Raw genomic sequence first — 71,090 nt, 5'->3', positions numbered from 1 at the left:
TCGTCCGCCGGCTGTCTTTTTAAATATTTAATGGCACAGATTATAGACACGGGATGTGGAAAAAATGGTGGTTTACACTCCAAAAGGGTTAAACAGCTGTCCCCATAGGAGACCCCTTTTGGTTCCAGGTAGAACTCTTTGGGTTCCATGTAGAACCCTTTGTGGAAAGGGGTTTTTTACATGGAACCCAAAAGGGTTCTTCAAAGAGGTCTTATATGGGAACAGCCAAAGAACCATTTTAGGTTCTAGATTTTTTTCTGAGTGTACTTGCCTGGTTGGCCAGTGTCCAAAATCCCTGCCAATATGTAACAGGACATAGAAATCAAATCAAATCAAATGTTATTTGTCACATACACATGGTTAGCAGATGGTATTTGTCACATACACATGGTTAGCAGATGGTATTTGTCACATACACATGGTTAGCAGATGTTATTTGTCACATACACATGGTTAGCAGATGGTATTTGTCACATACACATAGTTAGCAGATGTTATTTGTCACATACACATGGTTAGCAGATGTTATTTGTCACATACACATGGTTAGCAGATGTTAATGCGAGTGGAGCGAAATGCTTGTGCTGGACCTGATGTCTCTTTCCACACAGACAAGACGAGTGCCCAGCAGGGTCTGGGTAGCTCTTGCCTCCCCGTCTCTCCTCCCAATGTCAGGGTTAGAGGTCAACGGTCATAGTGTAATCTGGTCTCTCTCTCTCTGGTCTCCAGGTAGGAAGAGTGCCCAGCAGGGTCTAAGGAACCTCCCGTCTCCCCGTCTCTCCTCCCAATGTCAGGGTTAGAGGTCAACGGTCATAGTGTAATCTGGTCTCTCTCTCTCTGGTCTCCAGGTAGGAAGAGAGTGCCCAGCAGGGTCTAGGAACCTCCCGTCTCCCCGTCTCTCCTCCCAATGTCAGGGTTAGAGGTCAACGGTCATAGTGTAATCTGGTCTCTCTCTCTCTCTGGTCTCCAGGTAGGAAGAGTGCCCAGCAGGGTCCTAGGAACCTCCCGTCTCCCGTCTCTCCTCCCAATGTCAGGGTTAGAGGTCAACGGTCATAGTGTAATCTGGTCTCTCTCTCTCTCTGGTCTCCAGGTAGGAAGAGTGCCCAGCAGGGTCTAGGAACCTCCCGTCTCCCCGTCTCTCCTCCCAATGTCAGGGTTAGAGGGTCCAGCGGTCATAGTGTAATCTGGTCTCTCTCTCTCTCTGGTCTCCAGGTAGGAAGAGTGCCCAGCAGGGTCTAGGAACCTCCCCGTCTCCCTGTCTCTCCTCCCAATGTCAGGGTTAGAGGTCAACGGTCATAGTGTAATCTGGTCTCTCTCTCTCTCTGGTCTCCAGGTAGGAAGAGTGCCCAGCAGGGTCTAGGAACCTCCCGTCTCCCCGTCTCTCCTCCCAATGTCAGGGTTAGAGGTCAACGGTCATAGTGTAATCTGGTCTCTCTCTCTCTGGTCTCCAGGTAGGAAGAGTGCCCAGCAGGGTCTAGGAACCTCCCGTCTCCCCGTCTCTCCCAATGTCAGGGTTAGAGGTCAACGGTCATAGTGTAAATCTGGTCTCTCTCTCTGGTCTCCAGGTAGGAAGAGTGCCCAGCAGGGTCTAGGAACCTCCCGTCTCCCCGTCTCTCCTCCCAATGTCAGGGTTAGAGGTCAACGGTCATAGTGTAATCTGGTCTCTCTCTCTCTCTGGTCTCCAGGTAGGAAGAGTGCCCAGCAGGGTCTAGGAACCTCCCGTCTCCCCATCTCTCCTCCCAATGTCAGGGTTAGAGGTCAACGGTCATAGTGTAATCCTGGTCTCTCTCTCTCTGGTCTCCAGGTAGGAAGAGTGCCCAGCAGGGTCTAGGAACCTCCCCGTCTCCCCATCTCTCCTCCCAATGTCAGGGTTAGAGGTCAACGGTCATAGTGTAATCTGGTCTCTCTCTCTCTCTCTGGTCTCCAGGTAGGAAGAGTGCCCAGCAGGGTCCTAGGAACCTCCCCGTCTCCCCGTCTTCTCCTCCCAGGAGAAGAGTTACATCAAGGGCACCTGTGACTTCCTGGGTATTGGCCACTTCACCACGCGCTATATCACCCAGAAGAACTACCCGTCTGGCCGTGGGAACAGCTACTTCACCGACCGTGACCTGGTGGAGTTGGTGGACCCTCGCTGGCCCGACCCGGCTCAGAGTGGCTCTACTCTGTCCCTGGGGATTCAGACGCCTGCTCAACTTCGTCAAGGTATAATACACTACTGTTAGTGTGGGCAGGTCCTACCTGCCAGACTTGGGTTAAATATATGATGTATTTGATGTGTTTGTCTCCCCTCTCCTATCTCCTCACCCCTGTCTCACCACCCCGTCTCCCTGTCTCCCCACCCCATCTCCCTGTCTCAACACCCTGCTCACTCACCCCGTCTCCCTGTCTCCCCACCCCATCTCCCTGTCTCAACACCCTGTTTCACCACCCCGTCCTCCCTGTCTCCCCACCCCATCTCCCTGTCTCAACACCCTGTTTCACCACCCCGTCTCCCTGTCTCCCCACCCCATCTCCCTGTCTCAACACCCTGTTTCACCACCCCGTCTCCCTGTCTCCCCACCCCATCTCCCTCTCTCAACACCCTGTTTCACCACCCCGTCTCCCTGTCTCCCCACCCCATCTCCCCATCTCCCTGTCTCATCAACCCATCTCCCTACCACGTCTTCCTGTCTCCCCACTCTGCCACCCCCCCTGCCTCACCACCCTGTCTCTCTGTCTCCCTGTCCCACCACCCTGCCTCCCCACCCCGTCTCCCTGCCTCCCCACACCGTCTCCCTGTCCCACCACCCTGCCTCCCCACCCCGTCTCCCTGCCTCCCCACACCGTCTCCCTGTCCCACCACCCTGCCTCCCCACAATGTCTCCCTGCCTCCCCACCCTGTCTCCCCACCCTGTCTCCCTGTCTCCCCACCCTGTCTCTCCACCCTGTCTCCCTGCCTCCCTCCCTGTCTCCCCACCCTGTCTCCCTGCCTCCCCACCCTGTCTCCCCACCCTGTCTCCCTGCCTCCCCACCCTGTCTCCCCACCCCATCTCCCTGCCTCCCCCACCCTGTCTCCCTGCCTCCCCTCCCTGTCTCCCTGTCTCCCCACCCTGTCTCCCTGCCTCCCCACCCTGTCTCCCCACCCTGTCTCCCTGCCTCCCCATCCTGTCTCCCACCCTGTCTCCCTGTCTCCCCACCCTGTCTCCCTGCCTCCCCACCCTGTCTCCTGTCTCCCCACCCTGTCTCCCTGCCTCCCCACCCTGTCACCCTGTCTCCCCACCCCCTGTCTCCCTGCTTCCCCACCCTGTCCCCTACCTCCCCACCCTGTCTCCCCACCCTGTCTCCCCACCCTGTCTCCCTGCCTCCCCACCCTGTCTCCCTGCCTCCCCAACCTGTCTCCCTGTCTCCCCACCCTGTCACCCTGTCTCCCCACCCTGTCTCCCTGCCTCCCCTCCCTGCCTCCCCACCCTGTCTCCCCACCCTGTCTCCCTGCCTCCCCTCCCTGTCTCCTGCCTCCCCACCCTGTCTCCCCACCCTGTCTCCCTGTCTCACCACCCTGCCTCCCCATCCCATCTCCCTGCCTCCCCACCCTGTCTCCCTGCCTCCCCACCCTGTCTCCCCACCCTGTCTCCCCACCCTGTCTCCCTACTAGACCCAGTATGGGAACCCCATGATCTACGTGACAGAGAACGGGGTGTCAGAGAAGGTGCAGAGGTGCACAGACCTGTGTGATGATTGGAGGATGCAGTACTTCAAGGATTACATCAATGAGATGCTCAAGGGTGAGGAACCGATCTATCAGAGGAAATAATAACCTCTGAATATTACCTTGACGAAAGGTTTAGTAGAGAACATAATAACCTCTGAATATTACCTTGACGAAAGGTTTAGTAGAGAAAATAATAACCTCTGAATATTACCTTGAAGAAAGGTTTAGTAGAGAAAATATTCTAATACTATAGAGGTTTAGTAAAACGTTTACTTTTCTTTATAACAAGTAATTGTTTTAGTGAACTGGCATCATTTTAGGACAAAACAGGTGTTTTGAGAGTGTTTGAAGTTTGTTTCACTGTCTACTCTATTGATACTGGGCAAGTGAACTCCTACAGCACCCTCTGGTGGTCTTTTCTCCACACGGCAGCCCTTAAGGACGGCGTGAACGTGAAGGGTTACAGCCTGGTCGCTGCTGGACAAGTTTGAGTGGGACGAAGGCTTCTCTGAGAGGTTTGGCCTGTTCTACGTGGACTTCCTCAACAAGAATAAACCACGTTACCCAAAAGCCTCTGTTCAGTACTACAAACGCATCATCAGCTCGAATGGATTCCCCAACCAGAGAGAGGTACAGTCAGTCAGTCACAGACACCTGCTATAGGCCTATTCTCTTTTCTTCAAAGTTTTCCACTGTGCTGTTTTGTGACAGACTTTTTTTTAATGGCTTGTATTAATACATATTGATTGATTGATTGGTTGGTTGGTTAATTAATACGTGCATTTTGATGGTCTCTACAGGTGGAGAGCTGGAGAAGGAAAGCCACAGAGATGTGCTCCTCCAGTAACCAGCTTCTAGCTGCAGGTCAGTACAGAAGGCTACACTACACCCCAACACCACCAGACCGTAACACCACCAGACCCCAACACCACCAGACCCCAACACCACCAGACCGTAACACCACCAAACCCCAACACCACCAGACCGTAACACCACCAGACCCCAACACCACCAGACCCCAACACCACCAGACCCCAACACAGACAGACCCCAACACCACCAGACCGTAACACCACCAAACCCCAACACCACCAGACCGTAACACCACCAGACCCCAACACCACCAGACCCCAACACCACCAGACCCCAACACAGACAGACCCCAACACCACCAGACCGTAACACCACCAGACCCAAACACCACCAAACCCCAACAACACCAGACCCCAACACAGACAGACCCCAACAGCACCAGACCCCAACACCACCAGACCGTAACACCACCAGACCCCAACACCACCAAACCCCAACACCACCAGACCCCAACACCACCAGACCCCAACACAGACAGACCCCAACAGCACCAGACCCCAACACTGACAGACCCCAACACCACCAGACCAACACCACCAGACCCCAACACCACCAGACCCCGACACCACCAGACCCCAACACCACTAGACCCCAACACCACCAGACCCCGACACCACCAAAGACCCCAACACCACCAGACCCCGACACCACCAAACCCCAACACCACCAGACCCCGACACCACTAGACCCCAACACCACCAAACCCCGACACCACTAGACCCCAACACCACCAGACCGTAACACCGCTATACTCCAACACCACCAGACCCCAACACCACCAGACCCCAACACCACTAGACCCCAACACCACCAGAACCCAACACCACCAGACCCCAACACCACCAGACCCCAACACCACCAGACCGTAACACCGCTAGACCCCAACACTGACGGACCCCAACACCACTATACCCCAACACCACTACACCCCAACACCACCAGACCGTAACACCACCAGACCCCAACACCACCAAACCCCAACACCACCAGACCCCAACACCACCAAACCCCAACACCACCAGACCCCAACACCACTATACCCCAACACCACTAGACCCCAACACCACCAGACCACAACACCATCAGACCCCAACACCACCAGACCGTAACACCACCAGACCCCAACACCACCAGACCCCAACACCACCAGACCCCAACACCATCAGACCCCAACACCATCAGACCGTAACACCACTAGACCCCAACACCACCAGACCCCAACACCATCAGACCCCAACACCATCAGACCCCAACACCACCAGACCGTAACACCACTAGACCCCAACACCACCAGACCCCAACACCACCAGACCCCAACACCACCAAACCCCAACACCGACAGACCCCAACACCACCAAACCCCAACACCACCAGACCCCAACACCATCAGACCCCAACACCACAAGACCCCAACACCACCAGACCCCAACACAGACAGACCCCAACACCACCGAACCCCAACACCACCAGACACCTGGCTCAAAGACATCATGGCAAAGACTTTCCAATACTTGAGCTGCGATTGACTTGATTTAGTAAGCCCCAGTACAACGGACTCAATAGAATAGTCCCAAAATGCAACTCCAACCTAAATCAAGCACATACTTTAAAACTTTAAATATATATTTTTTAATATTTTACACAATGTATGTCAGTCAGCTCCAACAACTTCAGAGTGCAGGGACATCGGGCTGAATCTGGCTGCCAGGGCAAACAAAGGAACATTCTGGCTCTAATTGGCACTTTTCAACAAATAGTTGAACTACAAATAGTTGAACTACAAATAGTTGAACTACAAATAGTTGAACTACAAATAGTTGAACTACAAATAGTTGAGCTACAAATAGTTGAACTACAAATAGTTGAGCTACAAATAGTTGAACTACAAATAGTTGAACTACAAACAGTTGAACTACAAATAGTTGAACTACAAAACTACATGGGAAGACATTCTCTAACAGGACTCTTCTTTGTTTGCTCCTCCAGCTAGAAGAAAGTCCCAGCAGGACAGTAAGGAACAGGCAGGGATGCCAAAGGTTTGGCCAGTGCATGATGAAGTTTAGGTAGGCCTACGTAGGACTTCCTCACTTCTTCTTTTGTTGACTGACTGGTGTGTAGCAGACCTGGGTAGGAAATACATTCACCAAATACTTTTCAAATCATTTAAAGTGTTGAATTTGAGTTGTGTTTCATTTAGCACTATTCGCTATTTGCCGCTGAGTACATTTCTGCTAGTAGTGCAAAGTGGTGTAGTCATCTATGTGTTATTATAAAAAAAAATGGAGCCTCTGTTTGCTGTTTAGGGTGTAGACCGGGTTACTGTAAGGGTTTTATAAAAACATTTAATTTATTTATTGTGTTCAATGATTATTTCAGATCCGTTGACCAGCCACATGGAGATGGTAACAGAGATCGTGGTTCCGACAGTGTGTACTCTCTGTATTCTCCTGGCCGCTGTCTTCCTCATGTTCCTGCTGCGTGGACGCTTCTAGAACACTGCTGTCTTCCTCATGTTCCTGCTGCGTGGACGCTTCTAGAACACTGCTGTCTTCCTCATGTTCCTGCTGCGTGGACGCTTCTAGAACACCGCTGTCTTCCTCATGTTCCTGCTGTGTGGACGCTTCTAGAACACTGCTGTCTTCCTCATGTTCCTGCTGCGTAGACGCTTCTAGAACACTGCTGTCTTCCTCATGTTCCTGCTGCGTGGACGCTTCTAGAACACTGCTGTCTTCCTCATGTTCCTGCTGCCTGGACGCTTCTAGAAAACTGCTGTCTTCCTTATGTTACTGCTGCGTGGACGCTTCTAGAACACTGCTGTCTTCCTCATGTTCCTGCTGCCTGGACGCTTCTAGAACACTGCTGTCTTCCTCATGTTACTGCTGCGTGGACGCTTCTAGAACACTGCTGTCTTCCTCAGGTTCCTGCTGCGTGGATGCTTCTAGAGACACTGCTGTCTTCCTCATGTTCCTGCTGCATGGACGCTTCTAGAACACTGCTGTCTTCCTTATGTTACTGCTGCCTGGATGCTTCTAGAACACTGCTGTCTTCCTCATGTTCCTGCTGCGTGGATGCTTCTAGAACACTGCTGTCTTCCTCATGTTCCTGCTCGTGGACAATGATAGCTGTATTTTTATTACACACAGTTCACCTATTTTATATACATATTGCAACAGATACAAACCTGGACACCGGACACATTTTAAAATGGAACGATAGCTATTCCATGTTAATAAAGTGTTAGCATGCATTATTATGTGTATCTTGAAAATCTAATTAAATTGCAATGAAGATTGTACAACCTGTGTTGGAACTGTTTGACTGCTTAAAGGCTGTAGGTGTTGTAGAGAGAATTCAGTAGAAGAGTCTTATATAATAGGCTATACAGTATCTACACTATAGTTTGGATTGGAACCTTAAGACGAGGCGTTTTGCTCAGCAGGATAACATAGTCTTGCAGCATAATAATATAAAAGATCTTATTGTAATCTGATTTCAGATTTCATTAAGCAAGTACATGTGTAAACCTGTAAACAGACAGTATTGATCTGAATTCATTTGCCCACATAACGTTTATGAGGGGACAAAGTTTCAAAACCCCTGTTTTATCGGAAAACATTCATAGTGAAAGTTAGAAAAAGAACAAGGCATGGAAAGCAAGAGCAGGTGACACATTTCTGTCGGGTAAAATTGGTCGGCTTCTCTCAGGTATGTTAACTTAACACAAAAAGAAACGTCCCTTTTTCAGGACCCTGTCTTTCAAAGATAATTTGTAAAAATCCAAATAACTTCACAGATGGTCATTGTAAAGGGTTTATGAATTCACCAATTTGTAAGTCGCTCTGGATAAGAGCGTCTGCTAAATGACTTAAATGTAAATGTAAATGTTTAAACACCGTTTCCCAGGCTTGTTCAGCAACCATAAACAATGAATGAACATGCACCTGTGGAACGGTCGTTAAGACACTAAAAGCATACAGACAGTAGGCAATTAAGGTCACAGTTATGAAATCTTAGGACACTAAAGAGGCCTTTCTACTGACTCTGAAAAACACCAAAAGAAAGATGCCCAGAGTCCCTGCTCATGTGTGTGAACGTGCCTTAAGCATGCTGCAAGGATGCATGAGGACTACAGATGTGGCCAGGGCAATAAATTGCAATGACAGCACTCTTCACTGACGAGGCGCGGTTTTGTCTCACCAGTGGTGGTAGGATTGGTGTTTATCGTCGAAGGAATGAGCGTTACACCGAGGCCTGTACTCTGGAGCGGGATCGATTTGGAGGTGGAGGGTCCATCATGGTCTGGGGCGGTGTGTCACAGCATCATCAGGCTGAGCTTGTTGTCATTGCAGGCAATCTCAATGCTGTGCGTTACAGGGAAGACATCATCCTCCCTCATGTGGTACCCTTCCTGCAGGCTCATCCTGACATGACCCTCTAGCATGACAATGCCACCAGCCATACAGCTTGTTCTGTGCGTGATTTCCTGCAAGACAGGAATGTCAGTGTTCTGCCATGGCTAGCGAAAATCCCAGATCTCAGTCCCATTGAGCATGCCTGGGACCTGTTGGACCAGAGGGTGAGGGCTAGGGCCATTCCCCCCAGAAATGTCTGGGAACTTGCAGGTGCCTTGGTGGGGGTAACATCTCACATCAAAAACGGGTAAATCTGGTGCAGTCCACGAGGAGGAGATGCACAACAGTACTTAATGCAGCTGGTGGCCACACAAGATACCGACTGTTACTTTTGAATACGAAGGAGCGAGGAGGGTAACCTTGACCATGTGTTATTTGATCTGACTTTATTAAACAACATCATTCACCAGAGTAGCCTGTAATTCTCTGTAGATCAGAGAAGGTGTGTAATGTAGATAATTCTGCACTGCAGAAGCTCAGATATGTTGCTATTGGGACGAGGGTTCCAGAGAATTCGGGAAATGCAGCTTCTCCGTAATTATTATTCTAATTAACAGAATTGAATATAATAGCGTAGTATACCGCTACTCCAAGACAAAAAAAACATCACGTAATTTCAGGTTGATTGTGCGAATGGTCGCATTTCTCTCATGTGGCACGCCACTAGGTAAAATGTATGCTTTGATTGAAACAAAACAGTTAGAATAGGCCAACAGTTTGTTAAAAGCAGTTACTTTGGTAGCTATGTCTAATAAGGTGGAAATCAACAAAACAGTCACTTACATAACATTCCAGACATTTACAGAAGAGGGCAGTGTAACCAAAAAAAAAACGTTTCTATTCCCAACACGAACGGATAGTTTTGACGACACATGATTGGCTCTTGGTACAAGGAAGCAAACAGTTGATTGGTTCATTGTAAAACCCGGCAGAAGACAAGAAGTGGACGAACGAAAATAACACAGGAGCCGCTGGAATAGCAACTGTTTATTTGCCAGGTAAAGCGCCCCGGCTACAGTTATTCTCCACATACTAACGACGACACTGTTTCATGATATATTTCCCGCATCACATTGATGGGATTTCGGTTAATTTGTTGAATCTTATCAGTTTCCCCGCAACAAACAACAACAACTAGCTAGCAGGTTAGCATAGCGCGGTAACGAACTACTACACTATATCTACAGTAGGTTACTCATGAAAGCTGGATAAATTAAGTTAGCTGCTAGCCAATCTATCTAGAAGTCTGGGTTTTTATTCGGGTTACGACTGTCTGTTTATATGTGTTGAAAACGTTGATTCCTCACGCTTTGATGTGTGTAGCTAATATTGCACCTAGTTAGCTACCTTGGCTAAGTTAGGTCATATAAACCCAAGTTTTAGCTAGTAAAACTCAAGAATGACACTGGCTGTAAGTCCGGTGCAGAAGCCAGTGTTACAACATGTATCTTAGTCCTGTTCCAATACATTACACATAAGTCATTGGACGAAGGCGTTTTCTACAAGGAGGGAGTTTTACGATCCCAACGCTCAGTCTGAACATTTAACACGCGTCGATGTTTTGGAAGAATATAAGGACCTTATCTTTCATATCAACGATAAATATGTGTCACAATGTAGTTGATACGTGCCCTGTTAGTGTTCCCCACACGGCCATTTCTCCATGTTACAGCGCTTGTTTACGGAAGACGAGGCAACAACCTGGGCTAATTAGCCATATACCATGCTCCAACACCTGTGTGGAGGTTAATCGGATAGAGGCACCCATAGCTGTAGAGCTGTTCAAAACTGCTGCAGGAATCTCTGTTTGTTCTTCTATTTGTCCATTTTAAAGCTATGACTCTGGTAGGCAGAGGCTCTCCAGTACAGTAGGTGTCGGTAATACACCATAACGTTGGATGCCGCCGATAAATCCCACAGAAGAAGGAAGCGACGGGGACAACGGTAGCTAACTACAGCTAGTACACACCTGTAGACAGAAGCCCAAAGCCGTATCGCAAGTGACGATTATTCAATTTTCTAAACATTAAAACACAACGTTGGGATTGTAGGGGGAGGCACAATGGCCTACGACTGTAGAGGGGAGGCACAATGGCCTACGACTGTAGAGGGGAGCCACAATGGCCGACGACTGTAGAGGGGATGGCCGACGACTGTAGAGGGGAGCCACAATGGCCGACGACTGTAGAGGGGAGCCACAATGGCCCGACGACTGCCAGAGGGGAGCCACAATGGCCGACGACTGTAGAGGGGAGCCACAATGGCCGACGACTGTAGAGGGGAGCCACAATGGCCGACGACTGTAGAGGGGAGCCACAATGGCCGACGACTGTAGAGGGGAGCCACAATGGCCGACGACTGTAGAGGGCAGCCACAATGGCCGACGACTGTAGAGGGGAGACAGGAGAGCGAGGTGAAGTTATGGTAGCTGTATATATATAGCTTACCTTCTTTCCCAGTCTTCTATCTTGTGTTTTTATATATTTTATAGTGCTATATATTTATTACTGCATTGTTGCGAAAAGAGTTTGTCAAGAAAGGCATTTCACTGTACTCGTGAAAATGACTATAAAACGTCAAATGTAATCCCACTCTTCTTCCTTGCAGGAGCCCGGTGATAAAGGAACCATGGTTGATCCGATGGAGAATGGCTTGTTTGACATTCCTGACTATGACAACACAGATGATGAGACCTTTCCTCCTCTCCCCCCTCCCTTCTCACCAGGAGAGGGAGGAGATCCTTTTACAGGTGAGGACAATGACAACTGGAGTTCACCAGTACCTAGCCTGGTTTCAGATCTGGTTGTGCTATTTTGCCGACTGCCATGGTTGCTGTCATGCTTATGATGATCTGGGACCAGACTAGACACACAATACCCAACACAAACCTGTGTGTCTACAGGTAGACTGATATGACATCATCATCATTATTGTTATTATAAACACAGCTGGGAGACTTCCTGCTTATTGACATCAGACAATATAATGGGTAGATATAGATAAGACATCATTATTGTTATTATAAACACAGCTGGGAGACTTCCTGCTTATTGACATCAGACAATATAATGGGTAGATATAGATAAGACATCATTATTGTTATTATTATTGTTATTATATACACAGCTGGGAGACTTCCTGCTTACTGACATCACAGACAATATAATGGGTAGATATAGATAATACATTATTATTATCATTATTAATATTATAATCACAGCTGGGAGACTTCCTGCTTACTGACATCACAGACAATATAATGGGTAGATATAGATAAGACATCATTATTGTTATTATAAACACAGCTGGGAGACTTCCTGCTTACTGACATCACAGACAATATAATGGGTAGACATTGATGGCTGTTGATGTTGTCAGGGGAGGAGGGAGGAGATCTCCAAGCTGCAAGTCCCTGCTGCCAAGAGGAGAGGCGTCAAGAGACCACAGCCCAAACTGGACTCTCAGAGGTACGTGTGTATTAGCCTGGAGACGGGCATAAATGAGCGTTTGGATCAGGAACCTCTACAGGCCAGAATGTTGAATACAGTTATATTGTCACGTACTTTACCGGTTGTCTGTGTGGCTGGTCGATTTGATGGTAGAAATGTGGGACAATATATTTCACAGGAAAGTTAATAATTACATCAACTGATCAAAGCGCTGGTAGTGTGTTCAGATTTCTATCACGTGAAGCATGTAGCAGAGCCATGTGAACAGGCTGGGCCAGTGTGCATGTAGCAGAACCATGTCAACAGGCTGGACCAGTGTGCATGTAGCAGAACCATGTCAACAGGCTGGGCCAGTGTGCATGTAGCAGAACCATGTCAACAGGCTGGACCAGTGTGCATGTAGCAGAACCATGTCAACAGGCTGGGCCAGTGTGCATGTAGCAGAACCATGTCAACAGGCTGGGCCAGTGTGCATGTAGCAGAACCATGTCAACGGGCTGGGCCAGTGTGCATGTAGCAGAACCATGTCAACAGGCTGGGCCAGTGTGCATGTAGCAGAACCATGTCAACAGGCTGGGCCAGTGTGCCTGTGTCTCCTGCATGCATCAGGTGAAATATGAACGGCACAACCAGCGATGTTGTGTAATTCTACTTTCTTGTGGATATACTGAGTACGGTTACATGCACACGATAATGTGATTTATTATGGATCGTCAAATTATAATGGGTCAATTTAAAAATGTTTACATGCTTTGTAAAAAATAAGGATTTCTCCTAATAACCCCGTTTCCAGGGAGACGTCTGACAAAGGCTCCCTGACGTCTCTCTGATAAATGCAGAACAGCACCAGTCTAAATTAACATTATACCACAGCGAACATGTTATTTTTTTTTGAGAAGCATATTTGATTCTGAGTTGGGACATTATAAAGTTTGTACGTGAGAACTATTTCTAAAAAACACGTATATTCAGTTGTTCCTAACTCACTTCACTAAAGAGGGAGGCTCTCGGCTGGTGTCAGCACAGGGGCAGATTTAAACACACCACTGGAACAAGAGGGAGGCTCTCGGCTGGTGTCAGCACAGGTGCAGATCAAACACACCACTGGAACAAGAGGGAGGCTCTCGGCTGGTGTCAGCACAGGGGCAGATCAAACACACCACTGGAACAAATGGGAGGCTCTCGGCTGGTGTCAGCACAGGTGCAGATCAAACACACCACTGGAACAAGAGGGAGGCTCTCGGCTGGTGTCAGCACAGGTGCAGATCAAACACACCACTGGAACAAAAGGGAGGCTCTCGGCTGGTGTCAGCACAGGTGCAGATCAAACACACCACTGGAACAAGAGGGAGGCTCTCGGCTGGTGTCAGCACAGGTGCAGATCAAACACACCACTGGGACGCCGGTTTAAGATGTGTACACATCCTAATCATTTGAAAGATGGCTCAGAAAGGCAGGTGTTTTAATTGGCGTCGGTTTACTTCAATTATGACCTCACGCCGATTTAAGATAAGCGGAGTAAGGTGTTTACATGACTAATGCCGTACTCGACCTTCTGACACAATCAGTTTAATATCAATAAATAATATCAAATATAAAATTTAAAATAAAAATGACCAACCAAACACACAAAAATGACCAACCACACACAACCGGTAAAGTAAGTTCAAATATAATTTTATTCAACATTATAGCTTGTACAGGTCATGAGAGAGAACTTTCCTAATCCAAACGCTCATTTATGCCCGACCATGAAAATCGATGTCTGGTTTTGGCATATTGTCCCTGTTCTGTTACAACCAAAGGAATTTAAAAAAAAAACACACAAAGGTTTTGATGATCAAATCATTGTTGATTCTCTTTGTCTTTGCAGCAACATTGCAGAGCTGTTTGATGTGTGGAAGTTCAATAGCCGGTGTTTTTGTTCACATGTTTTCCTCCAGGCTGACATCAGAAAGAGGACTTCCGGCTCTTCGCTCCCTGTTTGACAACGTTCATTTCAAAGGCAAAGGACACGAGGTAAAGGCTAACAGCAGATTCAAGTGTTGTGTCTCTGTTGGGCAGATGGGTCTGTTTTGTCTGTTTTTGTCACTCAAAGTGAAAGGCGTCGATGTTTGGCTAAAGGTTACCCAGTTGACTCCCACAGCAGCCAAAGGGTGTTGATGTGTGTGTGTTTTCCACCAGGCTGAGGACTTGCGGGGGCTGATGCAGAGGATGGAGAACTGGGCTCACAGGCTGTACCCCAAACTGCAGTTTGAAGACTTCATAGACAAACTGGAGACGCTGGGCAGCAAGAAAGAAGTCCAGGTCAGACTGGCAGGCTCTTGTTGTTCTAATCAACAGCCAGGTCAAACTGACAGGCCCTTGTTGTTATAATCAACACCCAGGTCAGACTGACAGGCCCTTGTTGTTCTAACCAACACCCAGGTCAGACTGACAGGCCCTTGTTGTTATAACCAACACGTAGGTCAGACTGACAGGCCCTTGTTGTTATAACCAACACGTAGGTCAGACTGACAGGCCCTTGTTGTTCTAACCAACACCCAGGTCAGACTGACAGGCCCTTGTTGTTCAAACCAACACCCAGGTCAGACTGACAGGCCCTTGTTGTTCTAACCAACACCCAGGTCAGACTGACAGGCCCTTGTTGTTCAAACCAACACCCAGGTCAGACTGACAGGCCCTTGTTGTTCTAACCAACACCCAGGTCAGACTGACAGGCCCTTGTTGTTATAACCAACACGTAGGTCAGACTGACAGGCCCTTGTTGTTATAACCAACACGTAGGTCAGACTGACAGGCCCTTGTTGTTCTAACCAACACCCAGGTCAGACTGACAGGCCCTTGTTGTTCAAACCAACACCCAGGTCAGACTGACAGGCCCTTGTTGTTCTAACCAACACCCAGGTCAGACTGACAGGCCCTTGTTGTTCAAACCAACACCCAGGTCAGACTGACAGGCCCTTGTTGTTCTAACCAACACCCAGGTCAGACTGACAGGCCCTTGTTGTTATAACCAACATGCAGGTCAGACTGACAGGCCCTTGTTGTTATAACCAACATGCAGGTCAGACTGACAGGCCCTTGTTGTTCTAACCAACATCTGGAGGTGTGGTGGTGTCAGTGGAAGCAGTAAGGTCTGAATGTTTTGTTTTCCAGACGTGTCTGAAGAGAATACGGTTGGACATGCCGCTGATACATGAAGACTTCGTAGGAGACGACGGTGAGAGGACAACGCCACCAACTACATTTAGTGTCAGAAAGGATTCAGTACGTGTCAAGTGACTCAGAGTGGGAGTGCTGATTTTAGGATCAGTTTTGCCTTGTACACAACCTGTGAATAAGATTATACCTACAGGGAGGACCTGATCCGAGATCAGAACTCCTACTCTGAGACGCTTAACACACACAGTCCCCGATCAATAGTGGTGTCTAGGGGTAGATATGACACAGTCCCAGATCAATAGTAGTGTCTAGGGGTAGATATGACACAGTCCCAGATCAATAGTAGTGTCTAGGGGTAGATATGACACAGTCCCAGATCAATAGTAGTGTCTAGAGGTAGATAGGACACAGTCCCAGATCAATAGTGGTGTCTAGAGGTAGATAGGACACAGTCCCAGATCAATAGTAGTGTCTAGGGGTAGATATGACACAGTCCCAGATCAATAGTAGTGTCTAGGGGTAGTTAGGACACAGTCCCAGATCAATAGTGGTGTCTAGAGGTAGATAGGACACAGTCCCAGATCAATAGTGGTGTCTAGAGGTAGATAGGACACAGTCCCAGATCAATAGTAGTGTCTAGAGGTAGATATAACACAGTCCCAGATCAATAGTAGTGTCTAGAGGTAGATATGACACAGTCCCAGATCAATAGTAGTGTCTAGAGGTAGATGGGACACAGTCCCAGATCAATAGTAGTGTCTAGAGGTAGATGGGACACAGTCCCAGATCAATAGTAGTGTCTAGAGGTAGATGGGACACAGTCCCAGATCAATAGTAGTGTCTAGAGGTAGATAGGACACAGTCCCAGATCAATAGTAGTGTCTAGGGGTAGATATAACACAGTCCCAGATCAATAGTAGTGTCTAGAGGTAGATAGGACACAGTCCCAGATCAATAGTAGTGTCTAGAGGTAGATATAACACAGTCCCAGATCAATAGTAGTGTCTAGAGGTAGATAGGACACAGTCCCAGATCAATAGTAGTGTCTAGAGGTAGAGATAACACAGTCCCAGATCAATAGTAGTGTCTAGGGGTAGATATGACACAGTCCCAGATCAATAGTAGTGTCTAGAGGTAGATAGGACACAGTCCCAGATCAATAGTAGTGTCTAGAGGTAGAGATAACACAGTCCCAGATCAATAGTAGTGTCTAGGGGTAGATATGACACAGTCCCAGATCAATAGTAGTGTCTAGAGGTAGATAGGACACAGTCCCAGATCAATAGTGGTGTCTAGAGGTAGATAGGACACAGTCCCAGATCAATAGTGGTGTCTAGAGGTAGATAGGACACAGTCCCAGATCAATAGTAGTGTCTAGAGGTAGATAGGACACAGTCCCAGATCAATAGTAGTGTCTAGAGGTAGATAGGACACAGTCCCTGATCAATAGTAGTAGTAGTGTCTAGAGGTAGATATGACACAGTCCCAGATCAATAGTAGTGTCTAGAGGTAGATATGACACAGTCCCAGATCAATAGTGGTGTCTAGAGGTAGATAGGACACAGTCCCAGATCAATAGTGGTGTCTAGAGGTAGATAGGACACAGTCCCAGATCAATAGTAGTGTCTAGAGGTAGATAGGACACAGTCCCAGATCAATAGTGGTGTCTAGAGGTAGATATGACACAGTCCCAGATCAATAGTGGTGTCTAGAGGTAGATAGGACACAGTCCCAGATCAATAGTGGTGTCTAGAGGTAGATAGGACACAGTCCCAGATCAATAGTGGTGTCTAGAGGTAGATAGGACACAGTCCCAGATCAATAGTAGTGTCTAGGGGTAGATAGGACACAGTCCCAGATCAATAGTAGTGTCTAGGGGTAGATAGGACACAGTCCCAGATCAATAGTAGTGTCTAGAGGTAGATATGACACAGTCCCAGATCAATAGTAGTGTCTAGGGGTAGATATGACACAGTCCCAGATCAATAGTAGTGTCTAGAGGTAGATATGACACAGTCCCAGATCAATAGTAGTGTCTAGAGGTAGATATGACACAGTCCCAGATCAATAGTAGTGTCTAGAGGTAGATATGACACAGTCCCAGATCAATAGTGGTGTCTAGAGGTAGATAGGACACAGTCCCAGATCAATAGTGGTGTCTAGGGGTAGATATGACACAGTCCCAGATCAATAGTAGTGTCTAGGGGTAGATAGGACACAGTCCCAGATCAATAGTAGTGTCTAGGGGTAGATAGGACACAGTCCCAGATCAATAGTAGTGTCTAGAGGTAGATATGACACAGTCCCAGATCAATAGTAGTGTCTAGAGGTAGATATGACACAGTCCCAGATCAATAGTGGTGTCTAGGGGTAGATAGGACACAGTCCCAGATCAATAGTAGTGTCTAGAGGTAGATAGGACACAGTCCCAGATCAATAGTAGTGTCTAGAGGTAGATATGACACAGTCCCAGATCAATAGTAGTGTCTAGGGGTAGATAGGACACAGTCCCAGATCAATAGTAGTGTCTAGGGGTAGATGGGACACAGTCCCAGATCAATAGTAGTGTCTAGAGGTAGATAGGACACAGTCCCAGATCAATAGTAGTGTCTAGGGGTAGATAGGACACAGTCCCAGATCAATAGTAGTGTCTAGAGGTAGATATGACACAGTCCCAGATCAATAGTAGTGTCTAGAGGTAGATAGGACACAGTCCCAGATCAATAGTAGTGTCTAGAGGTAGATAGGACACAGTCCCAGATCAATAGTAGTGTCTAGAGGTAGATAGGACACAGTCCCTGATCAATAGTAGTAGTAGTGTCTAGAGGTAGATATGACACAGTCCCAGATCAATAGTAGTAGTGTCTAGAGGTAGATAGGACACAGTCCCAGATCAATAGTGGTGTCTAGAGGTAGATAGGACACAGTCCCAGATCAATAGTAGTGTCTAGAGGTAGATATGACACAGTCCCAGATCAATAGTGGTGTCTAGAGGTAGATAGGACACAGTCCCAGATCAATAGTAGTGTCTAGGGGTAGATAGGACACAGTCCCAGATCAATAGTAGTGTCTAGAGGTAGATATGACACAGTCCCAGATCAATAGAAGTGTCTAGGGGTAGATTTGATGTAGTAGTAGATTTGTATTGGTTTATCGCAGTCATGAACTGATTTTACAAAATGAGATTCGGCATTCAGTATTTTATCTGGCACATCCATTGATCCAGGTGAGGACGACACCGCGGCGTCGAGAGACGGACGTGTCGTCAACCATGACGACCCAGACCCGTTTGGAGACGGAGGTTTCCCTGAAGACCCCCCAGGACGGGTCCCCTCTACCCCTGCCGCTGCTCCCTCCCTGTTCCCGTCCTCCCAGGCTGGCCCGGTCCACTCCACCCCAGCCCCCTCCCTGACAGAAGAGCAGCAGAGACGTATAGAACTCAACAAACGGCTTGCCTTGGAGAGGAGACTGGCCCGCATGCAGCAACACACAGGTCAGACACAACATCACACTCAGAGAGGAGACTGGCCCTCATGCAGCAACACACAGGTCAGACACAACATCACACTCAGAGAGGCGACTGGCCCTCATGCAGCAACACACAGGTCAGACACAACACACTCAGAGAGGAGACTGGCCCTCATGCAGCAACACACAGGTCAGACACAACACACTCAGAGAGGCGACTGGCCCTCATGCAGCAACACACAGGTCAGACACAACACACTCAGAGAGGCGACTGGCCCTCATGCAGCAACACACAGGTCAGACACAACACACTCAGAGAGGAGACTGGCCCTCATGCAGCAACACACAGGTCAGACACAACACACTCAGAGGAGACTGGCCCTCATGCAGCAACACACAGGTCAGACACATCACACTCAGAGAGGCGACTGGCCCTCATGCAGCAACACACAGGTCAGACACAACACACTCAGAGAGGAGACTGGCCCTCATGCAGCAACACACAGGTCAGACACAACATCACACTCAGAGAGGAGACTGGCCCTCATGCAGCAACACACAGGTCAGACACATCACACTCAGAGAGGAGACTGGTCCACATGCAGCAACACACAGGTCAGACACAACATCACACTCAGAGAGGAGACTGGCCCTCATGCAGCAACACACAGGTCAGACACAACATCACACTCAGAGAGGAGACTGGCCCTCATGCAGCAACACACAGGTCAGACACATCACACTCAGAGAGGAGACTGGCCCTCATGCAGCAACACACAGGTCAGACACAACACACTCAGAGAGGAGACTGGTCCTCATGCAGCAACACACAGGTCAGACACAACATCACACTCAGAGAGGAGACTGGCCCTCATGCAGCAACACACAGGTCAGACACGACATCACACTCAGAGAGGAGACTGGCCCTCATGCAGCAACACACAGGTCAGACACAACATCACACTCAGAGAGGAGACTGGCCCTCATGCAGCAACACACAGGTCAGACACGACATCACACTCAGAGAGGAGACTGGCCCTCATGCAGCAACACACAGGTCAGACACAACATCACACTCAGAGAGGAGACTGGCCCTCATGCAGCAACACACAGGTCAGACACATCACACTCAGAGAGGAGACTGGCCCTCATGCAGCAACACACAGGTCAGACACATCACACTCAGAGAGGAGACTGGCCCTCATGCAGCAACACACAGGTCAGACACAACATCACACTCAGAGAGGAGACTGGCCCTCATGCAGCAACACACAGGTGAGACACGACATCACACTCAGAGAGGAGACTGGCCCTCATGCAGCAACACACAGGTGAGACACGACATCACGCTCAGGCAGACATTTTGTACAGTGCAAAACATCTAAACTACCTGACATTGAGCTTGTTGGTGAGGATCGGCCTGATCAAGGCACAATCACTAATCTATTTGGGATGCGAGATGATTTTGTAGATCAGTGATGCGCTGATCCTGTCAATCACACTGACTAACTACATGTGCTGCATTGTTGACAATCCAATACATACATTTTCATTTTACCCTTGATGGAGGGCAATAAAGTGTCTCCCTCCCTCTCAGATGGCTCCAAGGAGATGGCCAACCAATCAGCAGACGGACCCTCTCCCTCCCAGTCCCAGGAGATGGCCACCCAGTCAGCAGACGGACCCTCTACCTCCCAGTCCCAGGAGATGGCCACCCAGTCAGCACACGGACCCTCTCCCTCCCAGTCAGCACACGGACCCTCTACCTCCCAGTCCCAGGAGATGGCCACCCAGTCAGCACACGGACCCTCTCCCTCCCAGTCAGCACACGGACCCTCTCCCTCCCAGTCCCAGGAGATGGCCACCCAGTCAGCAGACTGACCCTCTCCCTCCCAGTCCCAGGAGATGGCCTCCAGCCAATCAGCACACGGACCCTCTACCTCCCAGTCCCAGGAGATGGCCACCCAGTCAGCAGACGGACCCTCTACCTCCCAGTCCCAGGAGATGGCCTCCAGCCAATCAGCACACGGACCCTCTACCTCCCAGTCCCAGGAGATGGCCACCCAGTCAGCAGACGGACCCTCTCCCTCCCAGTCAGCAGACTGACCCTCTCCCTCCCAGTCCCAGGAGATGGCCAACCAATCAGCAGACGGACCCTCTACCTCCCAGTCCCAGGAGATGGCCAACCAATCAGCAGACGGACCCTCTCCCTCCCAGTCCCAGGAGATGGCCAACCAATCAGCAGACGGACCCTCTCCCTCCCAGTCCCAGGAGATGGCCAGCCAGTCAGCAGACGGCCCCTCCACCAGGTCCTCCTCACACCCCTCCCCCAGCCAGTCAGCAGACGGCCCCTCCACCAGGTCCTCCTCACACCCCTTCCCCAGCCAGTCAGCAGACGGCCCCTCCACCAGGTCCTCCTCACACCCCTTCCCCAGCCAGTCAGCAGACGGCCCCTCCACCAGGTCCTCCTCACACCCCTTCCCCAGCCAGTCAGCAGACGGCCCCTCCACCAGGTCCTCCTCACACCCCTTCCCCAGCCAGTCAGCAGACGGCCCCTCCACCAGGTCCTCCTCACACCCCTTCCCCAGCCAGTCAGCAGACGGCCCCTCCACCAGGTCCTCCTCACACCCCCTCCCCCAGCCAGTCAGCAGACGGCCCCTCCACCAGGTCCTCCTCACACCCCTCCCCAGCCAGTCAGCCCCTCCACCAGGTCCTCCTCACACCCTCCCAGCCAGTCAGCCCCTCCACCAGGTCCTCCTCACACCCTCCCCCAGCCAGTCAGCCCTCCACCAGGTCCTCCTCACACCCCTCCCCCAGCCAGTCAGCCCCTCCACCAGGTCCTCCTCACACCCCTCCCCAGCCAGCAGCAGCAGGATGGGGACGATGAAGACCCGGACCAGGGAGACCCAGAGGACAAGGGCCAGAGCAGGCCAGACCGCTCCAGGGACAGAGCTCTAAACATGGCTTCCCCTGCTGAGGCTTGACTCCCTGGTGTGTGAGGGAGCTGTAGTCAGCCCTGTCCCTGTGATGAGCAACAACAGCAGGGCCTGAGACACACACAGAACCGCTGACTCCCTGGTGTGTGAGGGAGCTGTAGTCAGCCCTGTCCCTGTGATGAGCAACGACAGCAGGGCCTGAGACACACACAGAACCGCTGACTCCCTGGTGTGTGGGGAGCTGTAGTCAGCCCTGTTCCAGTGATGAGCAACGACAGCAGGGCCTGAGACACACACAGAACCGCTGACTCCCTGGTGTGTGAGGGAGCTGTAGCCAGCCCTGTCCCTGTGATGAGCAACGACAGCAGGGCCTGAGACACACACAGAACCGCTGACTCCCTGGTGTGTGAGGGAGCTGTAGTCAGCCCTGTTCATGTGATGAGCAACGACAGCAGGGCCTGAGACACACACAGAACCGCTGACTCCCTGGTGTGTGAGGGAGCTGTAGTCAGCCCTGTTCATGTGATGAGCAACGACAGCAGGGCCTGAGACACACACAGAACCGCTGACTCCCTGGTGTGTGAGGGAGCTGTAGTCAGCCCTGTTCATGTGATGAGCAACGACAGCAGGGCCTGAGACACACACAGAACCGCTGACTCCCTGGTGTGTGAGGGAGCTGTAGTCAGCCCTGTTCATGTGATGAGCAACGACAGCAGGGCCTGAGACACACACAGAACCGCTGACTCCCTGGTGTGTGAGGGAGCTGTAGCCAGCCCTGTCCCTGTGATGAGCAACGACAGCAGGGCCTGAGACACACACAGAACCGCTGACTCCCTGGTGTGTGAGGGAGCTGTAGCCAGCCCTGTTCATGTGATGAGCAACGACAGCAGGGCCTGAGACACACACAGAACCGCTGACTCCCTGGTGTGTGAGGGAGCTGTAGCCAGCCCTGTTCATGTGATGAGCAACGACAGCAGGGCCTGAGACACACACAGAACCGCTGACTCCCTGGTGTGTGAGGGAGCTGTAGCCAGCCCTGTTCATGTGATGGGCAACGACAGCAGGGCCTGAGACACACACAGAACCGCTGACTCCCTGGTGTGTGAGGGAGCTGTAGCCAGCCCTGTCCCTGTGATGGGCAACGACAGCAGGGCCTGAGACACACACAGAACCGCTGACTCCCTGGTGTGTGAGGGAGCTGTAGTCAGCCCTGTCCCTGTGATGAGCAACGACAGCAGGGCCTGAGACACACACAGAACCGCTGACTCCCTGGTGTGTGAGGGAGCTGTAGTCAGCCCTGTCCCTGTGATGAGCAACGACAGCAGGGCCTGAGACACACACAGAACCGCTGACTCCCTGGTGTGTGAGGGAGCTGTAGTCAGCCCTGTCCCTGTGATGAGCAACGACAGCAGGGCCTGAGACACACACAGAACCGCTGACTCCCTGGTGTGTGAGGGAGCTGTAGTCAGCCCTGTCCCTGTGATGAGCAACGACAGCAGGGCCTGAGACACACACAGAACCGCTGACTCCCTGGTGTGTGAGGGAGCTGTAGTCAGCCCTGTTCATGTGATGAGCAACGACAGCAGGGCCTGAGACACACACAGAACCGCTGACTCCCTGGTGTGTGAGGGAGCTGTAGTCAGCCCTGTTCATGTGATGAGCAACGACAGCAGGGCCTGAGACACACACAGAACCGCTGACTCCCTGGTGTGTGAGGGAGCTGTAGTCAGCCCTGTCCCTGTGATGAGCAACGACAGCAGGGCCTGAGACACACACAGAACTCCCTCCACATCCATGGCTCCAACTGTCTGCATACATACTCACCCAGCACCAAGGGACGCTGTCTTCAAGGACTGACAACTCATCTGAGGATGTTTTCTCTCTGTTCAAGTACATTTTCAATTAAGTTTATACAAATCTAAAACATGGTCATGTGTTGTCAACCATTTTTACTCTCTAATAAATGTTGCCATACGGGCCAAACATCTTGTTGTCGTGCTGATGTCCTGTTTCCTTTCATTGTTGCTTTTCTGAGCAAAACGCCTCATCACCAGCCATACAAAACGCCTCATCACCAGCCATACAAAACGCCTCATCACCAGCCATACAAAACGCCTCATCAACAGCCATACAAAACGCCTCATCACCAGCCATACAAAACGCCTCATCACCAGCCATACAAAACGCCTCATCACCAGCCATACAAAACACCTCATCACCAGCCATACAAAACACCTCATCACCAGCCATACAAAACACCTCATCACCAGCCATACAAAACACCTCATCACCAGCCATACAAAACACCTCATCACCAGCCATACAAAACACCTCATCACCAGCCATACAAAACACCTCATCACCAGCTATACAAAACACCTCATCACCAGCCATACAAAACGCCTCATCACCAGCTATACAAAACACCTCATCACCAGCCATACAAAACATATCACCAGCCATACAAAACATATCACCAGCCATACAAAACACCTCATCACCAGCCATACAAAACACCTCATCACCAGCCATACAAAACACCTCATCACCAGCTATACAAAACACCTCATCACCAGCCATACAAAACACATCGCCAGCCGTAGAAAACACCTCATCACCAGCCGTACAAAACACCTCATCACCAGCCGTACAAAACACATCGCCAGCCGTAGAAAACACATCACCAGCCATACAAAACACCTCATCACCAGCCATACAAAACACCTCATCACCAGCCATACAAAACACCTCATCACCAGCCATACAAAACACCTCATCACCAGCTATACAAAACACCTCATCACCAGCCATACAAAACACCTCATCACCAGCCATACAAAACGCCTCATCACCAGCCATACAAAACGCCTCATCACCAGCCATACAAAACGCCTCATCACCAGCCATACAAAACGCCTCATCACCAGCCATACAAAACGCCTCATCACCAGCCATACAAAACGCCTCATCACCAGCCATACAAAACGCCTCATCACCAGCCATACAAAACGCCTCATCACCAGCCATACAAAACACCTCATCACCAGCCATACAAAACACCTCATCACCAGCCATACAAAACACCTCATCACCAGCCATACAAAACACCTCATCACCAGCCATACAAAACACCTCATCACCAGCCATACAAAACACCTCATCACCAGCCATACAAAACACATCGCCAGCCGTAGAAAACACCTCATCATAAGGGCTATTTAAGGTTCCCTGGTCCCTTTGTGTTGGGTAAAGAAAGGTCTATTTAATTAAGATTCCCCTCTGTGTTGGGTAAAGAAAGGTCTATTTAATTAAGATTCCCCTCTGTTGGGTAAAGACAGGTCTATTTAATTAAGATTCCCCTCTGTGTTGGGTAAAGAAAGGTCTATTCAATTAAGGTTCCCTGGCCCCTCTGTGTTGGGTAAAGACAGGTCTATTTAATTAAGATTCCCCTCTGTGTTGGGTAAAGACAGGTCTATTTAATTAAGATTCCCCTCTGTTGGGTAAAGACAGGTCTATTTAATTAAGATTCCCCTCTGTGTTGGGTAAAGACTGGTCTATTTAATTAAGGTTCCCTGGACCCTCTGTGTTGGGTAAGGACTGGTCTATTTAATTAAGATTCCCCTCTGTGTTGGGTAAAGACAGGTCTATTTAATTAAGGTTCCCCTCTGTGTTGGGTAAAGACAGGTCTATTTAATTAAGATTCCCCTCTGTGTTGGGTAAAGACAGGTCTATTTAATTAAGGTTCCCTGGCCCCTCTGTGTTTGGTAAAGACAGGTCTATTTAATTAAGATTCCCCTCTGTGTTGGGTAAAGACAGGTCTATTTAATTAAGATTCCCCTCTGTTGGGTAAAGACAGGTCTATTTAATTAAGATTCCCTCTGTGTTGGGTAAAGACAGGTCTATTTAATTAAGATTCCCCTCTGTTGGGTAAAGACAGGTCTATTTAATTAAGATTCCCCTCTGTGTTGGGTAAAGACTGGTCTATTTAATTAAGGTTCCTGGACCCTCTGTGTTGGGTAAGGACTGGTCTATTTAATTAAGATTCCCCTCTGTGTTGGGTAAAGACAGGTCTATTTAATTAAGGTTCCCCTCTGTGTTGGGTAAAGACAGGTCTATTTAATTAAGATTCCCTCTGTGTTGGGTAAAGACAGGTCTATTTAATTAAGATTCCCCTCTGTGTTGGGTAAAGACAGGTCTTTAATTAAGATTCCCCTCTGTGTTGGGTAAAGACAGGTCTATTTAATTAAGATTCCCCTCTGTGTTGGGTAAAGACAGGTCTTTAATTAAGATTCCCTCTGTGTTGGGTAAAGACTGGTCTTTAATTAAGATTCCCCTCTGTGTTGGGTAAAGACAGGTCTATTTAATTAAGGTTCCCCTCTGTGTTGGGTAAAGACAGGTCTATTTAATTAAGATTCCCTCTGTGTTGGGTAAAGACAGGTCTATTTAATTAAGATTCCCTCTGTGTTGGGTAAAGACAGGTCTATTTAATTAAGATTCCCCTCTGTGTTGGGTAAAGACAGGTCTATTTAATTAAGATTCCCCTCTGTGTTGGGTAAAGACAGGTCTATTTAATTAAGATTCCCCTCTGTGTCGGGTAAAGACAGGTCTATTTAATTAAGGTTCCCCTCTGTGTTGGGTAAAGACAGGTCTATTTAATTAAGATTCCCTCTGTGTTGGGTAAAGACAGGTCTATTTAATTAAGATTCCCTCTGTGTTGGGTAAAGACTGGTCTATTTAATTAAGATTCCCCTCTGTGTTGGGTAAAGACAGGTCTATTTAATTAAGGTTCCCCTCTGTGTTGGGTAAAGACAGGTCTTTAATTAAGATTCCCCTCTGTGTTGGGTAAAGACAGGTCTATTTAATTAAGATTCCCTCTGTGTTGGGTAAAGACAGGTCTATTTAATTAAGGTTCCCCTCTGTGTTGGGTAAAGACAGGTCTATTTAATTAAGATTCCCTCTGTGTTGGGTAAAGACAGGTCTATTTAATTAAGATTCCCCTCTGTGTTGGGTAAAGACAGGTCTATTTAATTAAGATTCCCCTCTGTGTTGGGTAAAGACAGGTCTATTTAATTAAGGTTCCCCTCTGTGTTGGGTAAAGACAGGTCTATTTAATTAAGATTCCCCTCTGTGTTGGGTAAAGACAGGTCTATTTAATTAAGGTTCCCTTACAATGTAAACGTACTTACCTGGAGCCTTGTGGACAGTTGACTGAGCAGCATGATACGATCTTCACCCAGATCAATAAACATTTCACTGTTCAACTGTCAGGTTTGGTAATGCACTTTAATTCATTTAAAACATACAATGGAATAGAGCACTTGAAAATACTTGTTTTTCCACAACTGCCAAAAATATTACAAAAATATATTTAGGTTAAAATACAATACCAGGCTGTACAATGACATTGTTCTCAGTGCCAGATGTCATTATACAGTTCAGTGTAAAAACGATGGCCTGAGAATCGATTTGTGTGGAATCTATTCTACATCTCCCCAATGTGTTCAATCAAATACAGAAAATGAGAAATGTTTGGTAAAAACTGTAGCTGCTTGTTCCAGGTGTTGTTTCTATGGTAACTGTCCTGTCCTGTTGAGACCAGAGCTGCTGTTTGTTCCATGTGTTGTTTCCATGGTAACTGTCCTGTTTAGTTAAGACCAGAGCTGCTGCTGCTTGCTCCAGATGTTTCTATGGTAACGGTCCTGTTGAGAGCTGTTCCTGAATCAGTGTGTATATTCATGTATATAATATTACATGCATCCGTCTCATCTCACAACTTCAATCATCTGTTCATTTTTCAAATAAGACTAAAGATGTACCTAAGTAGAGTCTGGTAACCATGGTGATAACACCCAGGATGTATAGTAAGATGGTCCGTCCAGAGGGTCTGTCTGCAAGTCCATGAAAAGCACCACAATCTGATCCTGAGTCAGTGTTAAAAGTTTGATGCTGATGTTGACCTGCTACTTTGCCTCCTGCACGTCCTTACTCTTCAAACGCCCCGCTCCTCCACAATAACCTGACCCACAATCAGAAGTTTTATGGTGTTCTATGCTGATGTACCGCAGACCACAGCAGCTGTTCCCAGACCTGTTGTTCCTCCCTGCTCCTCCACCACCACCTCATCCATGTTGGTGTATCACAGGGCTGAGCAGCTGTTCCCAGACCTGTTGTTCCTCCCTGCTCCTCCACCACCACCTCATCCATGTTGATGTATCACAGGGCTGAGCAGCTGTTCCCAGACCTGTTGTTCCTCCCTGCTCCTCCACCACCACCTCATCCATGTTGATGTATCACAGGGCTGAGCAGCTGTTCCCAGACCTGTTGTTCCTCCCTGCTCCTCCACCACCACCTCATCCATGTTGATGTATCACAGGGCTGAGCAGCTGTTCCCAGACCTGTTGTTCCTCCCTGCTCCTCCACCACCACCTCATCCATGTTGATTTATCACAGGGCTGAGCAGCTGTTCCCAGACCTGTTGTTCCTCCCTGCTCCTCCACCAACTCATCCATGTTGATTTATCACAGGGCTGAGCAGCTGTTCCCAGACCTGTTGTTCCTCCCTGCTCCACCACTACCTCATCCATGTTGATTTATCACAGGGCTGAGCAGCTGTTCCCAGACCTGTTGTTCCTCCCTGCTCCTCCACCACTACCTCATCCATGTTGATGTATCACAGGGCTGAGCAGCTGTTCCCAGACCTGTTGTTCCTCCCTGCTCCTCCACCAGCTCATCCATGTTGGTGTATCACAGGGCTGAGCAGCTGTTCCCAGACCTGTTGTTCCTCCTACTTCTCCACCTCATCTATGCTGACGTAGCACAAGCCTGGGCGGCTGCTCCCAGACCTGTTCCTTCTCCTACTTCTCCACCTCATCTATGCTGACGTAGCACAAGCCTGGGCGGCTGCTCCCAGACCCCCGCCTCCTGCTCCTCCACCACCACCACCTCATCTATGCTGATGTAGCACAAGCCTGGGCGGCTGCTCCCAGACCTGTTCCTTCTCCTACTTCTCCACCTCATCTATGCTGACGTAGCACAAGCCTGGGCGGCTGCTCCCAGACCCCCGCCTCCTGCTCCTCCACCACCACCACCTCATCTATGCTGATGTAGCACAAGCCTGGGCGGCTGCTCCCAGACCTGTTCCTTCTCCTACTTCTCCACCTCATCTATGCTGACGTAGCACAAGCCTGAGCGGCTGCTCCCAGACCTGTTCCTTCTCCTACTTCTCCACCTCATCTATGCTGACGTAGCACAAGCCTGAGTGGCTGCTCCCAGACCCCCACCTCCTGCTCCACAGGCAGCAAGGTCCAGCAAGGCCAGCTCCCTGACCTCCTCCAGGAGAGAGTAGAGGTTGGGACATTTACTCTGTCTGAACTCCCTCTCCTCCTCGGACAGTTTAGAGGCCTGGCCCCTCTTCTCCTCTGCCTGCTGAGAGGCCTCCTCTGCCTGCCGAACCACCTCCTGGACCAGCTGGGACCGGCCCCTCGCCCCCTGGGCCTGGGAGGTCTGGACCTGAGTCTCGGGGGCCTGGTGGGGCCTGTTGCTGACCACTTCCAGACGGATTGTGTCTGAGTGACAACGTGATGGTTGTACTGAGATACGCACCTGAGGGGAAGAGGGGGACGGGGGGGGGGGGGTAGAACTAGCATTAGTTCAACTGTTAAGATCTGAAGCCTGAGGAACAGCTGGTTAGACGAATCAGAGGTGTTAGAGTAGGGCGGGAACAAAATCCTGCAGGAAGATCGCTCTCCAGGAGGAACGTGGGCCCCCTCGGGGCCTGTATTCACAAAGAGTCTAAAGTAATTGTAAAGTAATTGTGTAGAACTCACGGTGATGTGTTGGAACAGGTTGAAGGTTGAGGTGCCAGCAGCAGTAGTGGTAGTGATGTGGTCCAGGTATCTCTGTAGAGAACCAGTCTGCCAGTCACATCCTCCATCTTGTCTCTCACTCACCACCTGGCCCTCTCTGTTCTTCAGGTACACTGCCCCCTTCAGGCCATACCTGGGAACACACACAGTTGTCAGTGTGTTTACGGTACTCTTTTTAAATCAACCTATTTATGGATATTTGTTTGATTAATATCTCAACATAAATCCCTGTAGTGATTTCTACTGTATGTTTTTGCTCAGTTCAATGCTAGCCTGGTCTCAGATCTATTTGTGCTGTCTTGTCAACTCCTATGATTTACTGGTTGGCAATGACCATATGAGTTGGTAAGACAGCACCAACTGATCTGGGACCAGTTCTACTGTTATGACCTTACTGTGATGACCTTACTGTGATGACCTCTACTGTGATGACCTTACTGTGGTATGGAGACCAGCTCTACTGTGATGACCTTACTGTGATGACCTCTACTGTGATGACCTTACTGTGGTATGGAGACCAGCTCTACTGTGATGACCTTACTGTGGTATGAAGACCAGCATGCCGTTGGCTCTGATGGTGTAGATGACCGCGTCGGCCACACAGCGATCGTCTGTCTCTGGGTCTTTGTCTCTGAAGTAGAGGCACTGGAATAGCTCTGTGGACACCTTCTGGGCATGCTGTGCTGCCTATGGGGTCAGAGGGTAGAGGTTGGAGTGCAGGGGTCAATGTCAGCAGATAAGCATCCTCACAGGGTATTTTCTACAGTAAAAGACTCCACACACTGTGCTCTATGCTCCCATGTCATTTATTGAAACAACGTTGACCCTTAGGTCTTCATCACCCCCAAGTCGTCCGTTTGGAGATGAATGATATCTTCTCTTATCTCATTGGATCTTTATTTCGTTTTTAATGCTATTGTGGATGTTTGGTATTGCTACGATACTGACCCTGTTCTTGTTGTTGATTTGCTGAGCCACCTCCTCCAACTCTTTGTTACTGGCTAAGGCCTTGGCTGGCCCCGCCCCTTTCTCCATGGCGATGGCTGCGGTGAGCAGGCGGTGGACGATCATGTCGGCATAGCGACGGATGGGAGAGGTGAAGTGGGTGTATCGGTCCAGAGCCAGACCTGAAGAAAGAGACAACAAATCATCTCTGTCCAGATATAACCTAGGCCCTGAGAGTAAACCTGTCCAGATATAACCTGGGCCCCTGGGCCCTGAGAATAGATCTGTCCAGATATAACCTGGGCCCCTGGGCCCTGAGAGTAAACCTGTACAGATATAACCTGGGCCCTGAGAGTAGATCTGTCCAGATATAACCTGGGCCCTGAGAGTAGATCTGTCCAGATATAACCTGGGCCCTGAGAATAGATCTGTCCAGATATAACCTGGGCCCTGAGAGTAGATCTCTCCAGATATAACCTGGGCCCTGAGAGTAAACCTGTCCAGATATAACCTGGGCCCCTGGGCCCTGAGAATAGATCTGTCCAGATATAACCTGGGCCCTGAGAATAGATCTGTCCAGATATAACCTGGGCCCTGAGAGTAGATCTGTCCAGATATAACCTGGGCCCTGAGAATAGATCTGTCCAGATATAACCTGGGCCCTGAGAGTAGATCTGTCCAGATATAACCTGGGCCCTGAGAATAGATCTGTCCAGATATAACCTGGGCCCTGAGAGTAGATCTCTCCAGATATAACCTGGGCCCTGAGAGTAAACCTGTCCAGATATAACCTGGGCCCTGAGAATAGATCTGTCCAGATATAACCTGGGCCCTGAGAGTAGATCTGTCCAGATATAACCTGGGCCCTGAGAATAGATCTGTCCAGATATAACCTGGGCCCCTGGGCCCTGAGAATAGATCTGTCCAGATATAACCTGGGCCCCTGGGCCCTGAGAATAGATCTGTCCAGATATAACCTGGGCCCTGAGAGTAGATCTCTCCAGATATAACCTGGGCCCCTGGGCCCTGAGAGTAGATCTGTCCAGATATAACCTGGGCCCTGAGAGTAGATCTGTCCAGATATAACCTGGGCTCTGAGAGTGGATCTGTCCAGATATAACCTGGGCCCTGAGAGTAGATCTGTCCAGATATAACCTGGGCCCTGAGAGTAGATCTGTCCAGATATAACCTGGGCCCTGAGAGTAGATCTGTCCAGATATAACCTGGGCTCTGAGAGTAGACCTGTCCAGATATAACCTGGGCCCTGAGAGTAGATCTGTCCATAGTGATAGTACTGGCCTTAGGACATTAGTTACCATAGTGATAGCCGTGGTCCTGAGGACATTAGTTACCATAGTGATAGCCGTGGTCCTGAGGACATTAGTTACCATAGTGATAGCCGTGGTCCTGAGGACATTAGTTACCATAGTGATAGCCGTGGTCCTGAGGACATTAGTTACCATAGTGATAGTACTGTTCGACAGGGCAGGCTCCGGTAGAGAAGTAGAGGGCATTAGACATGGCCATGGTAGCCATCACCCTCAGCAGCCGGTTCACCAGCGGGTCCCGGGGGTCCACGGCCCGGTCCAGGGAGTCAGCCAGGGCCTTGTTTGACCTGGGACAGGGAGTCAAGGTTATGGGTTGAACTTCACTGCTATTTGTCATTTGATCGAGCCTGGGCGTTTGAATTAGTTGTTCTTTTGCTTGACTGGTGCGCAGACATGGGATCAAACACATTTGTCAAATACTTGGGAGTTTTCACTTTTGGGAGTATTCCATTCGTTCCATTGCACAAGGTTAAACTACATGAAGTGCAAGTCAATCATTTGACATATTTAATATGAGACATGTCTGGAATGTTCCACGTCTCTGTTCAAAGATGATAATAATTCCATGCATATCGATGCATATCCATATCGATGCATATCCATATCTATACATATCCATATCTATACATATCCATATCTATACATATCCATATCGATGCATATCCATATCTATACATATCCATATCTATACATATCCATATCGATGCATATCCATATCTATACATATCCATATCTATACATATCCATATCTATGCATATCCATATCTATACATATCCATATCTATACATATCCATATCGATGCATATCCATATCTATACATATCCATATCTATACATATCCATATCTATACATATCCATATCCATGCATATCCATATCGATGCATATCCATATCGATACATATCCATATCTATACATATCCATATCTATACATATCCATATCGATGCATATCCATATCTATACATATCCATATCGATACATATCCATATCTATACATATCCATATCCATGCATATCCATATCGATGCATATCCATATCGATACATATCCATATCTATACATATCCATATCTATACATATCCATATCGATGCATATCCATATCTATACATATCCATATCGATGCATATCCATATCTATACATATCCATATCGATACATATCCATATCTATACATATCCATATCGATAGTTCAACGGCTTATAACACAGTTAATAGAAGTGTTATTAACACAGCTTATAACCTGTACCTGGTGTCTATGTATAGTTAAATGGCTGGTTAGTTAGTGACACCATAGTAACAGTATACCTGGTGTCTATGTATAGTTAAATGGCTGGTTAGTTAGTGACACCATAGTAACAGTATACCTGGTGTCTATGTATAGTTAAATGGCTGGTTAGTTAGTGACACCATAGTAACAGTATACCTGGTGTCTATGTATAGTTAAATGGCTGGTTAGTTAGTGACACCATAGTAACAGTATACCTGGTGTCTATGTATAGTTAAATGGCTGGTTAGTTAGTGACACCATAGTAACAGTATACCTGGTGTCTATGTATAGTTAAATGGCTGGTTAGTTAGTGACACCATAGTAACAGTATACCTGGTGTCTATGTATAGTTAAATGGCTGGTTAGTTAGTGACACCATAGTAACAGTATACCTGGTGTCTATGTATAGTTAAATGGCTGGTTAGTTAGTGACACCATACCAACAGTCTACCTGGTGTCTATGTATCGTTAAATGGCTGGTTAGTTAGTGACACCATACCAACAGTATACCTGGTGTCTATGTATAGTTAAATGGCTGGTTAGTTAGTGACACCATAGTAACAGTCTACCTGGTGTCTATGTATAGTTAAATGGCTGGTTAGTTAGTGACACCATAGTAACAGTATACCTGGTATCTATGGTGAAGCCGCGTGCCCGGGCACTGTCCTGCAGCTGGTTAAAGAACTCCTGGCGTGGGGGCGGGTGGTGGCGCAGCAAGGCCTGCTGGGGGAAACTCTCCTGGATCTTCCGGGCTACCCAGTGATTGGCATAGATCATGCACTCTGCCACCTGGAAACACACCATTCTCCATCTTGTTAGCTAGGATGTGCATTGGCTAGCTCCTTGATAGGAATGACAAGCAGGATTCGTTGGCGAACATGCTATGGTTTCTACTTCTTCAAATAGTCAGTTACAACAGTCAAACATTACAACAACAAACATTACAACATCAAACATTACAACATCAAACCTTACAACAATAAACATGACAACAGTCAAACATTACAACAGTCAAACATGACAACAGTCAAACATTACAACAGTCAAACATTACAACAGTCAAACATTACAAAAACAAACATTACAACAGTCAAACATTACAACAGTCAAACATGACAACAGTCAAACATGACAACAGTCAAACATTACAAAAACAAACATTACAACAGTCAAACATGACAACAACAAACATGACAACAGTCAAACATGACAACAGTCAAACATGACAACAGTCAGACATTACAAAAACAAACATTACAACAGTCAAACATGACAACAACAAACATGACAACAGTCAAACATTACAACAGTCAAACATTACAACAGTCACACATTACAACAGTCAAACGTGACAACATTCAAACATGACAACAGTCACACATTACAACAGTCAAACGTGACAACATTCAAACATGACAACAGTCACACATTACAACAGTCAAACATGACAACAGTCAAACATGACAACAGTCAGACATTACAAAAACAAACATTACAACAGTCAAACATGACAACAACAAACATGACAACAGTCAAACATTACAACAGTCAAACGTGACAACATTCAAACATTACAACAGTCACACATTACAACAGTCAAACGTGACAACATTCAAACAATTGTATGTTGTTTTTTCAACGTAACCTTTTTTTTGTCGCACAAGAAAACAGTGAACAGAAATATGAATTCAAACGTCTGTTGCTACAAGGTTTTGTTCCCCACCGTCTCATGGACCTCCAGTGGCTGTCTGGGCACCAGGGCTGTGATGTTCCTGTCCTCATCCAGCTGCGCCCTCACCTCTACCCCCTCCAGCTCCAACGCTCCTCCCTTGTCCATCTGGGCACGCAGCTGTCTGGTGGACAGAAGTATGGTGCATTTATGGAAGTGTTATCTAATCATTGTTAAAGAACGATGAACAGAAACACTCTAGTAACCACCAGGCCACGTGGGTGAGACCGTGATTAACAGAAACACTCTAGTACCCAACAGACCACGTGGGTGAGACAATGATGAACAGAAACACTCTAGTACCTACCTGGCCACGTGGGTGAGACAATGATTAACAGAAACACTCTAGTAACCACCTGGCCACGTGGGTGAGACAATGATGAACAGAAACACTCTAGTACCTACCAGGCCACATGGGTGAGACAATGATGAACAGAAACACTCTAGTAACCACCTGGCCACGTGGGTGAGACAATGATTAATAGAAACCCTCTAGTAACCACCAGGCCACGTGGGTGAGACAATGATGAACAGAAACACTCTAGTAACCACCTGGCCACGTGGGTGAGACAATGATTAACAGAAACCCTCTAGTAACCACCAGGCCACGTGGGTGAGACAATGATTAAGAGAAACCCTCGGTGAGACAATGATTAAGAGAAACCCTCTAGTACCCAACAGACCACGTGGGTGAGACAGTGATTAACAGAAACCCTCTAGTACCTACCTGACCACGTGGGTGAGACCGTGATTAACAGAAACCCTCTAGTACCCAACAGACCACGTGGGTGAGACAATGATTAACAGAAACCCTCTAGTACCTACCTGGCCACGTGGGTGAGACAATGATTAACAGAAACTCTCTAGTACCCAACAGACCACGTGGGTGAGACAATGATTAACAGAAACCCTCTAGTACCCAACAGACCACATGGGTGAGACAATGATTAACAGAAACCCTCTAGTACCTACCTGGCCACGTGGGTGAGACAATGATTAACAGAAACTCTCTAGTACCCAACAGACCACGTGGGTGAGACAATGATTAACAGAAACCCTCTAGTACCCAACAGACCACGTGGGTGAGACAATGATTAACAGAAACCCTCTAGTAACCACCAGGCCACGTGGGTGAGACAGTGATTAACAGAAACCCTCTAGTAACCACCAGGCCACGTGGGTGAGACAGTGATTAATAGAAACCCTCTGGTAACCACCTGGCCACGTGGGTGAGACAATGATTAACAGAAACCCTCTAGTAACCACCAGGCCACGTGGGTGAGACAGTGATTAATAGAAACCCTCTAGTAACCACCTGGCCACGTGGGTGAGACAGTGATTAATAGAAACCCTCTAGTAACCACCAGGCCACGTGGGTGAGACAATGATTAAGAGAAACCCTCTAGTAACCACCAGGCCACGTGGGTGAGACCGTGATTAACAGAAACACTCTAGTACCCAACAGACCACGTGGGTGAGACAATGATGAACAGAAACACTCTAGTACCTACCTGGCCACGTGGGTGAGACAGTGATTAATAGAAACCCTCTAGTAACCACCTGGCCACGTGGGTGAGACAGTGATTAATAGAAACCCTCTAGTAACCACCAGGCCACGTGGGTGAGACAATGATTAAGAGAAACCCTCTAGTAACCACCAGGCCACGTGGGTGAGACCGTGATTAACAGAAACACTCTAGTACCCAACAGACCACGTGGGTGAGACAATGATGAACAGAAACACTCTAGTACCTACCTGGCCACGTGGGTGAGACAATGATTAACAGAAACACTCTAGTAACCACCTGGCCACGTGGGTGAGACAATGATGAACAGAAACACTCTAGTACCTACCAGGCCACGTGGGTGAGACAATGATGAACAGAAACACTCTAGTAACCACCTGGCCACGTGGGTGAGACAATGATTAACAGAAACACTCTAGTAACCACCTGGCCACGTGGGTGAGACAATGATGAACAGAAACACTCTAGTACCTACCAGGCCACGTGGGTGAGACAATGATGAACAGAAACACTCTAGTAACCACCTGGCCACGTGGGTGAGACAATGATTAATAGAAACCCTCTAGTAACCACCAGGCCACGTGGGTGAGACAATGATGAACAGAAACACTCTAGTAACCACCTGGCCACGTGGGTGAGACAATGATTAACAGAAACCCTCTAGTAACCACCAGGCCACGTGGGTGAGACAATGATTAATAGAAACCCTCGGTGAGACAATGATTAAGAGAAACCCTCTAGTACCCAACAGACCACGTGGGTGAGACAGTGATTAACAGAAACCCTCTAGTACCTACCTGACCACGTGGGTGAGACAATGATTAACAGAAACCCTCTAGTAACCACCAGGCCACGTGGGTGAGACAATGATTAACAGAAACCCTCTAGTAACCACCAGGCCACGTGGGTGAGACCGTGATTAACAGAAACCCTCTAGTACCCAACAGACCACGTGGGTGAGACAATGATTAACAGAAACCCTCTAGTACCTACCTGGCCACGTGGGTGAGACAATGATTAACAGAAACACTCTAGTAACCACCTGGCCACGTGGGTGAGACAATGATGAACAGAAACACTCTAGTACCTACCAGGCCATGTGGGTGAGACAATGATGAACAGAAACACTCTAGTAACCACCTGGCCACGTGGGTGAGACAATGATTAACAGAAACACTCTAGTAACCACCTGGCCACGTGGGTGAGACAATGATGAACAGAAACACTCTAGTACCTACCAGGCCACGTGGGTGAGACAATGATGAACAGAAACACTCTAGTAACCACCTGGCCACGTGGGTGAGACAATGATTAACAGAAACCCTCTAGTACCCAACAGACCACGTGGGTGAGACAATGATTAACAGAAACCCTCTAGTACCTACCTGGCCACGTGGGTGAGACAATGATTAACAGAAACTCTCTAGTACCCAACAGACCACGTGGGTGAGACAATGATTAACAGAAACCCTCTAGTACCCAACAGACCACGTGGGTGAGACAATGATTAACAGAAACCCTCTAGTACCTACCTGGCCACGTGGGTGAGACAATGATTAACAGAAACTCTCTAGTACCCAACAGACCACGTGGGTGAGACAATGATTAACAGAAACCCTCTAGTACCCAACAGACCACGTGGGTGAGACAATGATTAACAGAAACCCTCTAGTAACCACCAGGCCACGTGGGTGAGACAGTGATTAACAGAAACCCTCTAGTAACCACCAGGCCACGTGGGTGAGACAGTGATTAATAGAAACCTCTGGTAACCACCTGGCCACGTGGGTGAGACAATGATTAACAGAAACCCTCTAGTAACCACCAGGCCACGTGGGTGAGACAGTGATTAATAGAAACCCTCTAGTAACCACCTGGCCACGTGGTGAGACAGTGATTAATAGAAACCCTCTAGTAACCACCAGGCCACGTGGGTGAGACAATGATTAAGAGAAACCCTCTAGTAACCACTAGGCCACGTGGGTGAGACCGTGATTAACAGAAACACTCTAGTACCCAACAGACCACGTGGGTGAGACAATGATGAACAGAAACACTCTAGTACCTACCTGGCCACGTGGGTGAGACAGTGATTAATAGAAACCTCTAGTAACCACCTGGCCACGTGGGTGAGACAGTGATTAATAGAAACCCTCTAGTAACCACCAGGCCACGTGGGTGAGACAATGATTAAGAGAAACCCTCTAGTAACCACCAGGCCACGTGGGTGAGACCGTGATTAACAGAAACACTCTAGTACCCAACAGACCACGTGGGTGAGACAATGATGAACAGAAACACTCTAGTACCTACCTGGCCACGTGGGTGAGACAATGATTAACAGAAACACTCTAGTAACCACCTGGCCACGTGGGTGAGACAATGATGAACAGAAACACTCTAGTACCTACCAGGCCACGTGGGTGAGACAATGATTAACAGAAACACTCTAGTAACCACCTGGCCACGTGGGTGAGACAATGATTAATAGAAACCCTCTAGTAACCACCAGGCCACGTGGGTGAGACAATGATGAACAGAAACACTCTAGTAACCACCTGGCCACGTGGGTGAGACAATGATTAACAGAAACCCTCTAGTAACCACCAGGCCACGTGGGTGAGACAATGATTAAGAGAAACCCTCGGTGAGACAATGATTAAGAGAAACCCTCTAGTACCCAACAGACCACGTGGGTGAGACAGTGATTAACAGAAACCCTCTAGTACCTACATGACCACGTGGGTGAGACAATGATTAACAGAAACCCTCTAGTAACCACCAGGCCACGTGGGTGAGACAATGATTAACAGAAACCCTCTAGTAACCACCAGGCCACGTGGGTGAGACCGTGATTAACAGAAACCCTCTAGTACCCAACAGACCACGTGGGTGAGACAATGATTAACAGAAACCCTCTAGTACCTACCTGGCCATGTGGGTGAGACAATGATTAACAGAAACTCTCTAGTACTCAACAGACCACGTGGGTGAGACAATGATTAACAGAAACCCTCTAGTACCCAACAGACCACGTGGGTGAGACAATGATTAACAGAAACCCTCTAGTACCTACCTGGCCACGTGGGTGAGACAATGATTAACAGAAACCCTCTAGTACCCAACAGACCACGTGGGTGAGACAATGATTAAGAGAAACCCTCTAGTAACCACCAGGCCACGTGGGTGAGACAATGATTAACAGAAACCCTCTAGTACCCAACAGACCACGTGGGTGAGACAATGATTAACAGAAACCCTCTAGTACCTACCTGGCCACGTGGGTGAGACAATGATTAACAGAAACCCTCTAGTACCCAACAGACCACGTGGGTGAGACAATGATTAAGAGAAACCCTCTAGTAACCACCAGGCCACGTGGGTGAGACAATGATTAACAGAAACCCTCTAGTACCCAACAGACCACGTGGGTGAGACAATGATTAACAGAAACCCTCTAGTAACCACCAGGCCACGTGGGTGAGACAGTGATTAACAGAAACCCTCTAGTAACCACCAGGCCACGTGGGTGAGACAGTGATTAATAGAAACCCTCTGGTAACCACCTGGCCACGTGGGTGAGACAATGATTAACAGAAACCCTCTAGTAACCACCAGGCCACGTGGGTGAGACAGTGATTAATAGAAACCCTCTAGTAACCACCTGGCCACGTGGGTGAGACAGTGATTAATAGAAACCCTCTAGTAACCACCAGGCCACGTGGGTGAGACAATGATTAACAGAAACCCTCTAGTAACCACCAGGCCACGTGGGTGAGACAGTGATTAATAGAAACCCTCTAGTAACCACCTGGCCACGTGGGTGAGACAATGATTAACAGAAACCCTCTAGTAACCACCAGGCCACGTGGGTGAGACAGTGATTAATAGAAACCCTCTAGTAACCACCTGGCCACGTGGGTGAGACAATGATTAATAGAAACCCTCTAGTAACCACCTGGCCACGTGGGTGAGACAATGATTAACAGAAACCCTCTAGTACCCAACAGACCACGTGGGTGAGACAGTGATTAATAGAAACCCTCTGTACCTACCTGGCCACGTGGGTGAGGGTCTCCAGGGCCTGGGTGAGCTGGGCCAGCTTGGCATCCCTCTCCCCAGGTGGTAGCCGGGCTATAGAAGAAGAAGATAACTTTATTGACAACACAATGAAGAAATCACTTTGGCTTCACAATAAGATGAATTAAACCAGAACATAAAAACACATCTGTTCTATTCCCTCTATAGTGCACTACTTTAGACAGCCTGGAGAAGGGTAGTGCACTACTTTAGACAGCCTGGAGAAGGGTAGTGCACTACTTCAGACAGCCTGGAGAAGGGTAGTGCACTACTTTAGACAGCCTAGAGAAGGGTAGTGCACTACTTTAGACAGCCTAGAGAAGGGTAGTGCACTACTTTAGACAGCCTGGAGAAGGGTAGTGCACTACTTTAGACAGCCTAGAGAAGGGTAGTGCACTACTTTAGACAGCCTAGAGAAGGGTAGTGCACTACTTTAGACAGCCTAGAGAAGGGTAGTGCACTACTTTAGACAGCCTAGAGAAGGGTAGTGCACTACTTTAGACAGCCTAGAGAAGGGTAGTGCACTACTTTAGACAGCCTAGAGCAGGGTAGTCCACCTCTGTCTCCTCTCCAACAGTATTAAAACATGATGGGACCTAGTTCTGGGACCTCTGTCTCCTCTCCAACAGTATTAAAACATGATGGGACCTCTGTCTCCTCTCCAACAGTATTAAAACATGATGGGACCTAGTTCTGGGACCTCTGTCTCCTCTCCAACAGTATTAAAACATGATGGTACCTAGTTCTGGGACCTCTGTCTCCTCTCCAACAGTATTAAAACATGATGGGACCTAGTTCTGGGACCTCTGTCTCCTCTCCAACAGTATTATATTATGATGGTACCTAGTTCTGGGACCTCTGTCTCCTCTCCAACAGTATTAAAACATGATGGTACCTAGTTCTGGGACCTCTGTCTCCTCTCCATTCAGCAGTATTAAAACATGATGGGACCTAGTTCTGGGACCTCTGTCTCCTCTCCATTCAGCAGTATTAAAACATGATGGGACCTAGTTCTGGGACCTCTGTCTCCTCTCCAACAGTATTAAAACATGATGGGACCTAGTTCTGGGACCTCTGTCTCCTCTCCAACAGTATTAAAACATGATGGGACCTCTGTCTCCTCTCCAGCAGTATTAAAACATGATGGGACCTAGTTCTGGGACCTCTGTCTCCTCTCCAACAGTATTATAACATGATGGGACCTCTGTCTCCTCTCCAGCAGTATTAAAACATGATGGGACCTAGTTCTGGGACCTCTGTCTCCTCTCCAACAGTATTAAAACATGATGGGAGCTCTGCCTCCTCTCCAACAGTATTAAAACATGATGGGACCTAGTTCTGGGACCTCTGTCTCCTCTCCATTCAGCAGTATTAAAACATGATGGGACCTAGTTCTGGGACCTCTGTCTCCTCTCCAACAGTATTAAAACATGATGGGACCTAGTTCTGGGACCTCTGTCTCCTCTCCAACAGTATTAAAACATGATGGGAGCTCTGCCTCCTCTCCAACAGTATTAAAACATGATGGGACCTAGTTCTGGGACCTCTGTCTCCTCTCCATTCAGCAGTATTATAACATGATGGTACCTAGTTCTGGGACCTCTGTCTCCTCTCCAGCAGTATTATAACATGATGGTACCTAGTTCTGGGACCTCTGTCTCCTCTCCAGCAGTATTATAACATGATGGTACCTCTGTCTCCTCTCCAACAGTATTAAAACATGATGGTACCTAGTTCTGGGACCTCTGTCTCCTCTCCAGCAGTATTATAACATGATGGTACCTAGTTCTGGGACCTCTGTCTCCTCTCCAGCAGTATTATAACATGATGGTACCTAGTTCTGGGACCTCTGTCTCCTCTCCAGCAGTAGTATAACATGATGGTACCTCTGTCTCCTCTCCAGCAGTATTAAAACATGATGGTACCTAGTTCTGGGACCTCTGTCTCCTCTCCAACAGTATTATAACATGATGGTACCTAGTTCTGGGACCTCTGTCTCCTCTCCAGCAGTATTATAACATGATGGGACCTAGTTCTGGGACCTCTGTCTCCTCTCCAGCAGTAGTATAACATGATGGTACCTCTGTCTCCTCTCCAACAGTATTAAAACATGATGGTACCTAGTTCTGGGACCTCTGTCTCCTCTCCAGCAGTATTATAACATGATGGGACCTAGTTCTGGGACCTCTGTCTCCTCTCCAGCAGTAGTATAACATGATGGTACCTCTGTCTCCTCTCCAACAGTATTATAACATGATGGTACCTAGTTCTGGGACCTCTGTCTCCTCTCCAGCAGTAGTATAACATGATGGGACCTAGTTCTGGGACCTCTGCCTCCTCTCCAGCAGTATTATAACATGATGGTACCTAGTTCTGGGACCTCTGCCTCCTCTCCAGCAGTATTATAACATGATGGTACCTAGTTCTGGGACCTCTGCCTCCTCTCCAGCAGTATTATAACATGATGGTACCTAGTTCTGGGACCTCTGCCTCCTCTCCAGCAGTATTATAACATGATGGTACCTAGTTCTGGGACCTCTGCGTCCTCTCCAGCAGTAGTATAACATGATGGTACCTAGTTCTGGGACCTCTGCATCCTCTCCGTTGAGCAGAGCCTGGGCCAGTTCATAGTAAAGCTGGTAGGAGGATTGGATTAGTGTACGACCGTACCACACCTTGTTCACCGTCAGGGTCTGGGCATCCAGGTCCCACATGACGCTCATGGCATACCTGGACACACGGACACGCACAGAGGGACACACGGACACACACAGAGGGACACACGGACACGCACAGAGGGACACACGGACACGCACAGAGGGACACACACAGAGGGACACACACAGAGGGACACACACAGAGGGACACACACAGAGGGACACACACAGAGGGACACACACAGAGGGACACACGAACAGCTGTTAATGAGGCAGGGACATACGGCCTCAGACTCCTGGATAGTTCCAACCAACGTTATGAGACCTAAGACTAAATGAATCATCCTGAGAAACTTCACTGAGGTTGACAGAGCAGAGGTCAGAGGTCAGAGGTCAGTGTGTTGTGGTGTAAGTAGGTGTTGTTCCTACACCTGTTCACTCCTCCCAGCAGAGAGCAGATGTCAGAGGTCGGTGTGTTGTGGTGTAAGTAGGTGTTGTTCCTACACCTGTCCACTTCTCCCAGCAGAGAGCAGATGTCAGAGGCCGGTGTGTTGTGGTGTAAGTAGGTGTTGTTCCTACACCTGTCCACTTCTCCCAGCAGAGAGCAGATGTCAGAGGTCGGTGTGTTGTGGTGTAAGTAGGTGTTGTTCCTACACCTGTTCACTCCTCCCAGCAGAGAGCAGATGTCAGTGTGATGTAGAGTTGGTCTCTCACCTGTCCACCCCTCCCAGCAGAGAGCAGAGGTCAGTGTGATGTAGAGTTGGTCTCTCACCTGTCCACCCCTCCCAGCAGAGAGCAGAGGTCAGCACTGAGGACAGCAGGCAGCATGTCATACCTGCGGTCGGCCAGGTAGTACGTGGTGGCCCTGAGAACATGACAGAAGACAGACGTGTCAGAACTGTTGACTTTTGGGGAAGTGGGTATTCCAGGGTCACTTTAAGGGAGGAGATATCCAACAGTGGGTTAACTGCCCCTGAGGGCAGGGTCGCCTAGCGGTTAGAGCGTTGGACTAGTAACCGAAAGGTTGCAAGTTCAAACCCCGAGCTGACAAGGTACAAATCTGCCGTTCTGCCCCTGATAACGCAGTTAACCCCACTGTTCCTAGGTCAAATTGAAAATAAGAATTTGTTCTTATTCTTAAGATATATGTCCTTCGAAGAGGGGGAAGATATATGTCCTTCGAAGAGGAGGAAGATATATGTCCTTCGAGGAGGAAGATATATGTCCTTCGAGGAGGAAGATATATGTCCTTCGACGAGGAGGAAGATATATGTCCTTCGAGGAGGAAGATATATGTCCTTCGACGAGGAGGAAGATATATGTCCTTCGTCGAGGAGGAAGATATATGTCCTTCGACGAGGGGGAAGATATATGAGGGGGAAGATATATGTCCTTCAACGAGGGGGAAGATATATGTCCTTCGAGGAAGATATATGTCCTTCGACGAGGAGGAAGATATATGTCCTTCGAAGAGGGGGAAGATATATGTCCTTCGACGAGGAGGAAGATATATGTCCTTCGACGAGGGGGAAGATATATGTCCTTCGACGAGGAGGAAGATATATGTCCTTCGACGAGGGGGAAGATATATGTCCTTCGACGAGGAGGAAGATATATGTCCTTCGACGAGGAGGAAGATATATGTCCTTCGACGAGGAGGAAGATATATGTCCTTCGACGAGGGGGATGGTGGGGGAAGATAATACATGTTTTCCTTATTTAAGATATATGTCCTTCGAAGAGGAGGAAGATATATGTCCTGGCACATGTCCTTCACAGACAAGATATATGTCCTTCGAAAAGATATATGTCCTTCGAGGGGGAAGATATATGTCCTCCCTCCTCTCCCTTCTATACCTTCGGAGGGGGAAGATATATGTCCTCCAGGTCTGTCCTTCGAGGGGAAGATATATGTCCTTAACAAAGATATATGTCCTTCGACGAGGGGAAGATATAGTCCTTCGAGGAAGATATATGTCCTTCGAGCTCTATATGTCCTTCTCACCCCCGGGGGAAGATATATGTCCTTCGAGGGGGAAGAAGAGGAGGAAGATATATGTCCTTCGAGGGGGAAGATATATGTCCTTCTTTACAGGGGGAAGATATATGTCCTTCACAGCCCCGAGGGGGAAGATATGTCCTTCGAACACCAGGTGGAAGATATATGTCCTTCGAGATCCCGAGGAGGTAAGATATATGTCCTTCAGAGGGGGAAGATATATGTCCTTCGAAGACCAGGGGCCTTCAAGGGGGAAGACATATGTCCTCTCACCAAGCTAGGGGAAGACATATGTCCTTCGAAACAGATACGCAGTGAAGATATATGTCCTCAACATACAGAGACATGTAGACAAGAAGATATATGTCCTTTAAAAATATGTCCTTAAAAAGATATATGTCCTTCATTTCGACATAAGATATATGTCCTCTACAGGGGGAACAGGACATATGTCCTACGGAAGGGACAACAAGATACATCTTCGTGCAAGAGAAGATATATGTCTGAAGATATATGTCCTTCGACTATATGTCCTACCTGGGGAGTTACAGATCTCTTAAATGAGGACGGTGTATTATACTATACACTGGATACAGATCTCTATGAGGACGGTGTGATATTATACTATAAGGCTGGATGGACAGGGTGTCTCTATGAGGATGGTGTAGATTATACTATAACTGGATACAGATCTCTATGAGGACGGTGTATTATACTATACTATAACTGGATACAGATCTCTATGAGGACGGTGTACTATACTATACCCTACCTGGATACAGATCTCTATGAGGACGGTGTATTATACTATAACTGGATACCTTATGAGGACGGTGTATTATACTATAACTGGATACAGATCTCTCTTCGTGAGGATGGTGTATTATACTAGAACTGGATACAGATCTCTATGAGGACGGTGTACTATACTAGAACTGGATACAGATCTCTATGAGGACGGTGTACTATACTATACCCTACCTGGATACAGATCTCTATGAGGACGGTGTATTATACTATAACTGGATACAGATCTCTATGAGGACGGTGTACTATACTATAACTGGATACAGATCTCTATGAGGACGGTGTATTATACTATAACTGGATACAGATCTCTATGAGGACGGTGTATTATACTATAACTGGATACAGATCTCTATGAGGATGGTGTATTATACTATAACTGGATACAGATCTCTATGAGGACGGTGTATTATACTATACCCTACCTGGATACAGATCTCTATGAGGACGGTGTATTATACTATACCTGGATACAGATCTCTATGAGGATGGTGTATTATACTATAACTGGATACAGATCTCTATGAGGACGGTGTACTATACTATACCCTACCTGGATACAGATCTCTATGAGGAAGGTGTATTATACTATACCCTACCTGGATACAGATCTCTATGAGGACGGTGTATTATACTATAACTGATCAGATCTCTATGAGGACGGTGTACTATACTATAACTGGATACAGATCTCTATGAGGACAGTGTATTATACTATAACTGGATACAGATCTCTATGAGGACGGTGTATTATACTATACCCTACCTGGATACAGATCTCTATGAGGATGGTGTATTATACTATAACTGGATACAGATCTCTATGAGGACGGTGTACTATACTATAACTGGATACAGATCTCTATGAGGACGGTGTATTATACTATACCCTACCTGGATACAGATCTCTATGAGGATGGTGTATTATACTATAACTGGATACAGATCTCTATGAGGACGGTGTATTATACTATAACCTACCTGGATACAGATCTCTATGAGGACGGTGTACTATACTATACCCTACCTGGATACAGATCTATATGAGGACGGTGTATTATACTATACCCTACCTGGATACAGATCTCTATGAGGATGGTGTATTATACTATAACTGGATACAGATCTCTATGAGGACGGTGTATTATACTATAACTGGATACAGATCTCTATGAGAAGGTGTACTATACTATAACTGGATACAGATCTCTATGAGGACGGTGTATTATACTATAACTGGATACAGATCTCTATGAGGACGGTGTATTATACTATAACTGGATACAGATCTCTATGAGGAGGGTGTGTTATACTATAACTGGATACAGATCTCTATGAAGATGGTGTATTATACTAGAACTGGATACAGATCTCTATGAGGACGGTGTATTATACTATAACTGGATACAGATCTCTATGAGGATGGTGTATTATACTATACCCTACCTGGATACAGATCTCTATGAGGATGGTGTATTATACTATAACTGGATACAGATCTCTATGAGGACGGTGTATAATACTATAACTGGATACAGATCTCTATGAGGACGGTGTATTATACTATACCCTACCTGGATACAGATCTCTATGAGGACGGTGTATTATACTATAACTGGATACAGATCTCTATGAGGACGGTGTATTATACTATAACTGGATACAGATCTCTATGAGGACGGTGTACTATACTATACCCTACCTGGATACAGATCTCTATGAGGACGGTGTATATTATACTATACCCTACCTGGATACAGATCTCTATGAGGACGGTGTATTATACTATAACTGGATACAGATCTCTATGAGGACGGTGTATTATACTATACCTGGATACAGATCTCTATGAGGACGGTGTACTATACTATACCCTACCTGGATACAGATCTCTATGAGGACGGTGTATTATACTATAACTGGATACAGATCTCTATGAGGACGGTGTATTATACTATAACTGGATACAGATCTCTATGAGGACGGTGTATTATACTATAACTGGATACAGATCTCTATGAGGACGGTGTACTATACTATACCCTACCTGGATACAGATCTCTATGAGGACGGTGTATTATACTATAAGTGGATACAGATCTCTATGAGGACGGTGTATTATACTATAACTGGATACAGATCTCTATGAGGACGGTGTATTATACTATAACTGGATACAGATCTCTATGAGGACGGTGTATTATACTATAACTGGATACAGATCTCTATGAGGACGGTGTACTATACTATACCCTACCTGGATACAGATCTCTATGAGGACGGTGTATTATACTATAACTGGATACAGATCTCTATGAGGATGGTGTATTATACTATAACTGGATACAGATCTCTATGAGGACGGTGTATTATACTATAACTGGATACAGATCTCTATGAGGATGGTGTATTATACTATAACTGGATACAGATCTCTATGAGGACAGTGTACTATACAATACCTGGATACAGATCTCTATGAGGACGGTGTATTATACTATACCCTACCTGGATACAGATCTCTATGAGGACAGTGTATATTATACTATACCCTACCTGGATACAGATCTCTATGAGGACGGTGTACTATACTATAACTACCTGGATACAGATCTCTATGAGGACGGTGTACTATACTAATAACCTACCTGGATACAGATCTCTATGAGGACAGTGTATATTATACTATACCCTACCTGGATACAGATCTCTATGAGGACGGTGTACTATACTAGAACTGGATACAGATCTCTATGAGGACGGTGTACTATACTATACCCTACCTGGATACAGATCTCTATGAGGACGGTGTATTATACTATAACTGGATACAGATCTCTATGAGGATGGTGTATTATACTATAACTGGATACAGATCTCTATGAGGACGGTGTATTATACTATAACTGGATACAGATCTCTATGAGGACGGTGTACTATACTATACCCTACCTGGATACAGATCTCTATGAGGACGGTGTACTATACTATACCCTACCTGGATACAGATCTCTATGAGGACGGTGTACTATACTATACCCTACCTGGATACAGATCTCTATGAGGACGGTGTACTATACTATACCCTACCTGGATACAGATCTCTATGAGGACGGTGTACTATACTATACCCTACCTGGATACAGATCTCTATGAGGACGGTGTATTATACTATAACTGGATACAGATCTCTATGAGGACGGTGTACTATACTATACCCTACCTGGATACAGATCTCTATGAGGACGGTGTACTATACTATACCCTACCTGGATACAGATCTCTATGAGGACGGTGTACTATACTATACCTGGATACAGATCTCTATGAGGACGGTGTACTATACTATAACTGGATTCAGATCTCTATGAGGACGGTGTACTATACTATACCCTACCTGGATACAGATCTCTATGAGGACGGTGTACTATACTATACCCTACCTGGATACAGATCTCTATGAGGACGGTGTATTATACTATAACTGGATACAGATCTCTATGAGGAAGGTGTACTATACTATACCCTACCTGGATACAGATCTCTATGAGGACGGTGTACTATACTATACCCTACCTGGATACAGATCTCTATGAGGACGGTGTATATACTATACCCTACCTGGATACAGATCTCTATGAGGACGGTGTACTATACTATACCCTACCTGGATACAGATCTCTATGAGGACGGTGTACTATACTATACCCTACCTGGATACAGATCTCTATGAGGACGGTGTATTATACTATAACTGGATACAGATCTCTATGAGGACGGTGTATATATACTATACCCTACCTGGATACAGATCTCTATGAGGACGGTGTATATTATACTATACCCTACCTGGATACAGATCTCTATGAGGACGGTGTACTATACTATACCTGTGCCTCAGAGAAAGGAGGTACGTGGATGCAGTTCTCTATGAGGATGGTTTGGACCTCAGTCTCCAGCTCCCCAGCCCGGCCCAGAACCCTGACACTGTGTCCGTTAGGGTAGAGGGAGGTGCTGTCCCACGAGTCCAGACGAACTATCACCCGGTGATCCTGGAGAGACGGAGGAGATGACAGGCTTCATGTCCTTTCAACAGTCAGAGACTTAAAGCAAGTTCACCTGATTCAACCACTCTACTAATCATCAAGTCCTTAGTCTGACCTGTAGTTTGTCAGCCTGTTGGGTGCTGATTCGGATCTTAGGGATGCGTTGGTCCCAGGGCGTGGCCAGGATACGCTGGGAGTTCCTGCTCTGTGATTGGGTCTCCTCCTTGGGGGGAAAGGTCACAACATAGTCCCTCCAGTTCCTCTGAAGGATCCCTACCACACGACCTGGAGGGAGGAGAGAGGGAGAAGATAGAGAGGAGGGGGAGAGAGAGGGAAAAGAGAGAGAGGAGAGGGAGGGAGATGAGAGAGAGGAGAGGGAGAAGGACGAGAGAGAGGAGGGGAGATTAGAGGGATAAGAGGATACAGATCTCTAGGGGAGGAGGGAGGGAGGAAGAAGGAGGGAGGGGGAGAGGAGATCTCTAAGAAGGAGGGAGAAGAGAGAGGAGGTGGAGAGAGAGAAGGAAGAGAGAGAGGAGGGGGAGAGAGGAAGAAGAGAGAGAAGGAGAAGATAGAGAGGAGGGGGGAGAGAGGAAGAAGAGAGAGAAGGAGAAGATAGAGAGGAGGGGGAGGAGGGAGAAGAGAGAGAAGGGGGGAGAAGATGTGAGAAGAGAGGAGGGGGGAGAAGGAGGGAGAAGGAGGGGGAGAAGGAGATCTCTATGAGGGAGGGGAGAGAGAGGGAGTAGAGAGTGAGGAGGGGGAGAGAGGAGTAGAGAGTGAGGAGGGAGGGGAAGAGTAGAGAGGGGGAGAAGGAGGGAGAAGGAGGGGGAGAGGAGGGAGAAGAGAGATGAGGAGGGGGAGAGGGGAGTAGAGAGTGAGGAGGGGGGGGAACTGGATAGAGATCTCTATGAGGAGGGAGAAGGAGGGAGTAGAGAGTGAGGAGGGGGGAGGGAGTAGAGAGTGAGGAGGGGAGAGATAGAAGGAGACAGAGGAGGGGGAGAAGGAGGGAGAAGGAGGGGAGAAGGAGGGAGACTATAGTGAGGAGGGAGAGAGGGGGAGTCTCTATGAGGAGAGAGAGGGAGTAAGAGAGTGAGGAGGGGGAGAGAGGGAGAACTAGAGGGGAGGGGAGAAGGAGGGAGAAGGAGGGGGGTGAAGGAGGGAGAAGAGAGGAGAGAGGGAGTAGAGAGAGGGGAGGGGGAGAGAGAGGACAGTGAGTGAGGGGAGAGGGGGAGTAGAGTGAGGAGGGGGAGAGAGGGAGAAGAGAGAGAGGAGGGGGAGAGAGGGAGAGAGAGGGAGTAAATACTGTAAAAAGGTATACTGTATGTTCTGTCTAGTATCTCATCCATTCAGTCTAGGAAACACAGAGATGAGTAATTGAGACATTAGGTCAGTAGTGTTTGTGTGTGTGTGTGTGTGTGTGTGTGTGTGTGTGTGTGTGTGTGTGTGTGTGTGTGTGTGTGTGTGTGTGTGTGCGCGTGTGTGTGTGTACCTGTGGCCATGGGTTGACTCTGTGTCTCGTCTCCCTTCTCCTCCCCTGTCCCTCCGTCAGGGGAGGCTGGTTCTCCCCTCCACTCCCCCTTCGGCAACAGCTCCACGGCAACCATATCGCCGTGCACCGCCCGGTTACGATTCCTCCCCCACACACCAGCACATCACTGTTCAGCTCTGGGAGAGGATGTACAGTGACACACGTTGTTGTGTTGTTTTGGCTCTGGTCCTCCAGCACTTTGGATTTGATTAGAGTGGAGGGGCCTAGCCTGTGTTAGAGTGGAGGGGCGGCAGGGTAGCCTAGTGGTTAGAGTGGAGGGGCGGCAGGGTAGCCTAGTGGTTAGAGGGAGGGGCGGCAGGGTAGCCTAGTGGTTAGAGTGGAGGGGCGGCAGGGTAGCCTAGTGGTTAGAGTGGAGGGGCGGCAGGGTAGCCTAGGGGTTAGAGTGGAGGGGCGGCAGGGTAGCCTAGTGGTTAGAGGGAGGGGCGGCAGGGTAGCCTAGTGGTTAGAGTGGAGGGGCGGCAGGGTAGCCTAGTGGTTAGAGTGGAGGGTAGCGGCAGGGTAGCCTAGTGGTTAGAGTGGAGGGGCGGCAGGGTAGCCTAGTGGTTAGAGTGGAGGGGGCGGCAGGGTAGCCTAGTGGTTAGAGTGGAGGGGCGGCAGGGTAGCCTAGTGGTTAGAGCGGAGGGGCGGCAGGGTAGCCTAGTGGTTAGAGCGTTGGACTAGTAACCGGAAGGTTGTAAGTTCAAACCCCCGAGCTGACAAGGTACAAATCTGTCGTTCTGCCCCTGAACAGGCAGTTAACCCACTGTTCCCAGGCGGCAGAAAATAAGGTTCTTAGACTTGTCTTGTTAAATAAAGGTTAGTCACCCCCATTTTAGTGGAGGGAACAAATTCATTTCTATTTGTATTACAGTTGTAAAAAAGTGAAGTATTTGGTTCATGGTACTCAGGTGACAACATCAAGCTTGTGAGGGACACAGGAGCCGTTTGTTTTGGTTAATAATGTTTGATTGTAAAATAAGAATAGTCTACATTGGTGGAGACCCTGAGTGGTTAGAACAATCCTGAATGTGAATAATGATGAGTGAGAAGTTACAGACATGCTAACCTCCCCTATTACAATAACAGAGGAGATTAGCATGCTATATCAGGAAGACATGCTAACCTCCCCCTATTACAATAACAGAGGAGATTAGCATGCTATATCATACCCCCCAAGACATGCTAACCTCCCTATTACAATAACAGAGGAGATTAGCATGTTATATCATACCCCCAAGACATGCTAACCTCCCCCTATTACAATAACAGAGGAGATTAGCATGTTATATCATACCCCCAAGACATGCTAACCTCCCCCTATTACAATAACAGAGGAGATTAGCATGTTATATCATAACCCCAAGACATGCTAACCTACCCCTATTACAATAACAGAGGAGATTAGCATGTTATATCTAGACATGCTAACCTCCCCCTATTACAATAACAGAGGAGATTAGCATGTTATATCATACCCCCAAGACATGCTAACCTCCCCCATTACAATAACAGAGGAGATTAGCATGTTATATCATACCCCCAAGACATGCTAACCTCCCCCATTACAATAACAGAGGAGATTAGCATGTTATATCATACCCCAAGACATGCTAACCTCCCCCTATTACAATAACAGAGGAGATTAGCATGTTATATCATACCCCCAAGACATGCTAACCTCCCCTATTACAATAACAGAGGAGGGCTATATCATACCCCCAAGACATGCTAACCTCCCCCAAGACATGTGGTTAACAGAGGAGATTAGCATGTTATATCATACCCCCCAATACATGCTAACCTCCCCTATTACAATAACAGAGGAGATTAGCATGTTATATCATACCCCCAAGACATGCTAACCTCCCCCTTATTACAATAACAGAGGAGATTAGCATGTTATATCATACCCCAAGACATGCTAACACCCTATTACAATAACAGGGAGATTAGCATGTTATATCATACCCCCAAGACATGCTAACCTCCCCTATTACAATAACAGGAGATTTAACATGCTATATCATACCCCCAAGACATGCTAACCTCCCCCATTACAATAACAGAGGACATTAGCATGTTATATGCCCCAAGACATGCTAACCTCCCCCTATTACAATAACAGAGGTGATTAGCATGTTATATCATACCCCAAGACATGCTAACCTCCCCATTTACAATAACAGGGTGATTAGCATGCTATATCATACCCCCAAGACATGCTAACCTCCCCCTATTGAATAACAGAGGCGGCATGGACATGCTAACCTCCCCTATTACAATAACAGAGGAGATTAGCATGTTATATCCATACCCCCAAGACATGCTAACCTCCCCCTATTACAATAACAGAGGAGATTAGCATGCTATATCATACCCCCAAGACATGCTAACCTCCCCCTATTACAATAACAGGGGAGATTAGCATGTTATATCATACCCCCCAAGACATGCTAACCTCCCCTATTACAATAACAGGTGTTAGCATGTTATATCATACCCCAAGACATGCTAACCTAAGACATGGTAACCTCCCCCTATTACAATAACAGGGAGATTAGCATGTTATATCATACCCCCAAGACATGCTAACCTCCCCTTTACAATAACAGAGGAGATTAGCATGCTATATCATAGCCCCCAAGACATGCTTCCCCCTATTACAATAACAGAGGAGATTAGCATATATCATACCCCAAGACATGCTAACCTCCCCCTATTACAATAACAGAGGAGATTAGCATGCTATATCATACCCCCCCAAGACATGCTAACCTCCCCCTATTACAATAACAGAGGAGATTAGCATGCTATATCATACCCCCCAAGACATGCTAACCTCCCCCCAAGACATGCTAACCTCCCCCATTACAATAACAGAGGAGATTAGCATGTTATATCATACCCCAAGACATGCTAACCTCCCCCTATTACAATAACAGAGGAGATTAGCATGTTATATCATACCCCAAGACATGCTAACCTCCCCCTATTACAATGAGGAGATTAGCATGGCTATATCATACCCCAAGACATGCTAACCTCCCCCTATTACAATAACAGAGGGAGATTAGCATGTTATATCATACCCCCAGAGACATGCTAACCTCCCCATTACAATAACAGAGTTAGATTAGCATGTTATATCATACCCCCCAAGACATGCTAACCTCCCCCTATTACAATAACAGAGTTAGATTAGCATGATATCATACCCCCAAGACATGCTAACCTCCCCCTATTACAATAACAGAGGAGATTAGCATATATCATAGCCCCAAGACATGCTAACCTCCCCTATTACAATAACAGAGGAGATTAGCATGTTATATCATACCCCCAAGACATGCTAACCTCCCCCTATTACAATAACAGAGGAGATTAGCATGTTATATCATACCCCCAAGACATGCTAACCTCCCCCTATTACAATAACAGAGGAGATTAGCATGTTATATCATACCCCAAGACATGCTAACCTCCCCCTTATTACAATAACAGAGGAGATTAGCATGTTATATCATACCCCCAAGACATGCTAACCTCCCCTATTACAATAACAGAGGAGATTAGCATGTTATATCTCCCCCAAGACATGCTAACCTCCCCTATTACAATAACAGAGGAGATTAGCATGTTATATCATACCCCACATGCTAACCTCCCCCTATTACAATAACAGAGGAGATTAGCATGTTATATCATACCCCCAAGACATGCCCTCCCCCATTACAATAACAGAGGAGATTAGCATGTTATATCATACCCCCCAAGACATGCTAACCTCCCCCCTATTACAATAACAGAGGAGATTAGCATGTTATATCATACCCCCCAAGACATGCTAACCTCCCCCCTATTACAATAACAGAGGAGATTAGCATGTTATATCATACCCCCAAGACATGCTAACCTCCCCCTATTACAATAACAGAGGAGATTAGCATGTTATATCATACCCCATCAAGACATGCTAACTCCCCCTATTACAATAACAGAGGAGATTAGCATGTTATATCATACCCCCAAGACATGCTAACCTCCCCCTATTACAATAACAGAGGAGATTAGCATGTTATATCATACCCCCAAGACATGCTAACCTCCCCCCTATTACAATAACAGAGGAGATTAGCATGTTATATCATACCCCCAAGACATGCTAACCTCCCCTATTACAATAACAGAGGAGATTAGCATGCTTATATCATACCCCCAAGACATGCTAACCTCCCCCTATTACAATAACAGAGGAGATTAGCATGTTATATCATACCCCCCAAGACATGCTAACCTCCCCCTATTACAATAACAGAGGAGATTAGCATGTTATATCATACCCCCAAGACATGCTAACCTCCCCTATTACAATAACAGAGGAGATTAGCATGTTATATCATACCCCAAGACATGCTAACCTCCCCCTATTACAATAACAGAGGAGATTAGCATGTTATATCATACCCCCAAGACATGCTAACCTCCCCCTATTACAATAACAGAGGAGATTAGCATGTTATATCATACCCCCCAAGACATGCTAACCTCCCCTATTACAATAACAGAGGAGATTAGCATGTTATATCATACCCCCAAGACATGCTAACCTCCCCCTATTACAATAACAGAGGAGATTAGCATGTTATATCATACCCCCAAGACATGCTAACCTCCCCCTATTACAATAACAGAGGAGATTAGCATGCTATATCATACCCCAAGACATGCTAACCTCCCCTATTACAATAACAGAGGAGATTAGCATGTTATATCATACCCCCCAAGACATGCTAACCTCCCCCTATTACAATAACAGAGGAGATTAGCATGTTATATCATACCCCCAAGACATGCTAACCTCCCCTATTACGATAACAGAGGAGATTAGCATGTTATATCATACCCCCAAGACATGCTAACCTCCCCCTATTACAATAACAGAGGAGATTAGCATGTTATATCATACCCCCAAGACATGCTAACCTCCCCCTATTACAATAACAGAGGAGATTAGCATGTTATATCATACCCCCAAGACATGCTAACCTCCCCCTATTACAATAACAGAGGAGATTAGCATGTTATATCATACCCCCAAGACATGCTAACCTCCCCTATTACAATAACAGAGGAGATTAGCATGTTATATCATAAAGACATGCTAACCTCCCCCTATTACAATAACAGAGGAGATTAGCATGTTATATCATACCCCCCAAGACATGCTAACCTCCCCTATTACAATAACAGAGGAGATTATATATCAATGCTAACATTACAATAACAGAGGAGATTAGCATTTTTAAGTGGGTATGATATTTGTGTGTCTGTAACCTTCTTAATAAACTCAACTGGGTCAGAACGTCTGCAGGTACTCCTGAACATAGAAAAAGAATCTCATTATGCCCTGATTGACTTGAATGGGCAGGGCCAGTTCTACTCATTCTAGTTCTGTGCTCCTGAAGACCAAGAGACACGCACAAGGTAACGATACACTGGCTGGTAATATAGGAGATGTTTTATCCTGTGTTTAGTATGTGTAGGCTATGTGATCCCTGCGGGGGAATTGAACCCACAACCTTACGCTAAAGGTCAAACAGAACAGTTTGAGGTCATAGGTCGGTTTTGTTGTGGAACTCACCTGAGCTCTTGTTAGAAGAGCCCTCAAAGCGGACGAAGGCTTCATGCTGGGCCCTGTGCTTGTTCACATTCAGAGTGCCCTGGAATGGAGGGACAGAGAGGCAGAAGACTTAGTACCCTGGAATGGAAGGGAGAGACAGAAGACGTAGTACCCTGGAATGGAAGGGAGAGACAGAAGACTTAGTGCCCTGGAATGGAAGGGAGAGACAGAAGACTTAGTGCCCTGGAATGGAAGGACAGAGAGACAGAAGACTTAGTGCCCTGGAATGGAAGGACAGAAGACTTAGTACCCTGGAATGGAAGGACAGAGAGACAGAAGACTTAGTACCCTGGAATGGAAGGACAGAGAGACAGAAGACTTAGTACCCTGGAATGGAAGGACAGAGAGACAGAAGACTTAGTGCCCTGGAATGGAAGGACAGAGAGACAGAAGACTTAGTGCCCTGGAATGGAAGGACAGAAGACTTAGTGCCCTGGAATGGAAGGGCAGTAGACTTAGTACCCTGGAATGGAAGGACAGAAGACTTAGTACCCTGGAATGGAAGGACAGAGGACTTAGTACCCTGGAATGGAAGGACAGAAGACTTAGTACCCTGGAATGGAAGGACAGAGACACAGAAGACTTAGTGCCCTGGAATGGAAGGACAGAAGACTTAGTACCCTGGAATGGAAGGGAGAGACAGAAGACTTAGTGCCCTGGAATGGAAGGGAGAGACAGAAGACTTAGTACCCTGGAATGGAAGGGAGAGACACAGAAGACTTAGTGCCCTGGAATGGAAGGACAGAAGACTTAGTGCCCTGGAATGGAAGGGAGAGACAGAGAAGACTTAGTGCCCTGGAATGGAAGGGAGAGACAGAAGACTTAGTGCCCTGGAATGGAAGGACAGAAGACTTAGTGCCCTGGAATGGAAGGGAGAGACAGAAGACTTAGTTAGTGCCCTGGAATGGAAGGGAGAGACAGAGAAGACTTAGTGCCCTGGAATGGAAGGGAGAGACAGAAGACTTAGTGCCCTGGAATGGAAGGACAGAAGACTTAGTACCCTGGAATGGAAGGACAGAAGACTTAGTGCCCTGGAATGGAAGGACAGAAGACTTAGTACCCTGGAATGGAAGGGCAGTAGACTTAGTACCCTGGAATGGAAGGGCAGTAGACTTAGTACCCTGGAATGGAAGGGCAGTAGACTTAGTACCCTGGAATGGAAGGACAGAGAGACAGAAGACTTAGTACCCTGGAATGGAAGGAAGGGACAGAGAAGAAAACTTTTTTTAAATGTTTTTTTTTAAATGTCATTTAGCAGATGCTCATATCCAGAGCAACTTACAGGAGCAATTAGGGTTAAGTGCCTTGTTCAAGGGCACATCGGGCAGATTTCACCTAGTCAGCTCTAGGATTCGAATCAGCAACCTTTTGGTTACTGGCCTAATCGCTAGGCTCGCCCCCACCCCACATTGGGGGGACATTTTCATTTCACAGAAATGTGTATTTTTTTGTGTTTTTGGTGTTTGCTTTTCTCCAGAGTTGTTGTGTTTGTAAGCCTCAAAATGGCTGTTGCGGAGGACCTTCACATCTGAGTGTAGTTTGGAATAAAGAGGAGGACCTTCACATTTGAGTGTAGTTTGGAGAAAAGAGGTGGACCTTCACATCTGCGTGTAGTTTGGAATAAAGAAGAGGACCTTCACATCTGAGTGTAGTTTGGAGTAAAGATGAGGACCTTCACACCTGCGTGTAGTTTGGAGTAAAGAGGACCTTCACACCTGAGTGTAGTTTGGAGTAAAGAGGACCTTCACACCTGCGTGTAGTTTGGAGTAAAGAGGACCTTCACATCTGAGTGTAGTTTGGAGTAAAGAGGAAGACCTTCACACCTGAGTGTAGTTTGGAGTAAAGAGGACCTTCACACCTGAGTGTAGTTTGGAGTAAAGAGGACCTTCACATCTGAGTGTAGTTTGGAGTAAAGATGAGGACCTTCACACCTGAGTGTAGTTTGGAGTAAAGAGGACCTTCACATCTGAGTGTAGTTTGGAGTAAAGATGAGGACCTTCACACCTGAGTGTAGTTTGGAGTAAAGAGGACCTTCACACCTGAGTGTAGTTTGGAGTAAAGAGGACCTTCACACCTGCGTGTGGTTTGGAGTAAAGATGAGGACCTTCACACCTGAGCGTAGTTTGGAGTAAAGAGGACCTTCACACCTGAGTGTAGTTTGGAGTAAAGAGGACCTTCACATCTGAGTGTAGTTTGGAGTAAAGAGGACCTTCACATCTGAGTGTAGTTTGCTCTTCATGACTTGATGTGTTTGGACTAAGGAGGATGTCTGAGTGTAGTTTGGAGTAAAGAGGAGGACCTTCACACACACACACCACACTTCATGACTTTATGTGTTCCACTAAGGAGAGATGTTACACACACACACACACACACACACACACACACACACACACACACACACACACACACACACACACACACACACACACACACACACACACACACACACACACACACACACAGTCATGCCCCCTCCACCTGCCTGTATGTATCGGCCAGACTTAATGCCAGCCTGCAGGACCTCGGCAGGCAGGTGTTCAGTGTACTCTCTCTCCGTCCCCTCGCTCCCTTTCTCCTGCAGGGACTGAGCGATGGAGCAGTACAGCTCCAGGGCAGCCTGCAGGTCCGGCCAGAACGTCTGCAGGTACTCCTGAACATAGAAACAGAATCTCATTATGCCCTGATTGACTTGAATGGGCAGGGACAGTTCTACTCATTCTAGATCTGTGCTCCTTAAGACCAAGAGACACGCACAAGGTAACGATACACTGGCTGGTAATATTAGGAGATGTTTTATCCTGTGTTCAGTATGTGTAGGCTATGTGATCCCTGCGGGGGAATTGAACCCACAACCCTGGGTCTCACTCTTACCAACGGAGCCACACAGGACCGACAACATAGTATACACTATACCAACGGAATGAAAACTGATCTGAACCCAACCTGGCTTCTTGTATGGGTCCTTTTGACTGATGTTCCCTGAGGTTCCATTACCCAGGTATTCACCTATAGAGGAGTATTCAGCAGGGTTCTCATCTCCCAGGTATTAACCTATAGAGGAGTATTCAGCAGGGTTCTCATTACCCAGGTATTCACCTATAGAGGAGTATTCAGCAGGGTTCTCATTACCCAGGTATTCACCTATAGAGGTCCAGCATTCAGCAGGGTTCTCATTACCCAGGTATTCACCTACAGAGGTTCAGTATTCAGCAGGGTTCTCATTACCCAGGTATTCACCTATAGAGTAGTATTCAGCAGGGTTCTCATTACCCAGGTATTCACCTATAGAGGTTCAGTATTCAGCAGGGTTCTCATTACCCAGGTATTCACCTATAGAGGTTCAGTATTCAGCAGGGTTCTCATTACCCAGGTATTCACCTATAGAGGTCCAGCATTCAGCAGGGTTCTCATTACCCAGGTATTCACCTATAGAGGTTCAGTATTCAGCAGGGTTCTCATTACCCAGGTATTCACCTATAGAGGTTCAGTATTCAGCAGGGTTCTCATTACCCAGGTATTCTCCTATAGAGATTCAGTATTCAGCAGGGTTCTCATTACCCAGGTATTCACCTATAGAGGTTCAGTATTCAGCAGGGTTCTCATTACCCAGATATTCACCTATAGAGATTCAGTATTCAGCAGGGTTCTCATTACCCAGGTATTCACCTATAGAGGAGTATTCAGCAGGGTTCTCATTACCCAGGTATTCACCTATAGAGAGTATTCAGCAGGGTTCTCATTACCCAGGTATTCACCTACAGAGGTTCAGTATTCAGCAGGGTTCTCATTACCCAGGTATTCACCTATAGAGGTTCAGTATTCAGCAGGGTTCTCATTACCCAGGTATTCACCTATAGAGGAGTATTCAGCATTCAGCACCTATAGGGTTCTTCTCATTACCCAGGTATTCACCTATAGAGGTTCAGTATTCAGCAGGGTTCTCATTACACAGGTATTCTCCTATAGAGGAGTATTCAGCAGGGTTCTCATTACCCAGGTATTCACCTATAGAAGAGTATTCAGCAGGGTTCTCATTACCCAGGTATTCACCTATAGAGGAGTATTCAGCAGGGTTCTCAATACCCAGGTATTCACCTATAGAGGTTCAGTATTCAGCAGGGTTCTCATTACCCAGGTCTTCACCTATAGAGGAGTATTCAGCAGGGTTCTCATTACCCAGGTATTCACCTACAGAGGTTCAGTATTCAGCAGGGTTCTCATTACCCAGGTATTCTCCTATAGAGATTCAGTATTCAGCAGGGTTCTCATTCCCAGGTATTCACCTATAGAGGAGTATTCAGCAGGGTCCTCATTACCCAGGTCTTCACCTATAGAGGAGTATTCAGCAGGGTTCTCATTACCCAGGTATTCACCTACAGAGGTTCAGTATTCAGCAGGGTTCTCATTACCCAGGTATTCTCCTATAGAGATTCAGTATTCAGCAGGGTTCTCATTACCCAGGTATTCACCTATAGAGGGAGTATTCAGCAGGGTTCTCATTACCCAGGTATTCACCTATAGAGGTTCAGTATTCAGCAGGGTTCTCATTACCCAGGTATTCACCTATAGAGGTTCAGTATTCAGCAGGGTTCTCATTACCCAGGTATTCACCTATAGAGGAGTATTCAGCAGGGTTCTCATTACCCAGGTATTCACCTATAGAGGAGTATTCAGCAGGGTTCTCATTACCCAGGTATTCACCTATAGAGGTTCAGTATTCAGCAGGGTTCTCATTACCCAGGTATTCACCTATAGAGGAGTATTCAGCAGGGTTCTCATTACCCAGGTATTCACCTATAGAGGTTCAGTATTCAGCAGGGTTCTCATTACCCAGGTATTCACCTATAGAGGTTCAGTATTCAGCAGGGTTCTCATTACCCAGGTATTCACCTATAGAGGAGTATTCAGCAGGGTTCTCATTACCCAGGTATTCACCTACAGAGATTCAGTATTCAGCATATTCATCTATAGAGGTTCAGGGTTTATCTTTAATCATGTTAGCACCATTGAAGGGCATTCAGAACCATTTGGAGGAGTGTTGTACCTGTGTTACAGGGTAGACACCATAGTTGAGGCTGTGTGTACTATAGTGTTTACCTGTGTACAGGGATTAAACACCACAGTTGAGGCTGTGTGTAGTGTTGTACCTGTGTACAGTATTCAGTTGAGGGTTCTACAATGTTTACCTGTGTACAGGGACATAAACACCACAGTTGAGGCTGTGTGTACTATAGAGTGTAGTATTACCACAGCAGGCTGTTCTACATTGTTGTACCTGTGTACAGAGTAAACACCACAGTTCAGGCTGCGTATATAGTGTTTACCTGTATTCACCAGTTGAGGCTCGTGTACTATAGTGTTTACCTGTGTACAGAGTAGTTACACCTGTGTGTACTATAGTGTTTACCTTCAGAGGATAAACACCATGGATGTATCTTTTGTCATGTTAGAGGACATAAACACCATTGAAGGCTGTGTGTAATGGGACAGAACAGGCAGTTACCACAGTTGAGGCTGTGTGTACTATAGTGTTGTACCTGTGTACAGAGGACATAAACACCACAGTTGAGGCTGTGTGTACTATAGTGTTGTACCTGTGTACAGAGGACATAAACACCACAGTTGAGGCTGTGTGTACTATAGTGTTTACCTGTGTACAGAGGATATAAACACAGTTGAGGCACAGTGTGTACAGAGGAAGTAGTTACCACAGTTGAGGCTGTGTGTACTATAGTGTTTACCTGTGTACAGAGGACATAAACACCACAGTTGAGGCTGTGTGTACTATAGTGTTGTACCTGTGTACAGAGGACATAAACACCACAGTTGAGGCTGTGTACCTGTGTACAGAGGAAGTAGTTACCACAGTTGAGGCTGTGTGTACTATAGTGTTGTACCTGTGTACAGAGGACATAAACACCACAGTTGAGGCTGTGTGTACTATAGTGTTGTACCTGTGTACAGAGGACATAGACACCACAGTTGAGGCTGTGTGTACTATAGTGTTGTACCTGTGTACAGAGGACATAGACACCACAGTTGAGGCTGCTGTACTCTGCCACAGCGGTCTGGTCTTCAGTGATCATCACTACTGGCTTCAGCCCTGCCAGGTGGTCATGGTACCACACCGCAGCTTGATACACACACCTACGGTGGAGGGAGACGAGGACACACCTGCGTTACCATACACATACAGATACACAGAGTGATGCCTGAACACACACAATTCCAATGTACGTATTATGTACCTACAAATGGCAACAAACTTGACTTGCATTAACTGGCTTAATATTGGGTTTTACAGTCAGAGGAGGAGGATGAAGAGGAGGGTGAAGGCAGAGGAGTAGGAGAAGGAGGAAGAAGGCGGAGGAGGATGAAGGTAGAGGAGGATGAAGGTAGAGGAGGATGAAGGTAGAGGAGGATGAAGGAGGAGGAGGAAGGAGGAGGAGGTGGAAGGATGAAGGGAGGATGGAGGAGGAGAAGGAGGATGAAGGTAGAGGAGGATGAAGAGGAGGGTGAAGGCAGAGGGATGAGAGAGAAGGAGGAAGAAGGCAGAGGAGGATGAAGGAGGATGATGAATGGAGGAGGATGAAGGCAGAGGAGGATGACGGTAGAGGAGGATGAAGGTAGAGGAGGATGAAGGCAGAGGAGGATGAAGGTAGAGGAGGATGAAGGCAGAAGAAGGCGGAGAAAGAAGAAGGCAGAGGAGGATGAAGAGGATGATGAAGGAGGAGGATGAAGGCAGAAGAAGGCGGAGAGAGAAGAAGGCAGAGGAGGATGAAGGCGGAATAGGATAAAGAGGATGAAGGCAGCGAGGATGAAGAAGGAGGAGGATTTTAATTTGATTTATTTTACCAGTCAAGTCAGTTAAGAACAAATTCTTATTGACAATGACGGCCTAGGAACAGTGGGTTAACTGCCTTGAACAGGGGCAGAACGACAGATTTTTACCTCATCAGCTCAGGGATTCGATCTAGCAACCTTTCAGTTACTGGCCCAACACTCTAACCACTAGGCTACCTGCCACCCCAGGATGAAGGAGGAGGATGACGATGAAGGAGGAGGATGAAGGCAGAGGATGAAGACGGAGGAGGTGGTGTAGGAAGGCCACTCACCTGGTCTGCCATTTGTCCTGCGGCTCTCCCTTTTCTCTGGGGCAGTAGGAATACTCCTGGAACTCGTTGGCAAACAGGATACAGTGATGACGGGGGTCCTTCAGCAAGCTGCGTAGCCGGTTGTACTGCCTGATAGAAACAATTCATTTTCTACTCAAAGTGCATCGTTTTGCTGATATAAAGTGGATAAAACAAATACCTTAAAATAGTAGACAAGACATAAACAACATAAAAAAGATAACAAGAAATCGCAGAGAGGGCAACTCATGAAGTATGGTCTCATGTAGTACCATGAAGTATGGTCTCATGAAGTACCATGGGTCCTAGATTTGACACCAGCTACAGCAGTAGCTTTACTTTAAAGTACTTACGTAAAAAATACTTTAAAGTACTTAAAAATACTTTAAAGTACTTAAGTAAAAAATACTTTAAAGTACTTAAGTAAAAATACTTTAAAGTACTTAAGTAAAAAATACTTTAAAGTACTTAAGTAAAAATACTTTAAAGTACTTAAGTAAAAAATACTTTAAAGTACTTAAGTAAAAAAATACTTTAAAGTACTTAAAGTAAAAAATACTTTAAAGTACTTAAGTAAAAATACTTTAAAGTACTGCTTAAGTAGTTTTTGGGGTTATCTGTACTTTACTATTGTCACGTTCATTGAATGGAGGATGTGATGTGAATACGTTCTTCTTTTAACGAAATGAAGAACACTTAAACAAACTTTACAAAACAACAAAACGAACGTGAAACTATATATAAACAAATACAGACACAGGCACTAACACATAGACAATAACCCACCCCGAAATACCCAAGGAATATGGCTGCCTAAATATGGTTCCCAATCAGAGACAATGATAAACAGCTGCCTCTAATTGAGAACCAATCTAGGCAACCATAGACATACATAACACCTTGACTACTAAACCCCAATAGACATACAAAAACCCCTAGACAGGGCCAAACACATACATCAGTTACTGTCACACTCTGACTTAACCAAAATAATAAAGAAAACAAAGAATACTAAGGTCAGGGCGTGACAACTATTTATAGTTTTGACAACTTTAACGTCCTTACATTCCTAAAGAAAATGATGTATTTTTTATTCCATGCATTTTCCTGACACCTAAAAGTACTCGTTCAATTTTTAAATGCTTAGCAGGACAGGAAAATTGTCTAATTCGCACACTTGTCAATAGAACATCCCTGGTCGTCACTACAGCCTCTGATCTGGTGGACTCACTAAACACATGCTTGGTTTGTAAATGATGTCTGGGTGTTGGAGCGTGCCCCTGGCTATTTGTAAATTAAAAACACAAGAAAATGATTCCGTCTGGTTTGCTTTATATAAGGAATTTAAATGATTTATACTTTGACTTTGACTTTTGATACTTCAGTATATTTTAGCAATTATATTTATTTGTAATACTTTAAGTATATTTAAAACCAAATACTTTCAGACTTTTAAGTAGTAAGTAGTTAAGTAGTATTTTACTTTTACCTCTACTCAGGTATGACAGTTGTGTACTTTTTCCACCACTGCTAATAACCTTGTAGCCTAATAACCTTGTAGCCTAATAACCTAGTAACCTACAGTATGTAGCCTAATAACCTGGTAGCCTAATAACCTTGTAGCCTAATAACCTCGTAGCCTACAGTATGTAGCCTAATAACCTTGTAACCTACACTATGTAGCCTAATAACCTCGTAGCCTAATAACCTTGTAGCCTAATAACCGTGTAGCCTACACTATGTAGCCTAATAACTTCGTAGCCTAATAACCTTGTAGCCTACAGTATGTAGCCTAATAACCTCATAGCCTACAGTACGTAGCCTAATAACCTCATAGCCTAATAACCTTGTAGCCTACAGTATGTAGCCTAATATCCTTGTAGCCTACAGTATGTAGCCTAATAACCTCGTAGCCTAAAAACCTCGTAGCCTACAGTAGGTAGCCTAATAACCGTGTAGCCTACAGTATGTAGCCTAATAACCTCGTAGCTTAATAACCTTGTAGCCTAATACCTTGTAGCCTACAGTATGTAGCCTAATAACCTCGTAGCCTAATACCTTGTAGCCTACAGTATGTAGCCTAATAACCTCGTAGCCTACAGTATGCAGCCTAATAACCTCGTAGCCTAATAACCTTGTAGCCTAATAACCGTGTAGCCTACAGTATGTAACCTAATAACCTACAGTATGTAACCTACAGTATGTACCCAGCAACCTGCAGTATGTAGCCTACAGTATGGGACCTTGTTGCCTACAGTATGTAGCCTAATAACCTAGTAACCTACAGTATGTATCCTAATAACCTAGTAACCTACAATATGTATCCTAATAACCTAGTAACCTACAGTATGTAGCCTAATAACCTAGTAACCTACAGTATGTAGCCTAATAACCTCGTAGCCTAATAACCTTGTAACCTAATAACCTTGTAACCTAATAACCTTGTAGCCTACAGTATGTAGCCTAATAACCTTGTAGCCTAATAACCTTGTAGCCTAATAACCTTGTAGCCTACAGTATGTAGCCTAATAACCTTGTAGCCTAATAACCTTTGTAGCCTAAGTATGTAGCCTACAGTATGTAGCCTAATAACCTAGTAACCTACAGTAATAACCTAGTAACCTACAGTATGTAGCCTAATAACCGTAGCCTAATAACCTTGTAGCCTAATAAATAACCTTGTAACCTAATAACCTTAGCCTAATAACCTCAGCCTACAGTATGTAGCCTATCAACCGTGTGTAGCCATAAGTATGTAGCCTAATAACCCGCCTAATAACCTTGTAGCCTAATACCTTAGCCTAGTATGTAGCCTAATAACCTTGTAGCCTACAGTATGTAGCCTAATAACCTTGCAGCGTAGCCTAATAACCACGAGCCTAATAAACTAGTAACCTACAGTATGTATCCTAATAACCTAGTAACCCAGTATTAGCCTAATAACCTCGTAGCCTACAGTATGTATCCTAATAACCTTATGTAACCTACAGTATGTATCCCAATTATGTAGCCTACAGTATGTAACCTAATAACCTGGTAACCTACCTATGTAAACTACAGTATGTAACCTAATAACCTACAGTATGTAACCTACAGTATGTATCCCAGCAACCTGCAGTATGTAGCCTACAGTATGTAACCTTGTAACCTACAGTATGTAGCCTAATAACCTTGTAACCCACAGTATGTAACCTAATAACCTACAGTATGTAACCTTGTATGTACCCCAGCAACCTGCCTACAGTATGTAGCCTACAGTATGTAACCTTGTAGCCTACAGTATGTAGCCTAATAACCTTGTAGCCTACACCCAACCTGCAGCCTACAGTATGTAACCTACAGTATGTAACCTACAGTATGTAGCCTAATAACCTAGTAACCTACAGTATGTACCCTAATAACCTAGTAACCTACAGTATGTACATAATAACCTGTAACCTTGTAACCTACAGTATGTAACCTAAATGTAGCCTAAGTATGTAGCAACCTGCAGTATGTAGCCTACAGTATGTAACCTACAGTATGTAATAACCTAAGTATGTGATAACCCACAGTACGTATGTAGCCTAATAACCTTGTAGTATGTAACCTACAGTATGTGATAACCTACAGTATGATAACCTACAGTATGTAATAACCTGTGATAACCTACAGTATGTAGCCTACAGTATGTAACTCAGTATGTGATAACCCTAGTATGTGATAACCCACAGTATGTATAACCCACAGTAATAACCTAGTATGCGATAACCTACAGTATGTAACCCACAGTATGTGATAACCCAAGTATGTGATAACCCACAGTACGTGTAACCCACAGTATGTGATAACCCACAGTATGATAACCTATAACCTGATAACCCACAGTATGTGATAACCCTGCAGTATGTAGCCTACAGTATGTAATAACCTACAGTATGTAATAACCTTGTAGCACAGTATGTAATAACAACCTGCAGTCATGGGTATAACAGATGTAACCCACAGCGGTTCATCCTGGGGTCCCCCACATATGTAGCCTAATAACCTAGTATAACCTAGTAACCCACAGTATGTAGCATAATAACCTTGCAGCCTACAGTATGCGATAACCCACAGTATGTAACCCACAGTAAAGTGAAGCCTAATAACCTAACGATGCAACAGTTTATAAAACCCACAGTATGTAGCAAAACCCAGAATACAGTATGTGATAACCCTACAGTATGTAATAACCCCAGTATGTGATAACCAACAGTATGTGATAACCCACAGTATGTGTAACTCAATACAGATCTTTACCCAACGAGAAGTGGGTACAGTATGTCATCCCACAGTATGTTCATCCTGTTTAAGGTCCCACGTGTGTTGAGGTAGTGAATAGAGCTCTGCATAGGTTTTCCAATTGAAGGTAACACGGAGGACAACACACACGTGTCACACGACACACCGACGAGGACTTGAGCCTACACCTCACGTCGTCTCAGAGAGGTCAAACCGAAGCTCTGCGGATGCCTGAAGCCTCGTCCGAGGCGGTGTCTGAGGGTAGATTTATTTAGGTCTACTAACCTGAAACAAATAGATATGTCACAATGTGAAAGCCTACCGGGACTCATGATAGATATGTCATCAATGTCTGGACAACAACCTAACACCAATGATAGATGTGTCACAATGTGTAGGTATAACACACCTGCTGTAACCACTGTTAGAATGTCACAATTCAGGTTTAACACATCCTGTTTAAGCATGATAGATATGTGCCGTGCTGTAATAGATATGTGTCCTCCTCATGATAGATATGTTACCCACTATGATAGGTGTGATTTCTATGTTAGATATGTGTCTCCGGAGGAAGTTGCCCTCGTATGATAGACATGTGTCCTCTGCTAAGTGATAGACCTGTGTCCTCACGTCGTCTCAGACATGTGTCCTCGGCATGGATATGTCACAATGTGTAGGGATAACACACTCGCTGTCTCCGCGGATAGTATGAGGGTGTTATAACACACCTGTGTCCTCTACTACACCTGTGTCCTCCACTATGATAGATATGTCACAATGTGTAGGTTTAATATACCTGTGTCCTCCACTATGATAGATATGTGTCCTCCCTGATAGATATGTCATATGATAGATATATCACCTGTGTCCTCCGCTATAATACATATGTGTCCTCCACTATGATAGATATGTGTCCTCCGCTATGTGATATGTGTTTAATAGACCTGTGTCCTCCTCTATGATAGATATGTGTCCTCCCGCTACTATGATAGATATGTGTCCTCCTCTATGATAGATATGTGTCCCTCCACTATGATAGACATGTGTCCTCCTCTATGTTAGATATGTGTCCTCCGCTATGATAGACCTGTGTCCTCCGCTATGATAGACATGTGTCCTCTGCTATGATAGACCTGTGTCCTCCGCTATGATAGACATGTGTCCTCCGCTATGATAGATATGTCCTCCTGTAGATAGATATGTGTCCTCCGCTATGATAGATATGTCACAATGATAGATATGTTATAACACCCTGTGTAGATACGCTGTGTCCTCCGCTATGATCCATATGTGTCCTCCGCTATGAGGTTTAATATACCTGTGTCCTCCGCTATGATAGATATGTGTCCTCCCGCTATGATAGATATGTCATAATGTGTATTTAGATATGTGTCCTCCACATGATAGATATGTGTCCTCCCGCACTATGATAGATATGTGTCCTCCTCTATGATAGATATGTGTCCTCCGTTATGATAGATATGTGCCCTCCACTATGATAGATATGTGTCCTCCACTATGATAGATATGTGTCCTCCTCTATGATAGATATGTGTCCTCCACTATGATAGATATGTGTCCTCCTCTATGATAGATATGTGTCCTCCGCTATGATAGATATGTGTCACAATGTATAGGTTTAACATATGTGTCCTCCGCTATGATAGATATGTCCTCCTCTATGATAGATATGTGTCCTCCACTATGATAGATATGTGTCCTCCTCTATGATAGATATGTGTCCTCCTCTATGATAGATATGTGATAGAAACTGCACATTTGGTCAAAAATGAGTTCTGATCCTTGTTCTATACATGAAATACCTGTTTTATCACGTGGACAAATATCCTGCCTCCATTGTGTTGTGTTACGGAGAAAATGGGGGTCAGTTTCTGCAGTAACTGCAAGAAGTTACATTGAAACCAAGGAAAAAGGCCAGCAACTGGCATCCCTCACGTCAGCAGTGGCATCACTCACGTCAGCAGCTGGCATCCCTCACGTCAGTAACTGGCATCACTCACGTCAGCAACTGGCATCACTCACGTCCAGCAACTGGCATCACTCACGTCAGCAACTGGCATCACTCCACGTCAGCAACTGGCATCACTCACGTCAGCAACTGGCATCACTCACGTCAGTAACTGGCATCCCTCACAGTCAGCAACTGGCATCACTCACGTCAGCAGCTGGCATCACTCACGTCCAGCAACTGGCATCCCTCACATCAGCAACTGGCATCCCTCACGTC

At 46.6% G+C, this 71,090-nt stretch overlaps 1 protein-coding gene and 2 pseudogenes across 1 annotated transcript; 2 read left to right on the top strand and 1 right to left on the bottom strand.

Annotated features, from left to right (window-relative positions):
- Positions 1 to 1,955: 1,955 nt before the first annotated feature.
- Positions 1,956 to 7,053, top strand: LOC135533388 (lactase-like protein; annotated as a pseudogene).
- A 4,548-nt stretch (positions 7,054 to 11,601) lies between these two features.
- Positions 11,602 to 21,684, top strand: LOC135533387 (TIMELESS-interacting protein-like). Its single transcript, XM_064960729.1, has 7 exons — positions 11,602 to 11,751; positions 12,352 to 12,440; positions 14,366 to 14,441; positions 14,607 to 14,729; positions 15,582 to 15,645; positions 18,814 to 19,080; positions 20,653 to 21,684. The coding sequence occupies exons 1-7, from the start codon at positions 11,602 to 11,604 to the stop codon at positions 20,934 to 20,936; spliced, it is 1,053 nt and encodes a 350-aa protein (XP_064816801.1). The 3' UTR covers positions 20,937 to 21,684.
- A 5,571-nt stretch (positions 21,685 to 27,255) lies between these two features.
- LOC135533386 (DIS3-like exonuclease 1) lies at positions 27,256 to 64,698 on the bottom strand (annotated as a pseudogene).
- Between the last annotated feature and the right edge of the window lie 6,392 nt (positions 64,699 to 71,090).

The sequence above is a fragment of the Oncorhynchus masou genome, unplaced genomic scaffold, assembly GCF_036934945.1.
Source record: "Oncorhynchus masou masou isolate Uvic2021 unplaced genomic scaffold, UVic_Omas_1.1 unplaced_scaffold_2352, whole genome shotgun sequence".
Taxonomy (NCBI): domain Eukaryota; kingdom Metazoa; phylum Chordata; class Actinopteri; order Salmoniformes; family Salmonidae; genus Oncorhynchus; species Oncorhynchus masou.
The sequence above is the reverse complement of the archived record's forward strand: the minus strand, read 5'-3'. Positions and strand labels throughout refer to the sequence as shown.

Coding starts and splice junctions, on each gene's coding strand:
- LOC135533387 (XM_064960729.1), top strand. CDS start 11,602: ATGGTTGATCCGATGGAGAATGGCTTGTTTGACATTCCTGACTATGAC. Junction 11,752..12,351: donor ATGACAACTGGAGTTCACCA/GTACCTAGCCTG, acceptor TGATGTTGTCAG/GGGAGGAGGGAGGAGATCTC. Junction 15,646..18,813: donor AGACTTCGTAGGAGACGACG/GTGAGAGGACAA, acceptor CCATTGATCCAG/GTGAGGACGACACCGCGGCG.